The sequence below is a fragment of the Phaseolus vulgaris genome, chromosome 11 (genome assembly GCF_000499845.2).
Source record: "Phaseolus vulgaris cultivar G19833 chromosome 11, P. vulgaris v2.0, whole genome shotgun sequence".
In the NCBI taxonomy this organism is placed as follows: Eukaryota; Viridiplantae; Streptophyta; class Magnoliopsida; order Fabales; family Fabaceae; genus Phaseolus; species Phaseolus vulgaris.
Genome location: NC_023749.2, coordinates 49836065 through 49908153, shown reverse-complemented (window position 1 = coordinate 49908153; position 72089 = coordinate 49836065). Strand labels below are relative to the sequence as shown.

At 31.8% G+C, this 72089-nt stretch overlaps 5 protein-coding genes across 5 annotated transcripts in view; 1 reads left to right on the top strand and 4 right to left on the bottom strand.

Annotated features, from left to right (window-relative positions):
* Positions 1 to 4618, bottom strand: part of LOC137821097 (probable inactive leucine-rich repeat receptor-like protein kinase At3g03770) — a 5939-nt gene extending 1321 nt beyond the window's left edge. Inside the window, exons 1-5 of the mRNA XM_068625525.1 lie at positions 2699 to 4618; positions 2238 to 2368; positions 1195 to 1435; positions 714 to 916; positions 576 to 622 (exon numbers count right to left, since the gene is read on the bottom strand). Of these exons, the coding sequence (XP_068481626.1) occupies positions 576 to 622; positions 714 to 916; positions 1195 to 1435; positions 2238 to 2368; positions 2699 to 4217 (2141 nt within the window). The 5' untranslated portion in view covers positions 4218 to 4618. The remainder of the gene's footprint in view (positions 1 to 575; positions 623 to 713; positions 917 to 1194; positions 1436 to 2237; positions 2369 to 2698) is intronic.
* A 3882-nt stretch (positions 4619 to 8500) lies between these two features.
* Positions 8501 to 15901, bottom strand: LOC137822944 (chlorophyll(ide) b reductase NOL, chloroplastic). The gene is made up of 13 exons (XM_068627979.1): positions 15527 to 15901; positions 14406 to 14474; positions 14219 to 14280; positions 14032 to 14118; positions 13098 to 13165; positions 12976 to 13024; positions 12804 to 12889; positions 12193 to 12250; positions 11091 to 11141; positions 10109 to 10159; positions 9995 to 10036; positions 8934 to 9044; positions 8501 to 8766 (listed from the first exon to the last, which is right to left on the bottom strand). The coding sequence occupies exons 1-13, from the start codon at positions 15795 to 15797 to the stop codon at positions 8719 to 8721; spliced, it is 1053 nt and encodes a 350-aa protein (XP_068484080.1). The 5' UTR covers positions 15798 to 15901; the 3' UTR covers positions 8501 to 8718.
* Positions 15902 to 16598: 697 nt separating this feature from the next.
* LOC137819608 (DExH-box ATP-dependent RNA helicase DExH3) lies at positions 16599 to 38646 on the bottom strand. Its single transcript, XM_068623509.1, has 19 exons — positions 38245 to 38646; positions 37661 to 37815; positions 37442 to 37529; positions 37108 to 37344; positions 35983 to 36078; positions 34996 to 35184; positions 34645 to 34804; positions 34419 to 34549; positions 33240 to 33410; positions 27255 to 27527; positions 25963 to 26157; positions 23478 to 23681; positions 21897 to 21966; positions 21646 to 21794; positions 18691 to 18999; positions 18521 to 18580; positions 17938 to 18090; positions 17729 to 17839; positions 16599 to 17547 (listed from the first exon to the last, which is right to left on the bottom strand). Exons 1-19 carry the CDS (start codon positions 38488 to 38490, stop codon positions 17065 to 17067), a joined length of 3480 nt encoding a protein of 1159 aa, XP_068479610.1. The 5' UTR covers positions 38491 to 38646; the 3' UTR covers positions 16599 to 17064.
* A 17736-nt stretch (positions 38647 to 56382) lies between these two features.
* Positions 56383 to 64926, bottom strand: LOC137819143 (SART-1 family protein DOT2). The gene is made up of 12 exons (XM_068622908.1): positions 64730 to 64926; positions 63579 to 63702; positions 63425 to 63476; positions 61340 to 61453; positions 61162 to 61258; positions 60986 to 61052; positions 60841 to 60900; positions 60098 to 60707; positions 59368 to 59744; positions 57824 to 58044; positions 56831 to 56915; positions 56383 to 56756 (listed from the first exon to the last, which is right to left on the bottom strand). The coding sequence occupies exons 2-12, from the start codon at positions 63699 to 63701 to the stop codon at positions 56682 to 56684; spliced, it is 1881 nt and encodes a 626-aa protein (XP_068479009.1). The 5' UTR covers position 63702; positions 64730 to 64926; the 3' UTR covers positions 56383 to 56681.
* A 4450-nt stretch (positions 64927 to 69376) lies between these two features.
* The window catches only part of LOC137826190 (ribonucleases P/MRP protein subunit POP1), a 6290-nt gene continuing 3577 nt past the window's right edge, over positions 69377 to 72089 (top strand). The window contains exons 1-6 of the mRNA XM_068632078.1: positions 69377 to 69609; positions 70068 to 70155; positions 70577 to 71034; positions 71236 to 71332; positions 71528 to 71638; positions 71715 to 71999. Of these exons, the coding sequence (XP_068488179.1) occupies positions 70586 to 71034; positions 71236 to 71332; positions 71528 to 71638; positions 71715 to 71999 (942 nt within the window). The 5' untranslated portion in view covers positions 69377 to 69609; positions 70068 to 70155; positions 70577 to 70585. The remainder of the gene's footprint in view (positions 69610 to 70067; positions 70156 to 70576; positions 71035 to 71235; positions 71333 to 71527; positions 71639 to 71714; positions 72000 to 72089) is intronic.

Genomic DNA, 72089 nt, shown 5'->3' with positions numbered 1-72089 from the left:
GATACAATCAGCAAAGCACCCATGTAGTTGTATTGTACAAGACTGTGGAAAAGGCTTTATAACTAGTCCACATGATTGTAGACATTGAAAGCTTTAAGAACCAGGGTCAACACAAGTTGAGTGTTTAACTAACATTTGGATCAGGGTAGAGATTTGTACAAGGGTATATGCATCAGGAATTGAGAAAGAATTAATAAAATTCTTACCTATTTAACTATCTCTACAACTATTAGTATATTCATTTCAATTTTCAAGTGAAAGCATATATGATAAAATGCATTTCATGAGAAATTCCAATGTGTGTACCCTTTCTTATTCAAAACATTCAATTCCACTGTGTCCAATTTTCTAACCATGACCCTGAAAAGTTCTACCTGAACACACTCTTTAGATGTTGAATAGGGAATGGAACCAACCTATTAGGAAGTGGGAACCACAACATTGACCAAGTTTTACAAGCATTCATCTTTATAATAAAGAACATATGGAAAAGAATGTGTTGATTGTATATTCCTACTTTCTTAGATGCTAGATTAGATTCTATCACAATATCAGAAATTAATATTTTTTTTCACCTTGCTTGGATATTTCCTTTGAGTCCAGGGGAAGTTCCACTGCTGATCTGAAAGTTTAATAGAAAACAATTGTGCTGAGAAAAATCAGAAAGGGGAGAAGATATAGTAGTAATAAGGGCTTAAAAATTATCCATTTACCATTCTTTTATTTTCAGCAGAAAGTGGCAGATTGTAGCTGCTTATTTTAACATTGTTACTGTTGTCCAAAAAAATATCTGTAATCCTGAGATTATTTGAATATAGTCCAGGTACTATCCCTGTGTGCAAAAATTGAATGCCTTTCACCACTCCAATGGTAGCTGCTATTCTCTGAATCCAAGAAATCTTTTCCCCAGAAGATCCTATTGAAAGCAAATGTTACATGAAAAATTCATTTCCTTGTATATGAGTGAACATTAGAAAACATTAGGTCCTATTTGGTTTGAGAAGTGGTTCTCAAAGATTTGTTTTCAAACAAATATTTGAAGATATGAAATAAATTGGAAACAAACTGACATTTTTGTAATTATTTGTAAAATTAGAAAATGAAGATAGAATGACTATAGTGTACAAAATCATTGAAATTTATGGTATGTGGCAATACTATAGAAAGAAGATTTTGATGGAGAATTTTCCTTACCAGAAACGCAGGTTCTTAAACTTCTAGTTGAAACAAACTCAAATATGAGAAATACACGGTTCACACATGAATCGTCCTGGTTGCACTCAAAAGCATGCCCAAGGGCACTAACCAAGTGTGAATGCCTTAGCTTTGAAATCATCTCAACATGGTGCATGTAAGTTTGAGGGCCATGTCTCTTTCTCATTTTCAAACCTCTAATAGCAATGTGCATCCCATCAGAGAGAACCCCTTTATAAATCTGACATTACACTTAAAATAAATTAAAATTTGCTGAGTTTAAAGATAATAGAGCACAGTTATACAGAATTATATGCATGATCAGAATGGTGAATTACTAGTTGTCAGAACTTAAACAACACAGTTACAACAAAGGGAAACTGTAATGTAATAAGAAAATTTGAGTATGAAAACTCTTTAATATGTGTGGATTGATGTTTAATGCCTGTAGCAGAACTGAAGTTTTGCACTTTAACTTATCCTGTTCTAGGAACAGATGGTTAGTAGCTCAATAAATATAATTTAAAGGAATACCAGAGATTCAAATGTACCTTATCCAAAGACAATAACTACACATAGCCATGGACTTTGTACTTGTTTCAACCTCAAGTATGTTGAATGACAGGTCAATCACCGCATCTGAGGTATTATCCGCTTAGGAGTTCCATCACAGTTTTGTCCTTAAGAGACACCTTTTAAGGACAAAATGTTGACGGAACTCCAAGCTCCAAAGCAGACAATATCTCAAATGCGATGATTTAGGATTTAGGGTTTAATGTTAACCCTAATGATGCTATCTCAACGGATTTGAGATCGGAACAGTACTTAACAAGTTTTCTCAAATGTTCTTATTTATATGAAACTCAATTTTCGGTAAGGTAAACTTGTACCATATTCAGATTATTGACATATTTGTTCTACTATTGAGTTTCTAGAGTCTAAGTGGTAGTCATCGCAAATTACAGTCCTATAGGGTAGGGCATCATACATTTGGAAGGTAAATATGATTATACTCATCTAAATTGATAACTTAAGGCTCATACCTGACCATGTGGGCCTTCACTTATGAAACTTGATGCATCAAAATTATTTGTAGATTCCTTAAGTTCATCCAAAGCAAAGGTCCTATAAGCAGGAAGGCTGGCTCCCATCTTCATTGTTTGTGATATACACCCTGCAAACAAATAATATAAAATGACTATATGTGACAAGTGATAATTAATAGAAATAAAGGTTTTGAATGACATGCTCTAATTCCTAGATTTCAATGATACATTCTGCACTTCAGCACAATAGGTGTGCATTTTTTTGAACTGATCCAATCTAAAGAAGAAATAAAATTAGAAATTTCTCTCACTCTAATTCAATGTTTTGGGCGTACATGCCTAGCAAACATGTTCCCAGAATTTTGTTTTAGCCCTTAAACCATGTACTTGTTAAAAAATAATCTCATTTTTCAAAATAAAAATTATGTACCAATTAGGCAAAGGATTTGAGGATTTACTTGCATCTGTGAGTAGTTTTGCTGTGTTAACTGATGATACATGTTCAATTATGGACCTTGTCGATGCCCTTACAACACGCTTATTTTTCACTCGGCACATTACATGCTCCTTTATGGATCTTGTAAGTGCTTCCACAGCAAGTTTGTCAGGAACCCTTCTGATGATGTGCTCCATTATGGACCTTGTAGTAGTTTTCACTTCATCTTCATTATGTAACTGGCTGGTGACATTTTCCAAAGGGGACTGTGAAGGTATTTTCACTACTTGTTTCTTATGAACTCGGCTAACAACCAAGATAACTACTCCTAGAATCAGCACTACACCAACAACACCTCCCATACTTGATACAATTACTGTTTTACCAGTTGTTCTCTTGTGCTTTGGTTGACGGGGTATGATTTTCACTGCCAAAGCCTCATTGCTGCAGAAATCTGAAGGGTGCTGATCTTGGTTCTTAGTTGATAAGCAGTTTCTAGCATACAGAACAACCCTGGTCTTTGGTTCCAAACAAGCGGGAATTTCCCCTTTGAGAAGATTTGAAGACAAATTTACAAAGTGGAGATCATCATTGCATGACATGTTATTGAAAAGCATTCCAGTGAATTTATTTGAGGAAATATCAAGATAATTTATGGAAGGAAGTGACAATAAGGATGATGGAAATGGCCCCACAAAGCCATTCAATGAAAGGTCCAGCCTTTGAAGCAGATAAGAAGAACTTAAACCAGAGGGGACACTTAGCTTGAAGCTATTATTTCTGAGCACAAGAGAAACTAACTTGGTGGGGAGTGAAGGAAAATGAGGTCCAAATGTGTTGTTTTCCAAGTTAAGAACTTGAAGATTTGCCAAATTCTTGAGATGAGGAACTTCCCCAGATAACTGATTACTTGATAGATCCAATACCCTCAGGGTCTGAAGAGCATCCAATGAAGTTGGAAGGCTCCCACTAAGCCAGTTTTTCTTCATACTAAGGACAGCCAAACCTTGAAGTGAGCCAACCCAGCTAGGAATTTCAGCACTGAAGCTGTTATCATCAAGTACCACTGACTGCAGGTTCCTGAGAAGTGAAAGTTGAGATGGAATGGCTCCATTGAAGTGGTTTGAGCTAATGTTAAGTATTTCCAATGAAGACAACTGTGCAATGCTTTCAGGTAAGGGCCCCCAGAGTCCAAGAGAAACCAGAGAGAGGACTTTCAAGCTTGATAGAGTGCCTAGTGTAGCAAACAGAGTATCTGAGGAGAAGTTTGGAGGCAATGGAGCATACTCATTGTTGCCAACAACATGCAGCTGTGTCAAGCTATCCTCATAGCAGACTATTGTCAAATATTGGGTAGGTTCAATATTACAAAAGTCTGTGGTGCTGCTGAGGGTACTTAATGCTGATGGATAGCCAAGAAGTTGCTGAACCTTGAGAAGTGTTTGAGACTGAGAAAACTCTAACTGCTCTGAAAGTTGGATGGTGGCAAGAAACAAGACTAAAAGGAGTAAATGAGAAAGGTAAACTGGTTTTGGTGCCATCTCTCCTTCCAACAAATCAGAGAGATCGGTTGAATAAATAAAGACACAAAGGGGTTTTGGATTAGGCCTCTAGGAACAAGCTTATGCCTCTGCCATTCATTCAATACAAATGAACCCACTATCTTTTACTCTAGTTCTTTCTGATCTTCAAAGAAAAGCATTGAGAAGTATAGGCACACAACAAGAACTAGACACTACAAAACATGAAACATTTTACTGTGGACCATGTTCTCAGTTCAACCGTTAGCCATTTTTGCAAAAGGAGTGCTATGTGCTTGTGCTTTTGTGTTGGTTTGGCTGCACATGATAACATGACAACACGCTAGTTACCTCATGGCTAAGGCTAATTTTATATTCTATAAAAATGTGAACCTTTTTAGTTCTGTGGTTTTGTTTGGCATACTTATTGTCTCATCTAAGACACAGTATAATGGACCCTTTTTCAGAATTTCTGATAAATTTGTAACAAGGTAATAATAGTAATAGTTTTATTATTATAAAAATTTATAAGTATGCATAGATACACTTAAGAAGCTAAATGCAGTGACAAATGAGCTGCCAAATTCATATCCTAGAGAAAATAATTGGTGGGCAGACTTTAAATTAAAAATAACTCAAATCTAAAATATATTTATATATAAAATGTATTTTTTTTTATGAAATGATAAGTTGATATTATTGTGATTACAAAACAGTTTAAAGTGGTATACATGAACAATTGCTTATCTGTATAGAAACCAGAGTTTCATATATATGACAGTTTGTTACTTTCTTTCTAACTTTGATAAACTTTTTAACACATACTAAATCAGTCATGTGATGTTATAGTTCTCACTGCTTTCTTGATCTCTAGCCATGCATGTACCTATGATTTCAAAAACAATAATTGTTCTAGTATAAGACAATGTAAAACAATAATTGTTCTTGATTTCAGTCTATTATTTTTCTTACTGTTAAAAATAATTGTGACAAACTCCATCAACAATGATCCTAGTAATTTGTGTGGGGAAAAAATGAAGATAACCTTTGAAAACTGTCGAATCATAACATATATGTTCTGCATTCCCATGGCACAGAAATCAATAATTGTGTAGTGGTAATATACAATAGCATGGCACCAAAGGGCACCAAAATGTAAAAGAAGTTTGTCCTTTTACATAGGAAGTTGCACTCACAGAACTGTTTAAAGTTATTTCGAATATAAGATTAGTAAAGATTATGTTTGTGGAAACTAGCGGATACCTTAAATATTAATTTATAAACTTTAATGAATGACAAATATATAGATCTTTTCACTACACTTTGATCATTACATACTAAAATAAATAAAATTATTAAAATAGATAAATTGTGTCAAATTAATAAATATGATATGATTTTTAACTGAAATTATGTGAATGTAACCAAATTTCAATTAATTAAAAAAAAATCAAATAATATTAAATACATGGTTGTCACCTTAACACGATTTCAATTTCACATAATCAATATTGTGTCATCTTTAAAATTAATTTTACATTATTTATTTATTTAAATAGTTTCTTAAAATTTTAACTATTTGTGCAGATGGAGAATGACTCTTATCATCATCACTTGTGTTTTGAATGGAGATTAGTTTGGTTTGTGTAGAGTCAATTTATTGTTTGGCTTGGAGCGACATTCGTGTTTCATAATAATCATTTGTCAATTTTTTTATTGTTCATGATGTGTAATGCTTCAGATTCAGTTAATGATGTATGGGAAGCAATTTGGGTTAGAGTAGTAAATATAGGTTTGATCTTAGATTTCTTTCAAGTCACGCTTTGTTTCGTTTCTTACTCTGAGTGAATCTTTGGACCCTTTGGTGTGTTATGAGATTGGTTTCTTGATGTTGTACCTTGCAGGTTTGTACTTTTTTTTTTTTTTTGAGATTTTTGTTAGGAGAGTTGCTCTGTTAATTGTTGGAAGTGTTTTTGGCGGTTAGAGGAGATTAATGTGATTTTTTATAAGACTTGAACCACCCTTAAAGTGGTTTATATTTATTAATTATTTGTTGTTAATAAAAAAAATTAATAATTAATCTATCAAATTTGGTAGAAATATTACCATCCTTCATAATTTAACATTTTGAAAAATCCAAAAAAATCAGCAACCTTCACAATTTAACATTTTGAAGAGATTGGATAGGAAAGTACAAAATTTGATCGGGTCATGTGTCACGAGAAGAAGTGAAATATTATTTATTAAGTTAATGATTTAGTGATGGATTAGTATTCGAAAATAGGTGCATTGATGTGTCAGTGTAAGAAAAGGAAGTAACAGATATTGTTGAGCTCGTGACACATTTGATATGCAAAAGCTAACCTTTTAGGGCAGAGAAGTGAAAGAGACAAGTGGTGGTGGGACCCTTCTTCACGGGTCTGCTTTTCCTTTCCCTTCTCGTGACACAGACAAACCACACCCATGTCAGTCACAACCTCATGCAAACACTCTTCAAATACCTATCTTATTATGGCTAAGTCTAAAATTTGTACTACAAATTCTAAATTTACTTCAATTGTAAATTAAAATTTTTAAACATTGAATTATTGGAAGTAAAACCAATATATATAGAAAATGATTTTGCCAATAAATAAATGTTTATACTATTTTTTTTTCTTCACTTTCATACTACTTTGATCGCTGAATTTTATGAAGTTATATATGCTTTAGAGAAAACTTACAAGTTGGGAACTTACTAATGTCTGGCTGGAACATGACTCTCTCTTAGTTTTTATTGTGTTTACTACTAGGACAAATGTTCCTTGGAATACTTGTCTGAATTACTGTGAAAAAAATCAAGTTTAGGGTTACTCATATTTTTTGTAAAGGGAATGCATGTGCTGATAAGTTGGCTAATTTAGGATTTATTCATAGAGAATCTTTTCATTGGTATAATAGGCTTCCATCTAGTATGTTCTTAGAATTCTTTATTAATAGGTATAGTCTACCTATGTATCGTTTTGGTTAACATATGAGTTTTGGTCTAATCCCCAGTATTTTTGTATTTTATTTTTAATTTTACTTTTTTTATGTGATGACAAATGATTGTTGTTACTTGAGGTCTCAGCCTAACTGAGATGTCAAGTAGCATAGTGATATGCCTAACATGAAAACTTTTTATAAAAAAATATTTATATTCATTTATATATTATAAAATAATTAGAAAAAGATGAATTAACTCTCTTTATAATAGAATATAAATAACTTTGATATCATATCAAAAAGTTGATTGAACCAGATAAAAACGTTCATAAGATAAGATTTGTATTTATTTATATATTGTGAAATATTTTTATTTATAGTTAAGGTGATATTTGTATAAAATATAAATGATTAGGTTTAATGGATTTTAACATTTTTCTTATGTTGAGATAGTTAATATACTAATTTTGTGGAAAGATATATAGTTACATTGTGGAGAAGATTACGGTGGTTGAAGAAAGAGTTATGATGACATCTATGGATAATGTATTTGTAGTTGATTGTGCCTCCAAAACATGTAACTGAAAATTTACTGATATAAGCTTTTATAGTGATTTAGGCTGATACATTTCTATAAACTTTCTTTTCATTAAGTTGTTGGTACAATAGAAATAGAAGTGTTTAGAGTTTAAGTAAATTGAGTTTTTGTAGAAAAATTATAATAGAGAAAAGAGAGTCCCCTAAGAAGTAATCATGTTCATAAATAAACATTAGTCATAAATGAAGACATGGATACTTCACACTTATGAACATTTGCACATAAATTTTTCTTTATTTTCCACTTTCTCCTTTTAAAATAAATTTTGTATTGAAGTCAAATGAGTCATATTTAACCCACTCTCTTATTTTAGAATAAATATAATAGTTTTAAATTACTACTAAAAATATCTCGTTAATAATAATTACTCATATTTTTTACATCAATTTTAATAACATAGTTGCACACGAAATACCTTCTTACATCGATTATTTAAATAAATATCTTTTAAAATGTGTTCTTAAGTTAATAAAGGTTTAGAAATATTTGGAAGTTCAGTTAGAATTCAACAAAATTTCGACTTTTTTTTACTATGATTTTTTTCTCCACTACACTTTTTTATTGTTGAAAATATTTGTTTACGAACTCGTGTTCTCTCTCGTGATCAGTTCTAATAGTACAATACATAAGTCTTTTATATTTTGGACTTTCTTATAAGATTTATAGAAGAACTCGAAGGATAAAATAGTAATCCCCACAATAATTCTATATGGTAACAATAATATTACTAATGAGTTTCACATTAAGAAACAAATAAATAAAAAGTTATTATTGAAAATCATTTACATCAAATGACTTCTATGTTCACGATTTAATTTAACACCTCTTTCTCATTACCTAAAGGTAGTTTATCACCTATATCTGCCCTTAAACGTGTAAATTCTAGTTCACTGGGACCAATAATAGAAAAAAAAAATGGCAAAATAAAAGTAGAGCACATTGCACAAACTTTTATGAAGTTCAATCTTCAAGAATGTATCGGTTCCTCCTTGCCCCAAATGCGAATCTCTGTGAAGTTGCAGAAGAGAAAGCATTAAATTACAAACAAGATTGAAATGCTAGATCATGCTATGGAATAGAAATTGAGCACAAGCTCTAAGGAAATGTGCATAGGTGAAACTAACGATAATGCATGTAATGAAAGTAGGGTACTATAGATTAGGCTTTATCTTAACTGAAAATATCTGGGAATAGGCTTTCAAACCAGTGAGGAATCGAATGTATGTTGGTTTCGTTGATCCGTTTGCAGGGATGGATCTAATGTTTGGAACTAAGTATTCTGCAACCTGTCAACACCACAGCGTTTGATAAATGAGCTGCATATTTCATGTCATCCAACTCATAAAATAGAAATCGCATCATATACCGTTATGTTCCAGCAATCCAGAGACAACCAGTTGTAAACTAGGATTATTAAATGATTCTGTTTGATTAAGCAATTATCAAGTAAATCATATCCCATCAGTTTAGACAATTTATCCCTCGAGATTTTGCAGTCTAGAGTGCTAGCACTGTCATGGGGAGAATTGTTCTTCTTCTATTTTAGCTCTCTTAATTGTAATAAAAGCTGCCCATGAACACAAACACTAACAAGATTTCCAACAAGCCACAGAAAGCCCAAATGAAACCCATCAATAAATGAAGCCGAAATGAATACAATCATAAAGCATTTTCCTCAAACTATAACAGCGTCTATATGATCAGGTGGTCTAGAGTTTGTCCTTGCCGACCCATTAATTCAAATAAGGTTGATATTTAGATGGGGTTTGGGCTTTGTCCAGGCCCAAAGCCCTCGAGAATTGTGAGGGACATTTTAGAAATTTAATATAAGAACGTTCCCAGGTCTTAATCTAATAGTTTAATCTTTTGGGTCTACGAAAGTAATCATGAAGGATTTTACTTGCAATATTTAATGGATTGTTATCACTCTTACTTGAATTTGTTTGCATGAAGTTAGTCTTATAGACTTGGCTATTACGAGATGTTTGAGTCTCACATCAAGTAGAATAGAATGTTGGATAGAGTATTCGAGTGTTTAGTTCTCTTATATGAACGGCTGGCTTATAAGAGTAGGTTTTCCAAGTGTTTAGTGCTTACACCATAGTCACAAAAACCAGGAAAATTTTGCAGTTTGAATGAACAAATAGTTCTAATGATTATCAGGTAAGCATAACGATGGTACACCAGAGTAAAGTGCTAGCTTATGTATCACCATTCTCTGCTGTGAAAATCTTACCACTTCAGCCGGTTCTGCCAAGACATTAATGAAAAACTTTGCCTGCACATAACAAAGAAGTCAGTCCAAAACACATTGAAAAAATATAATAATATAACGTGGCTGCAAATCTACCTGCTTTGTATTAACACCAGACATGAGAAGATCCGTTGTAACCATTCCTGGCTGCAACATTGAAAAAGGAAAGAAAAACAAGTGCTATAAACATGGATGTGAAAACCAACCATTAAAACTTTACAGGGAGTCCAGCATAATGTGCTTCACTAATTATGCTTAGTTTTATAGAGGACTTAATTGACACAAAAAATCTTGGGAGATCAAATTTCACATAGTCCAAACTAGAGAGTCCAGAATGAAACTAAACAAAAATGCATGAGTACCATAATTTTGTCTGATAGGAAATAGAATAGGTACAATGATTTTTTGTGTGACTAAGGCTAACAACATTATTTAACCTAGTGGATGAGGAAGGGAGTTATTGCTGTTGTAACACTAACATAACTTTGCAACAAGTTCCTTCACCAACAAGTAACATCACAGTGTACAAGGTAATAAATATTTATATGTTCTTGAGCACACATTCAAGCCTCCTCAGTAAACGAGGCTCTAAAAGTAAAGGGATTCATTCAGTTCTAATAACACAATAGAGGGAACTGGAATGACTCTGCAAATGAAAAAGCATGTCAAATTATTAATTCTTTTCTGGAAGGTTGTTAAATTTATTATATGAAAAAAGTGAGTTTTTATACTCTGTTAAATGAGGACAAGGTCCTTGCATATCTTAATAAATTTTTAGTCCTTAAACTATAAAAAACATGTGGACTTAGTTTCTTTCTAACATCTTAAAACATGATGAATTCTCAGAGAGAGAAGACTAAATCCATATGTTTTTAAGGTTTGAAGATCAAATTAATCAATATGAAAATATTGTAAGCTTTCACTACCTTTGATCAAAAGTACACGAATAAAAAAAACTTGTTTTCATTTATTATTAATAACAATGACAACACTTAAATTGGAGAAACATGCAAGTTTTTGTATCCATGCATCCATGCCCATCATATATTATCATAGGATACGAAAAGAAAAAACCTACCGAAAGATTATGCACTAGGACATTTTTAACATCTTGCATCCGCAATTCTGCCTGTGAAATGTCAAGAAGACGTATTATACATGTACATGTGTATGTCCGTAGCCATAACTATAATTCTTATTCAAAGAACTCTATTAGGAAAATGAAGGAAGACAAAAGGAGAAAAATTTTATCCAATATGTCTCATGGAAGAATAGGGAAAACTCTACTAGCTTAAAACGGAAAAATATAACTACAAATGTCAAAATACCATCTTGTAAGCAGCTAAAGAATTTTGGTAGAATAATTTAACTTGCAACTCTACTAGATACAATCAAGTAATGAATGTCAATGCAGGAGCCCAACACATACTTTAATTCTAAATATTGTTTAGTTTTGCTGATTACTCAGCAATATTATGTGACATGTTCATTTATTTTTTAACACCGAGAATTACATTAAGAGAACGACGGTAAAATCTATGACTTCTCAATGAAGTCGGGTTCATCTAGATGAATCAAATTGTATTATAACATTATATTGTAAAATCAAGTATTATATAGACAAATCCTTGACTTTTAAATCCTTCTTGAAGGTTTCATCTATAGTTTTTCTTAGTTGCACTCTTGACTAGGGCTTCCACAAGCTCAAACCACCTAAGCCAAAATTCTACAAGAAGTGCTGCAAGCTTTCTCAATGCATTATTTTCTGATTCCATCTTGCTTAGCATATCCCGTAACATTCTTACCCTTGCTAGTAATACTATCTTGCCAAAACATTTAGAGAATGACAATACAAAGTATGTTTTGGTAGATTTTTATTGGTGTCATATTCATCTTTTCTTTTGTGTATAGTAGATCAGAGACATAGTTTTTTTAAACATGATAAAGCTGGTAATTTTGTAATACACACACCTTTTTATTTATTAGAACAGCTAGGAGTCAAAGAAAGGAAGAAGCAATGAAACACCTCAAATTAGTAACCTGACTTGATACCAATAAGACTAAAAATACATTATAAAAACTTATAACTAAAAGAGCACAAATGGACAGGAAATAACTAGAATCATAGATATTCAAGGTACATGAACAGAAATAACAATTTTAAAATGCAAAACATTAACCTGTAACGACTTTGTTAAGTGCACCACACTTCTCTTTGTTGCTCCATATGCAGCAAACCTAAGAAATAAAGCTAGAATTCGTGAATTTTCACCATCATATGTAGGACTGGTGATAATTTTGTAAGTTGACTAAGATTATGACTTCAAGTGGAATCTACAGTGCTCTTTTGGATTTCATTCAAAAACTAACTTCAATTGACACCACCGATAATATGTAACTCCTAGGCTTTGCTGCCTTTGCAAGTATTGAAGAGATTGTAAGACTTATTAAAGTGAAGAAACTACAATAAACTTAAAAAGTACTCATAATCTATCACTTTCATCAAAATGTGACCAAGTGAGACTGCTCTATGATTACCAAATGGTTAACAAGAACTGATTTAGTATGTTAAATAGAAACTGATTAATGATTATTCAGCATCATAAATTATTTTTATTATGTTGCTAACTAAATCATACAAGACTTTTGGCCCAAGAGATCAATATAGAAGCAAACCTTTCTAGATTTATAGAAATAGGAAGCAGTATGCATCAATAAGCAACCATGCCTAATAAGCAGAAAATTGCACCAAAACCATGAATGAAATACTCCAGTAAAGCCAAAAAAGTACCTAGGAGTTGGCCTCCCGTCCGAACCTGCTCCATCAATATTGAAAATATGACCTCCTCGAGGTTGGTCCAACATCATCTTGATTGCCTAAATGGAAACTAAATATCTATGCATAATAGTGCACCCACTTTGTTCATATTTCATAGTGCCTCTTAGATGAGAATATATTTTACCTCTCGACAACATATCATCAAGCCAAGTGTATTTGTTGTAACCACCTCACTGCAAGCAAAGAATAAAAGATGTTATAATTAAAAAAATTGACATTTAGGGTAGAAGGTGCATTGAAGCTCACATAAGATCTTCATCTGAAGCCTCAACAAGTGGCTTATAGCTATATGCATTTGATCCAGCATTGTTGATCTGCATAGTTCTCAAAATAAAGTGAGAAAGATTAGAATTAATGTACTTAGAAGCATATTGAATGAAAGGCTGGAACTAATAATAAAATTGATAGAAAAAAGTCAGTATTCCTCTAAGGAGGAGCGTGGAAGGGAAATCCTTGTTGCTAGTTGTGAAAGACAGCTGAGCTGATAGTAAACGACATGTATGAAACAAGATAATTAAAGAATTCTACAAAGCCTATTTGTCAAGTGCTATCTAAAGTGTTGACTCCAAAGAGCCTAACATGAGCAAATTGACACAAGAAAATAAGTAATTAAGAAAACAGAAGTTTCCAAGTACTGATGGCAAACATTTACTAGAGTCAGGTCTCTGATCCAGGTCCCACAATAAGGAAGTAACAAGTAAATAACGGTGTGGGTAGTAGTAATATAAGCTACCCAACTTCCAAATAGGTCTCATTTGCTAAAATTCAGTTTATATATAAACCGCACGCTTAAGCATACTTTTCATGAAGTTAGCACAGTAGCAGATTACTAGGCAAGCCGCTACTAATTCTTTAATTTGCAGATATAACTGCAGTCAGAATTGTTTATTTGCAGAAAAGAAAACACATGCCACTTCACAATAAAAAAAAAGGATCCGAGTAGAACATGTAATAATGCCATTGAACTTATCATATGATATCTGGCGCTACAGAAAGTAGTTTAAAAGATCATTTCTAAAGTCACAATTATAATTATGTTAAGAACAGCAGCTTACATAGTTGGTCAGACGACCATGACTTCAACAATAAGAACTAATTAAAATGAAATCTTAGCAATATTTTCCCACCAATATATGCAAAATAAACAATCACAGCAGGAAAAGAAATCAGACACTAATACCCATATATCAATGTATTTCAGTTTTTCTTGAGCAAATGAAACTAAATTCTTCACATCATCTGCATTTCTGACATCACATTTAGTTCCCTGCACGAAACAAAGCATGTACGTAAGAACACAAATGCAAACCGACTATATATTTATCATAGACGGATTACTATTAACAAAGAAGTTTAAGAGGAGGTACCCACACATACTGCTCCCCAAATTCTACTCTCAAGCTATGGACAGCAGCCTCTACCCTTTCATCTATTAAATGAAAATAGAGATATAGAGAAAGACAATATTTCCTTTGTATTATTCTCAAATAAAATCACAAAAGTAAACAAAGTGCATGTATGAAACAAATTGAAACACCAAGAATTTTTGCACACCTGATCTTGAGCAAATCAGGACGTTGTCACCAGCTTTTAAAAACTCTTTCGCCAATGCATACCCAATTCCTGAATCATACCATATCATATAGTATAAATAGAAAATAAGTTAAAACATATCCAAAAAAAAATTATGATATGGTGCCCTTGTGGATGCTTTTACTTTTGACAAACAAATTCTACTTATCCAAGTTCCAACTCATTTGAATCTCTTTAATTCATTCGATACTTAGAATAAAAGTCCAAGAAAATTATAATTTCAACTAAATTCTTAAATGGAAGTTAAAAATTGAATTAGTATTTTAGCATAGAATAAATATTTTTCAAATTCACGATAAATAAATACTTCATATACATAAATTATATTTAAAATTTATATCGAAAACATTATATACAAAAGTTAATTATGCACACGAGTCGGTTATTTTGGCTAATATTACATTTAGAGCCTTCAGAGTGTTTAATTATAGTTGACTCCAATGTTGTCTTTGAATAAAGAATATTTAGAGACAATTTATTTTTAAAATTTAAAATACTTTATGGTAAAATATGTAATAAGCAAAAATTAAAAATCCTAATTTTTTTTATGAAGATGTTTAGATTATTTGAATATATAAAATATCAAGTTTCTAAAAGAAAATGAGAATTTACTGATATTCGCTCCTCTCTCCTACTTCTTTCTTTTTTGTTTTCCAGCAAAAATTAAATTACGTCATTTATACCTATGTATATATACTATATCTAAAGTCATCTATACCAATATCTATACATATATCTAAATATATCTAAAGAGATTATTATAACCGTTTTTTTTTCGTTTACACAAAATTTTTCGATTCTAAATATAAATTTTATCATTTCATATCAATTACTTAAAAAAAAATTATTTTTAAATTAATATTAATGTACATTTTCACATATTTTCACATTAAATCTCACCACTTTTAATCCGTATCTTCTGCACTTTATTCTATGTTTCCGTAATTTATTATAAAAAAATTAAGTAATAAAATATTTGAATATGTGGAAAATGAAATGAAGTAATTTAAAAGTTCCTCTTTCAAACAGAAGCTATGTTTTATCATTGTAATTCACAGTGAAAGAGTGTGTGTTGTGTTAACCTTTGGTTGAGCCAGTAATCAGAACGTTGAAAGGAGGGAGCATGGGCTGAGTATTCCGAGAAGCCGTTGCGAGAAACGTGGGAGAGTTTGCGTTTGGAAAAGCAGAGAGAGTGAGGGCGGCGGCGGCGGTGGTGGAGATGCGGAGGTTGTGGCGGGAAGCAACAGTGTAGGGTTTGAAGAGCGAAGAAGGTGAAGAGAGGGAAAATTGAGAGTGAGAAGAGAGCGTTGGATATGGAGAGTGGAAAAAGGAGAGAGTGGTGGTTGCAGCCATTGATTTGATGCGAAATGGGAATGAAAAAAAATGGGAAAAGAGATTTTAAGCAGAAACACAGAGTTCACGTGGCACGTCACGCTTCTTCGTGTGGCATTCACTTCATCCCTACGTGTCTACTATGATCAATTTTAGTTTAATTTTTAAACTAATCAATTAAATTAAATTTAATATTTAATTAAATTAATTTATGGTAATTATTTTTTATAGAAAAATTAAAATTCTTCATAAAAAAATGTGCTGCTTAGTTTAAAATTTTGTTAAAGTAAATTTCATACTTAAAATTTAAAAGAATTATATTTGACTGAATTAAGAATTTGAAATTTTATATGCTAATTTTACTATTTTTATTAGTTCAATTTTGATTGTTCCGTTTGATTAAAATTAAAAAATTTCGGAATAATTAATCTCTTATTAGGTTGAGTGGCACTTTTTTTAAGTAGATGATTTATTTTATGATTTAAATCGTTAAAATTTATTTTTTTATAGTAGTTAGGATTTTTTTTATCAATACCGAAGAAGAGATTATTGTTTGGGACGTGAATTAAATTTTTTTTAAAGTGATTTTGTTATCATCGACGTAAATATTAACTAGGAAAACTTTCAATCAATGTTATCTAAGATTATTTTTTTACCACTATCAATCGAGATAATTTTTCAATTGAGTTTCATCAAAAGGTCGATAACCTACAACTATCCACATCATAAAAATAATCTTAAACAGTATTAATTTAAATAATTATAGTTAGAATCACCTAAAATAATATCAATTTTATAAATAATATACTAGAACATTCACCAAAACATAAATATTGATTTTATTGAGTGTTTCTAAAAGAAATTGCAGGGCATTTCATTACTAACTAATACCTAATAACTAAAAACTAATACAACTTTATGTATCTTGGTCTTGGACACAAGATATATATATATAAATATTGGTGTACAGAATGATACCAAAATTTGGTGGGCTAAATATACAGTGAACTTCTAACCGCCAGAAAACTGCCAGGACCGAGCATCTTATATTAACTATTTATCCTAAATCAATATCAACCCCTCCAAAAAGGGGAGAAATGAGAAAGCAAAGTGCCTAATATCACAAAAATTAAATTTCAGTCAAAAAAAGGCTTGGTAGGATCACATACCATGTTTCCTAAAATCCCTTCCATTCACAATCATGCAACAAGTTTTGCTTGGTGCTGGGCTACTGATCTAAGTTGAAAAGGATGGGATCAAATAACCCTAAACCATCTATGGATGAATGTTAATCATGGCGTCGCTTTGATTTTCTACGCTTCCCTAGGATTTTTAGCATGTTATCAGTGACATCGGGAGGAGATTTATCATCTTCATGCTGATTGTTGTCAGAAGTGTGAGTCAACCAAGCCAATGCCTCTATAGCAGCATCCCTTTCTGCAAGTTGCTTGTTTCTCTTTGGTTTGCCAACAAATTGCATTCCCTTAAACTCCACCAGTGCCCTAAACTCATTCGTCTTGAGATGTTTGGTTTTGTATTTTGGAGGGGAGTGTCCTGCTCGCATCAACAGTGTTTGCAGCAAGCTCTTGGGATTTGTCCCATCTTTTGTGAATTTATTTTCATCATTAGAGACCCTATTAGAGGCCCTAGGCTTCTGGCTTTCACGACCAAACACAAATCTTCCTTCGCATTGATCCCCGGAAACCAGCTCCTGAACAGCAAGCACCAAGTACTTCCCTTCCTTGTGAATGTCAATGCTAGGATCTTCAAGCTGCATTAGTACAAACCCATTATCGTTTTATTTATCTTGAACCATCATAACAGATTAACATTATATGAGTTCAACTAAAAATAACATTATTAGAAAAAGTTAAAGCAAACTTCATGCACCAACCTCTCATATTTGGTCAGTAAACAAAGAATAGTATTGCAAGGAAACAATATCTACTAACCTTCTTCTGGATAAGCTTATCGAGCTCTTCCTTAAGCTTCAAATAGCAGTCGGCTAAATTAGGATCCATGAAGAAGTCAACATATCCATCTAACATTTTCAGATGCCCAGCCTAAAGACATGAGAGGGGAGAAGAAAGAAAAGGGTGATGTACTGAAATCCATGGAGATGATCTACTGGAAGAAGCATGTGAATCAATTAACTAATCACCTGTATCCCATTACTTAGAGCACCACCAAACAGGATAAGTATTGAATCAGATACACCAGTGGAATCACGGATGAAAACTGCATTGACCTTAACTTTCTCGCCAAAAACCAACCATGGGTATGGAATGGTCTGGTAACGTGCATTCACTGAATTCTGGTCAAAATGATAAAACTAACCATCAGGAGAAGAAGAATACTATAGGGGCAGGGAAGGGTATCTCATAAACCACAGCGAAGGAGACATACTAAAAAACAGGCACTGAAAACAAAACAATGTTTCCTTAAGAGCAAAACTCAACAAAAATTTAACTGGGAAAGGACAGATATAACACCATAGGTAATTTTCGTATCATTTTCCAATTAAATTGGCTTTTCATCTCAGTAATTATTACTGCCGATTTAAATAACTGAGATGAAGGCAGCAGTTACCAAGATGAAATTTTAATTTTAAATGGAACAGTACTCAAAACATAATATATCTAAGTTTCATCAGTTGCTAAAAGGATTGAATATGAACGATTATATATGACATAATTTTATACATTGAAGGTGATACGATAAATTTAAATTCGTCTGTCACTTACAGCATATAATAAAACCTGGCCATCATCCATTGTTTTAAATGACATGGATGTCTCCCTGTGCTGCACAGAGGAAGAACTAATTAAATAAATAAACTGATAAAAACTCAACTTGTAAGCTAGATATGAAACTTACTACGGAGAAAAAAAATTATACGAAACAAATAACTCACCACCACTGATGCTATGCCAGGAAAGAGTCCAGAACAAATGATTGCACGCACAAGAGACTGATTGTGACTCAATTTGTTAATCATGCTTGTATCAGCATCTACCAAGCCAGCATCTTTCAAGATGAAGCTAAACTGCTTCCGAAGTGAATGAATAGCCTGAAGAGTTTGGGCAGAGAGAAAATTTCTCCAGCAGTATTCATAAGATGATCCTTCTCTTTCTGCATCTTTCCATCCTTCATATGCTCGAACAAGAGCCATATGATCACTGTAATCTTTGGCAGAAAACCTAGACTTTGCTGTCCCTGCTAACTGAAAACAAGCTATACTTAGTTAGTTTAAGTGTAAACTCAACCTTTCTGGTCAAAATAATGTGTGACAATGGGCATATAGCACAAAAAATGAAAAGGTTCAAAGACTAGTTAATATGGCCCACCTTATATCAAATTATTACTATTGTAGTACATGGGAATCACAACATCAGATACCAAGATGAAGGGGAAATTAAGTCTAGGGTGAGGTGATAACTAATGCATAACCAACCAAAAAAAATGTGCAAGTTCTAAGCTGAAAGTCCAAATTTAGTCCAACAACAGTAGTGAGCACACCTTCTAATGCATCCCATAGTTAATTGTCACTATGTTAAGCAGACAGTGATCACTAAGTTGTGGAGCAAAAAAAAGGAAAGGGTAGTGGGGACTGAAGGTTTCTGTGAGAATGAAGGGAATGTGATTGGTAATCAACCCAGAGAATGGCAATGTAACAACCTGCACAAGAGGCAGGTTGGGGGAAGGAAGCAGATTGAAAGAGAGAACGGAAGAAGGTTTGAGTACAAATTGGAAGGGAGGTAACTGTGTTTTTTAAGAGTCTGTAGTGTCTCTATCTCTAACACTAACTTTTATCTCAGTTAGTGTTAGTATTTGTTTTGCACAAATCATTATTTATAATGATATTTTACATGAATTAGGAACATAAAGAACATTATCAATAGATAAAGAAGGAAGATGAATAGTACCAACATCATTTGATGAAACCCTAGAGACATTGATGATCATGGTAACAGAAAGTAAATAACCTGAAGTAGACAGAGAAGAGAAAAAATATTTGTTACTAGTAATGCGATCAGCGACACCTGAGTCTATAACCCAAGGACCAAGAGAATAGGAGGGAGTGAGGCCAGAAAAATATGTACATGTGTGTGCAATAGAAGCAAAGCAGTGGAACTAGTGTTCTGACGATCTTCATACCATTTGACATATTTCATTGAAAATAGAAGGTTGTCCTGAGTTATCAGCTGAAGTAGGGCCCAAAGTAGATGGTTGCAAAGGAGCGCTTTTGAACAACTGCAACAGATCCAGGAGAACTATCATGTAAGGCATAACAACTATCAATTTTGTGGCCTAGATTGTACATGTTCACACTTGTGATGCCCTTTGCCCGACTTGCGAGGGTGATAGCGATCATCATGTTGAGATACCAGAGGGGAAGAGTCATTATCGAAAGCAAGTATATAATTGGTTGGCTTAGATGGCACTCGTAAAAGGGTGGAAAAAGTGGAATTAGAATTGGGTACAACTGGGGATCCCAAAATTTGATCACCAACAAGTGAATAATCATCAGGAAGTCCATGTAAAACCAATAACATGAAGAACTTTGACATTTACTCGAGTTCTTTAGAAAGAATGGGAGGCAAGAGGCAATAACTCATTGAAGTCGCGAAGAAGAGCATGAACTTTACCTAGATATTCAGCCATTGTACCATCAAGACATCTAGGGGAAATAATATTGAAGAGATTGTGACAAACACCATAAAGACATTGAGTATCATTGGTATACAATAATTTGGCCTATTCCCAAACTTTTGAACATGTCCCAAAGCACGAAATACTTTTTTAAAGATAAGTGAATAGTAGACTTGAAACAATGCATAATTAAGCATCAATTTTCAACCAATGGAAAATCTCATTTTCAACAATAATGGCCACACTCTAGGTAAGATGATCAACATAACCCTAACTCTTAAGCGATAGTACTCGCAATCGGAAAGGGTCAGACGTGTCACCACGCGCTACGGAAAACAGTGGTGGTGACGCTGCTTGGAGAGGCACACGAGGGCGCATCAGAGCTCTGATTGTAGCAATCTTTGTGACGTGTGGGTTGCCTAGCCAGGACAATCTAAACAGAGGTGTCACCGGTCCAAACCGTGGTGGCAGCGGAGCAATGGATGTGGCAAAAAAAAAAAAATCACCAATGAACAAAGTGGGTTCACCAAGAAGGAAATGATTTTAACCTAGCTTTGATACCATGTGAAAATAAAGTAAAAAAAAGTACAAGATTAATCTTTTGTGTATAATGAACACATACGGTTATGCATTTATAGATAAGAAAGATACAAAACGTATGAGCTAAGCCCGTTACATCTAACAAATTGCATGCACCATTAGACTCAGTTATGAGAAGCCATTTTTAATTTATTTTGTTAGAACAAAGAAAAGAGACATAGATAGATTGAAATTGTGTCTCTAAATACTGCACAGGTAAAGGTTTATACAGATCTATAGAATAAATACACATGAATGGAGGATATAAGATTTCCTCTAAACAACAAATAATATGCCTATAAACTATATTTATTACAATAATATATTTTATTTCCAGATTTTCAACATATTTATTTACAAATCTCAATATATCTAACACTATTGTAGTCACTATTCATCCTAAAAATGAGATTATCCATTTCCGTTAAACGTTTGCTTAATCACATTCAGGGATATTGTATAAGTTATTCATCATGTATTGACCTAACAACTTAACCTTTTGGAATTTGGTACATGAAATATTTACCAAAATTAGTCATAAAATATTGAAGCACAGGTTTGTATTCATTGTTTTGCTACATAGCCAAACTCATAGTTAGAATCAGTTGTGCACAAAAAGGTAAATGAGATGACTCACATCCTTCTTGTCTTGGGGCAAAAGAAACGGATCCCTGACACTAAGGCCAGCTACAACTGTAAGAACAGGATCAAAGCATCGAAATATAGCTCCCATTATTAACATTTTGCCCAGCTTGGGATCTACAGGAAGTATAGAGAGAAAACTCCCTGATTGAAAGAAAATGGAAACAAAGTAATTACTTATAACCATGAAAAATACTCATAGGCACATGAAAAACCAAGCAAATAGTACAGAAAAAATAGACTCACCAAGATTTGTAAGATTTTCTTTTTCATCTAGTGCACCAATCAACTTGAGGAAATCAATAGCATTTTGAACCTGTTCCATTACAGCCCAATCAATCACAAGGTCTCAAATAGCATGTATGTATGCAAACTGCAGGAAATTAAATAATGGATTGATGCGCTCTCTCCATTTGTCCAAGTTCAAAAACAATCAGAAAATGGAATTTGACTTAGTTAACAAATATAGTCGAATAGTTCAACATTTTAATATTCAATTTCTCAACACCATAACACCTTTTAGATATTAATAAGCACCTATCTCCAAGCCAATATCATTATTTTCATACTGAAAAACAAAGGTTTGAGGCTAAATTGCTTTCATTTAAATTCCTTATATTTTAAAAATGTTTTGTTCTGGCAAACAATTCAAATTTTCAATTTGGGTAAGGTAATTTAATTTCTACTATATCCAATATATATATGTGAGTTGTGTGTAAATAATATAGGACAAAGATCAAATAACACCAGCTTAAGTTACACCAACTATGACACCTTCAATAACATTCTATAAATGTACCTTTTTAGCTTTTATAATTTATCCGTTGAATCGAAATTACATATTACCTTGATTGTGTTATACTTTAGGAAAAAAAATAGCAACAATAAAATGATAATTAATAAGTTCATATTTTTGGATATATGCTAAGAATTTTATATTATAAATTATATCAATTTTGATGGATAAAAATAAAGTAACAAATAATTTTAGACTAATATAATTTCTTGTAGACATCATCTAAATAATAGGAACTTTCAATCCAACAGAGTGTTTTGAAAATAAACTATCTAACAAAGAGTTAATAAAAATGTTATAGTAGTGTAACTTAAACTGATGTCATTTTATCGCTCTTCTAGATTTTATGTGTCTGTACGTGTATGGGTCAAGATCCATTTACACAATGTGTAAGAGTTAGTTAAATTACACCTTTAAAAACTTTTTTATAGAAAGCAAATTTAATTAATCCAATGGTTGAATTTCATATTCTAGTTAATAATATCATGTCATGTCTACACAATTTCATGCAATCTAAAAATTATTTAGAAATTTATAACATCACTTAACTTTAATATATAATATGATATTTAAATATATATATATATATACATATTCATTATTAGATAACATATATATAAAAATTTAAATTATGTGAAAATTTTTATACAGGATCCTTAAGAATCATGGCTAGATTGGTTAAATTTGCATTGTACAAAAACTTAGTGAAGGTGTAATTTTAACTAACTTTTACACATGATTTCAACATCTCAACATCTCAACGATGGAGAGAGTATGAAGAGAGAGAAATTAAGAGATGAACAGTACAGAGAATTTCAAAATCATACCTTTTAGGTAGAATTTGAAATTTTACAATTTCAGTAATTAAATTACTTTTTTGAACTTCTAGAATTTTAATTCTTTTAAAATTTACTGTCCCAACCGTATATTAGTCATTAAGCATTTTAAATTCTCTATAAAAATGAATTACCCTCTAAAAATTATAAGATTTATACAAATATACATTACAACGAAAGAGCAATGTCACTTACGGTTCGTGGCTCTGGTGCCTGTAAAGCTGCTGATAAGAACTCTCCTATGCTCTCAACCTGCAAACTTTTTATTTGCAAGCAAAGAGAGTTCAAAGGTGTTCTCAGTAGTTCAGGAAGTTGATATTCAGAAAAGGCTTCATAAACACATTTGGGGTAAAGGTGGTAGCATTCTCCTGGCTGCACACGACCAGCCCTACCCCTTCTCTGCAACCAAAGAGGCCAACAAAAAATAAGACAATTTGTTGCATGTTTGACTGTATAGCAAAAACAATAATGATTATGAACATGCAGCATAAAAAAGCATCCGCCAACTTTCAGAATTTAAAAGACAAATGACGAGAAAAAGGATGAATTTTGCAAGCAGCAAAAATATAAAGATCTAAAAATAAGGGGTTAATTTCACTTTGTTTCCTCTTCAAGAAATCCCACTTGTTAATGATAGGACTTTCATTCAAAACCCTTGATTATCAACACCCAAATTAGCCAATTTATAAGCACAATTATTGTCTTCCCTAAAACCTCATTTGACATTTCTTCTTTTCCATGTTTTTAAACAAATAATTGTCAATACTATACATACAGCTTGTATTAGTTCATTATGTAAAATGTATTTGAACTCTTGGTAATTTGCCAGCTTAGCAGAGTTAGTTACTGCCAGTTGTTGTTTTCTTGTAAAAAGGGTAACAATTCTCTATGTACCATAAATCCTGATTTCATAGTCTAGAGATTCAAAACTTCAATAACAAACTTTTCAGTTTACTAATTTTTTCTCAAATTCTCTAAATCTCTGAATTTTAATGTAATCAGAACTTGACACCATTTCCATGGATTTAGATCCTTGTACTCTCACCTTCACAACCTCAAATGGAACATCTCAGGCCAGATCCATTGGCCTTGTGATCTCTTTCATGACTTTGTCCAAGCATATTGATTGCTAACACCCATGGCAATTTTGGGAAAAGATTCATCATTTTCAATCTAAAACACAATGTGAGCTCATCAGTTATTCTCTAAGCTTCACAACACCAAAAAAGGTGTACTTCAGAGACTAAATATATCTTGGGATCTTCTGCAGAGAGAAGATATGGCCTCTGCGAAGAACATTTATACTCCCCCCTCTGCCAACTGGAAGGTGTGCTATAGTTCAGATTATCTTGATGATGCTGCCACCTCCAGGTCCATTGCAGGTGCTCTTGATTGCACGCCTATCACTCAGCAAGAGATAGGCTATGCAGTAAATAAGATCTACCAATTGATAGGACAACTCTTAACTCTCAGTCAAATGGATTCTTTGTTATCATCCCGGTAGTACTTTGTACCTCAGTCTTACCATGCAGCCTGCTTTCACTAGTCTTCCTCTCACTCTGCAAATATTTTGCCATGCTGATTGGGCCTCTAATGTTGATGATAGAAGGTCCACATCTAGAGCTTGTAGTTGTGTGTTCCTTGGTCCAAACCATGTTTCATGTGGTCTAAAACCCTTGCTCACTCCAGTGTTGAAGCAGAGTATCAGAACCTTGCCTTGGCAACCTCTGAAGATTATTTGGGTCCAGTTGCTTCTGCATGAACCCCAAATTCAGCTTCCTACTCCAGCCTTCTAACTGTGACAATTGAAGCACTATTGCTTTAAGCCATAATCCAGTCCTTCATTTTCGGACTAAACTCATGGAATTAGACAAGTTTTTTGTCCGAGTAAAGGTCCTTAACAAGTCACTCATTCTTTCCTAAGTTCTAGCTCAAGAACAAGCTGTTGGCATTCACACCGAGCCTTTGGCAAGCTTCAGTGTACTCCACTGAGACAAACTCAGGGTACTTAGATCTTCTCAGCTACCACCCTGAGTTTGAGGAGGAATGATACATTTTACACAGAACTTCTATTAGCTCATTATGTAAAATGTCTTTGTCTCCTAGGTAATTAGTCAGCTCAGCCTGATTAGTTAGTGAAAACTGCTTTTTCCAGTTAATAACTGTTATAAGTTCTCTACGTACCATAAATCCCTATCTCTTTAGAGATTCAGAACTTCAACAATAACCTTTTCAGTTTACTAATTTTCTGCCAAATTCTCTAAATCAGAATTCTTTAAGTACTATGACAAGTGAGCAGAAGAGTGTATATGGTAGACCTAGAAAATTTCACACCTTTCTCCATTTTCAGCCACCACTGCCATGGCACCAAGACAGTTTAGGTAGATGACTGTGGAACATCTTTTTTTAAGTGTTCTTTAAATTTACAGTAAGGTTTTTGAACCTTTTCTTCACCCTCTTCTACCATCACTCTCACTTTCTTCTTTTCTCCTATTCACCGTCCTCCACCAAAGGCTATATTATTTTCAAATAAACAACATAAATATTTACCAGGAAAAAAAATAGGAAAATATCAGATAACAACAGTATATACAGTAGGGAATGGAGCATCAGTATCAGCATGAACACTACAAAAGTAAAAAGCATCAACAGTGAATGCTTAAGAGATGTAGATACTTGCCTGACGTGCAGATGCTTGTGATATCCAAGAAGGTAGAAGACAAGGTGTGTTATTTAAAGCATCATATGTTGTCTCTTTTGCTTTTCCACAATCGACCACAAAAACTATGTCATTGATTGTAATACTTGCCTCAGCCATATTTGTAGCAAGTATTACTTTCCTTATATTTGGAGGTGGTTTCTCAAATATGAGTTTCTACAAACAATATAAAGCAAGATTTTAAATTATTTATCAGCAAAATAACAGGGGGGCAAAGATAATCAATTATCAGCAAAATATAAAAAAAAATAAAAAAATTCTATTATCATCATAGAACTCAATACTGTCTACACCATCAATTAATTTATGATCAATTAGATTGATTCTATATTTATGTTAATAGCCTAAAATAGAGTAACTGAATATTCCGTTATTATGTTATCTCCCCTGTAAATGAATACTTCAGTAGTAATTTAAACACATAGAATTCATCATATACCTAGTTTCTCTCTTCTCAACAATAACAAAAAAGTACATGACAACAGATAACTTTTCAAATAAGAGAGCAAGAAAAATGAACTGCAAATTAATGACAAGGTCTAAGAAGGCATTCCCAGAAATATATATAGCAAGACTTGCTTTTGAACCTAGAAATTCTAATAATGTGATATGCCTATCCTATAACAAGATACAAAATGATAAGTGGATCCTTATTTATTTATTTATGCTATTTTCTTCGTATCCAGCCTCCTCCTAATCTATTTTCCCTTTTTTCCATAATACGATTTATTATCCTATCCAAAAACTGTTAAGGATAATGAGAGCTAAATAAGGGCAGTTGATAGTCAATTAGTCCACTATAGTTTTAAAATGGTTATAAAAAAGACATTAGATTAGAGTGGGTTTGGTATTTTATTCATGAAGGGAGAAATCATTTGTGAAGAGCAAATGTGAAATGCCTGGAGATAATATTCTTTGCTGTATACATTTTCACTCAATCAATGATATCATTCTTCTTTTATCTCTATTTTCCACTTTGGTTCCTAACAACAAATTGGTTGTAAATGTAAATCCTATAAGGAGATACTTGTTTTCCTTGTAAATCCTATAATTTATTATTACTTTATATAATTAAATTTCAAAGAAAAACATAAAATAATCCAATCAATGACTAAATTCAATGTGTTCCCAACCAAAAGACATGATAGGTTAATCACACACAAATACAGATCACATAAAGAGAAAAAATAAATGTTCACGAATAAATGGAGATACAATAGCACCAAAAGGATCCAACAAAGGAAATAATCAACCTGCTCTGAAGTTGCCATTGAACCATGACACGTTAGAAGTAGAATCCTATTGGGATCTCCTAAAAGAGGATGTGCTTTAAGTTGATCTCTTAAGGAACTTATATCCTCCCATCCCGTCATAAACACTAAGACAGCACCTGGTCGTTCCTTCCGACATATATGGCATAGAACAGCCTCAATGAGATTAAACCCTATGCAGTCAGGTGCCCAAGATGCCATTGAATCACGTGCCCTGGAGCTGTAGTTCTCAAAGTTTGATTTTGAAAGAGCATCCTGTTCAACAGTATGAAAATAAAAGATCATTTTTCCAACATAATTCAGCTTAAGTTTCTAAGACAAACAAGGAATATCCAGTCACATCATCTCATTTTAGAGATAACAGAGAACTGCAGAATATTACTAAAAAATAGGAGGCAATTGCACAAAAGGCACCACTTATTCCTGGAAATAGGAGCAATTAATCTTTCTTACTTTTCCTAGTAGTTAACCAGGTTCAATGTATCTTAGGAAGTTGTGATAATTGAATTGTTGTCTTGAAAATAGCTGAAGTTATTTATCACTATTAAAGGAAAAGAAAGAATAGGGTAAATCCCTTGTGTATATTGAACACATAGGGTTATGTTTATATAGGAAAAAGAAACATATGGGCTAAGCCCATTACATAAATATGAGATATCTAACAATATCTATAATATCTCATAATATCAAATAATATCTAATTATATCTAATAATATCTAACACTCCCCCTCAAGCTGGTGCATATAGATCATATGTACCCAGCTTGTTACAAATGTAATCAATCCTAGGTCCTCGTAAGGGTTTAGTAAAAATATCTGCTAATTGATTATTTGAATTAACAAACTCAGTCTTGATATCTCCTGATATAATCTTTTCTCGAATGAAATGACAATCAATCTCAATATGTTTTGTCCTTTCATGAAAAACTGGATTTGAGCTAATATGAAGAGCAGCCTGATTATCGCATATCAGTGTCATTTGAGTAACCTCTCCAAATTGCAATTCTTTAAGTAACTGTTTAAGCCAAATAAGCTCACAAGTAGCCGAGGCCATAGCTCTATATTCTACTTCTGCACTAGATCTTGCCACAACACTTTGTTTCTTGCTCTTCCAAGAGATCAAGTTATCACCAATGGAGACACAATAACCAGAAGTTGACCTTCTATCAGATGGAGATCCTGCCCAATCAGCATCTGAATAACAAACGACTTTAGTATGGTTATTATGACCATATGACAAACCTTTTCCAGGAGAGCCTTTAATGTACTTCACTATACGAATGACTGCATTCCAATGATCTTCACATGGAGAATTAAGAAATTGACTCACCACACTGAATGCAAAGGAAATATCAGGACGAGTAACAGTGAGATAGTTCAATCTTCCAACTAATCTCCTGTACTTCTCAGAATCTGAAAGAGGCTCCCCCTGATTGGGTAGAAGCTTGACGTTGGGATCCATGGGAGTATCAACAGATTTCGAATTCATCAACCCAATTTCCTCCAAAATATCTAATGCGTATTTTCTTTGAGAGATAACAATACCAGTATTGGATTGTGCTACCTCAATCCCCAAGAAATATCTGAGTTTGCCAAGATCTTTGGTCTGAAAGTGTTGACAAAGGTGTTGTTTTACTTGTGAGATGCCATGGTGATCACTGCCTGTAAGAACAATGTCATCAACATATACTACAAGATAGATACACCCAGCACTCGAGTGACAATAAAAAACTGAATGATCGCCTTCACTGCGAGTCATACCAAATTGTTGAACATTGCTAAATTTTCCAAACCAAGCCCTAGGAGACTGCTTGAGGCCATATAAGGATTTGCGAAGACGACATACCAATCCAGAAGACTCCCCCTGAGCAACAAAACCGGGAGGTTGCTCCATATAAATTTCTTCCTGCAAATCCCCATTAAGAAAAGCATTTTTAACATCCAGTTGATAAAGAGGCCATTGTTGAAGAGCAGCCATAGCTATGAATAAGCGAACAGAGGCCATCTTTGCTACTGGAGAAAAAGTATCACCATAGTCTAAACCAAAAATTTGGGTATAACCCTTAGCCACAAGACGAGCTTTGAGACGATCAATAGTACCATCAGGACCAACTTTGATAGCAAAAATCCACCTGCAACCAACAACAGATTTCCTAGATGGTAAAGGAACAAGTTCCCAAGTTCCATTATTCTGAAGCGCATTCATTTCATCAAGCATGGCCTGACGCCAACCAGGATGGGCTAAGGCATCACCTACAGATTTTGGAATGGATACAGAAGAAATAGACGAAAGGCAGGTATAAAAGGGTTGAGATAGTCTATGGTAACTCAAAGCAGTATAATGTGGAGAGGGATTACGAGTAGAACGTATACCTTTACGGATAGCAATAGGAAGATCAGGTTCAACAGTCGGAGGTTCAACTATAGGAGCCGGAGGGGGATGAGGTGTTGGCACCAGAATAGAGTCTGCTGATGGACGATGAGACGGTTGACGACGACTATACACCTGAAGAGTTGGCGGCGGTGGTGAATTGTTAGGTGCACTAGGCACAACAAGAGGAATATTAACTTGATTAGATGAAGAAATTGAAGGAGAAGGACAAGACTTAAAGTAAAGGGAAGATTCACTGAAGGTGACATCTGCTGAAATAAAATAACGGTTTAAAGACGGTGAGAAACATTTATATCCTTTTTGTGATCTAGTGAACCCTAAAAAGACACATTTGTGTGACTTAGGAGATAATTTATCAAGACCAGGACTAAAATTATGAACAAAACATGTGGACCCAAAAACTTTGGGAGGTAAAGAGTGGAGAGGGTCATGTGGAAATAAAATAGAATGAGGAATTTTGTTATCTAAAACTGAAGATGGCATGCGATTAATGAGATAACATGCACTAAGAACAGCATCACCCCAAAAACGCTGAGGAACATCACCATGGATTAAAATAGTACGAGTTGTTTCAACAAGATGTCTATTCTTGCGCTCAGCTACCCCATTTTGTTGAGGTGTATAAGCACATGAAGTTTGATGAAGAATACCATGAGAAGCCATAAAATTTTTAAAAGAATGAGAAAGATACTCACGTCCATTATCACTGCGCAAAATTCGGATGGAAATTCCAAATTGATTTTTAATTTCATTGTAAAATATTTGAAATATAGAAAACAACTCATAACGGTTTTTCATTAAAAATACCCAAGTACATCTTGAATAATCATCAATAAAAGTAACAAAATACTGAAATCCTAAATTAGACTTAATACGACTTGGTCCCCAAATGTCAGAGTGAACTAAGGCAAAAGGAGATGAAGCACGTTGTGAGACACTACGAGGAAAAGAACTACGAATGTGTTTCCCTAACTGACACGACTCACACGATAAAGTAGACACATTAGACAAACTTGGAACAAGTTGTTGCATCTTGGCAAGACTAGGATGACCCAACCGAGCATGAATGAGAGATGGAGAATCCATAATTGCGCCAACATGTGCAGAGATCTGTAGTTGATAAAGTCCATGAGACTCACATCCGGTGCCAATCATCCGTCCCGAACTCCGGTCCTGTAAAGTAACAGAATCTTTGGTAAAAGAAATAACACAGTCAAGGGAACGAGTGAGACGACTAATGGATAATAAGTTAAATGGAGACCCAGGGACATAAAGAACATTATCAATAGATAAAGATGAAAAAAGATTAATAGTACCAACACCATGTGATGGTACCCTATATCCATTGGCCATGGTAACGGAAGGTAAATAACCCGTAGTAGATAGGGAAGAGAAAAAAGATTTATTACCAGTAATGTGATCAGTGGCACCTGAATCTAGAACCCAAGGGCCATGGGAAGTGGAGTGAGTGAGGCCAACAAAAGATGTACCTGAATGTGCAACAGAAGCCGTGGAACTAGGGTTCTGACGATCCTCATACCATTTAAGAAATTCATTGAAAATAGCAGGCTGGCTTGGGGTATCAATTGAAGTATGGTCCATGGTAGAAGGTTGCACAGGGGCAATTTGAGCAACCGCAACAGATCTAGGAGGACGACCATGTAAGGCATAACATCTGTCAATTTTGTGGCCAAGTTTGCCACAATGGTCACACTTGTGACGCCCTTTGCCCGGCTTGTGAGGGCGAGTACGATCATTATGCTGAGATACTAAAGCAGAAGAGTCATCAACATGAGACGTTATATCAGCGGTGTGTTTACCTGGCACGCGCAAAAGGGTAGAACAAGTGGAAGTAAAATTGGGCACAATAGGAGATCCCAAAATTTGATCACGAACGTGAGAATAATCATCAGGAAGACCATGTAAACCCAATAACATGAAGAACTTGGATCTTTGTTCTAGTTCTTGAGAAAGAGTAGAGGCAGGAGGTAATAACTCATTAAAATCATGAAGAAGAGCATGAAGTTTACCTAGATATTCTGCCATTGTACCATCAAGACGTTTGGGAGCAACAATTGTGAGAAGATTTTGACACACCATAAAGACGTTGAGTATCATTGGTGTATAATAATTTTGCTTGTTCCCAAACTTCTGAACATGTTTCATAGGTACGAAAAATTTGTTTTAAAGATGAGTGAATGGTCGATTTGATAACAATGCATAATTCAGCATCAATTTTCAACCAACGAACAACCTCATTTTCAGCAAGAGTAGGATGAGTAAGATGATCAACATAACCTTGACTCTTAAGCCATAATTTAATATCTGATGCCCAAGTGTCATAATTGGTTCCATCCAATTTGTCAATGGAAAGATGAACATTGACGTAATTAGTATAAATAGATGAATCCGGCATAATGACTGAAGAAGAAGCCATAGTGGCAGCGGAAGCGGAAGAAGCCATAAAAGATAAGGACAAATCCAGTCACCGGTTAATTGGCGGGAGCAACAAAGATGAAGGCTCCGACAGCGATTCCGGCGAGATTCCGGCGGCGTCTCCGGCGAAGGTCCGGCGAAGTTCCGGTGAAGGTCCGGCGAAGGTCCGGCGAGACAGTGGGGGTGGTGGCTGGAAAATTCACCAATAAAAATTGAACCCTAAACCCTAAACTCTAACCTTATGCTCTGATACCATATTAAAGGAAAAGAAAGAATAGGGTAAATCCCTTGTGTATATTGAACACATAGGGTTATGTTTATATAGGAAAAAGAAACATATGGGCTAAGCCCATTACATAAATATGAGATATCTAACAATATCTATAATATCTCATAATATCAAATAATATCTAATTATATCTAATAATATCTAACAATCACCTATCTAACTCTTTTGATTATAAATAGATCAATATACTGGGTGGAAAGTCAATCTCAAGCCAAAAAAGAGTATCTACATTGTTTTGGGCAACACAGAAGTTAAACATAGATGCAATTAAAAATATAAACACTCTATGCCATCACTGTTGTGATAAAAAAAAATGTTGATGGCCAAGATTGAGAATAAACAATTCTGTTTTAGCACCAAAATAAGCCATAATTGAGAGGATGGACGATCTCTTTCTGTCTTCCTTCCTTATCATTATTCAATTTTTTCATCTCCTTCCCTATGGCTCAATGCACTGAAATATTGATAAGGAAACCGAACCAGAATGAAGAGGGTGGTAACTTTGCTATCACGTCAATAAGATAAATGTATAAGAGAATGTCAACATCCCAACAACCCAGACTACTCATTTAGTGTTGGCGGACATGGTGATAGGATCTAATATCAATTGAAAAGAACCGTAGCATGTAAGTGATATATTGTAAACCGCTTCTGGCTTTCCTTACAGTGGATAGTTGTGAGTGTGTTGTGCCAGCTGTCTACTAAACATTTTACAGTACATTTTCAGACTAAACATTTCTCACTTCCACAATTGCAGAAACGCACAGAAAAATCATGAAGAGAGATTCTTAAGCATCAATTGAACTTGTACATAAATATTAATAGCCAAATTTTTAAGGTTGCAGCACACCTCAACAAGAGAATTGATCTGATTTTTCCTCTTCCGTGGTGCTAATTGTTTTTGTGTTTTCCACAGTTTCTCTTGACCATAATCATCAATTTGGTTGAAGGAAGTCAACTTGTATCCAGTCATTTCCAACACATCTTCTAAAAAGTGAGATCTAACAGGATAGGTGAAACCCTGGGCAATGAAAACAAAACAATTGAAACCACATTGTTTTATGAATAAACATTGCAAAATACAGAAAAAAAAAAAGCTTACAACAAACAAGCATCTATCGCATGAAATGGTTGACACATTGCATGTATATGATATAGCATCTAATAAACATTGCGAACAAAAACTATCAACAATTTGTTGCTTATTTCCTTTTCTTTCACCAATTATCATCAGAGAAACTGAAGCTAAAAAACATTGTTAAAAAAGGAAAGGAAACTGCAGAAGCCTTACTGAATGCAACCTATTTTATTATTCTAGTGATTTGCTTTCATTCATCTTAAGCAGGTCTTCATACAATCACTCACTGTATATACCATATCTGACAATTCTATTGCTCTATTTTCCTTCTTCTGGAACCAAGGCTTCAAACCCACTCACTCAAAATATATGACATATAAGTAACTTATCGTTACTCTTTCTAGTCCTTCAGAGATATAGGTTTCATGTAGTCACTTTATGAGACCATTAAGGCTAAGAAGGGGAAGAATGACATCACCAGATAACATTTTAGTGTCCTTGGCAATTAGAAAGTCAAAAGTAAGGTCCAATATCCACAATGTGGGGCACTGCACTCAGGCTGAATCATACCATGCGTTACTGTTCATTCACATTTCAGAAATTGATCAAACAATCCTAGATGTGATTCGTTATGAGTTTGACAACTATGTTAATAACTGTTTTGTGGCCATAGGAAGATAAGCTAACCACATTCTAAACTTTGCCTCACAATGGAATATATAGCAGTTTAAAAAATGTCTTAAATGCATTAAAGATCGAGAACAAATTTGGACACACAAACTGCATGTACAGTCATCCAACCAATCACTAACATACCTTCCCGCCTAGCATACAACAATTTGAATGTCAAACATTTAATTGCATATACATGGGCTTCTAACATTTGGAATGATTTAAGTTCAACTGTCAACACAAAAAAAAACTCAACTAAAAACTATAGGATCATCTTACCGGAATTCGAAATGTGGGAGCACCTCCATAATAATTTGAAAAAAGCTCAGCATTCAAGGTGGCACTCATTAAAACCAACCTTAAATCCCGACGCCGTGGAAGCAGATCCTTTAGCACAATCAATAAGAAGTCTGAGACAAACACAAACCAACGGCGGAAAGCATAAGTCTTCTTAGATACTTCTTTAGCGCAATAACTGATATTAGATTGTCAGTTAGGAAACTACCTTCATTCATGCCTCTTTCATGAATTTCATCCACAAAAATATGGGTTACACCATTCAGATTTCGATCACTCAGCAACCTTCTAAGTAATATACCACTGGTACAAAATAGCAGATGGGTATTTTTCCCTTTCATTCCTTCCAATCGAACTTTGAAGCCAACCTATCAAAAAACCTCTGTTGTGGTATAGCAGCAAGAACAAAGATATTCCCAATTTTAAAATCCCATTCAAAAGCAAAAGAGTAGTTTATGAATCTTATATTTTCTTCATGACTAAGAATATGTGCATCTAAGTTTTCTTTACAATTACATGTATCTTAGTTTTGGTCCATTTCCAGAAATGCGGGGCTTACTGTTTCACCAAGAGGTTCTCCCCGCTCGGCTGACACTCTCTCAGATACTGCCATGGCAGATATCCTTCGAGGCTGCGTGCAAATAATGTTACAAAATGCTCCACGGCCAGACTCTATCTGTGATTCCAATACATATTGAGGAATTTGAGTGGTTTTACCACAGCCAGTCTCTCCAGATATAACTATCACCTACATCATTATTCATTAAAATAAGGTTTCAATTATGAAGACATAACCTCAACTGAGTTCATTCATTCAGTTCATTCATAGTGAAAACAATACAGTGATAACATATTTGATCTGAAAATTACTAGCACGATTTGAATAAGGGGGTTGAATTTAACTTAGTAAAATTCAATAAAATGGCATAATTATAAGGAGGTTGTAGAGCTGTTAAAAGTAACCTGATTATCACCACAAGCCTTCTCATCATTGTGAAATATTATATTAAGTACATAGCATTTATTAATTTTAAGTCAAATGAAAATACCAAACTATCATTCAAGGAAGGGGACAAAGGAATGATTATAAATCAATTTTAAAACATGTTTGACACAGGGCATGAAAAGGCCAATAAAACACCCAAATACCAAAAAAAGAAAAGGTGGTCTAATTTTGATGTGCCTTTCATTGCAATTTTTTCCACAGGGTGTAGTGCTGATTTCAAGGACCTATTACTGTATTTTAAGTGTTGGTTCAGTCCAATTCAGCTTAATTTTACCCACTTTACAGCTGCAGGTGATACTGGTTTGGTAGACAAAGACCTAATTGGTCTAGATTTTAGATCATTCAAATCTAACTATACTAAGTGTCAAAGTCCAGTTTCATTCTTCAGTTCTTATCTGTTTAGTTTTTATAATGATGTCCTAAAACCTTGTGGGATTATGGATACTCCATACAGTGTTTGGTTTTCAAGGTTCAAAGTACTAAAGATGTGCTGATAGATAACCTGGCAGACATATAATGAAACACAATTAGCAAGCATACCTGATTGTGTGCTATAGCTTGAAGTAAACCTTGCTTTTCCATAAACGATGGTAGAGATTTCCGGAATTCCAGCATCTTCCTGCCTTCAGGTGATTCCTATACACAAAGAAGTACAATATACATAATTTAAAGCCAAAAATATGCAAATTATTTCAAGAACCTTCAACTTTATTAAAAAGAATTACAAAGACATCCATAAGTAAAATAAATGGTATTTTTGACAATCTCAATTCACTAAAAAATATTTGTTGGCTAAAAATATAGGCATAATGTAAGAAGCCCATTATGCAGACTCAATAAAACATATAGAAACCACATGTACCATACTCATATACCAAGAATCAGCGGAGCTATATGCAACAATACAAACTTGCATCTTGACTCTCTGTGTGTGCATCATGTACACAACCATTTTTTAACTATTTGGCTCTAGAGTTCTTAATGGCATGAAAATATCCTACGTTCATAGAAGTAGGGCATTTTTAAAAACAACGAAAATATGATTATTTGTTTGTAAGATTGCTAAAAGAAAACATGCATACCATCAACCAACTCCAAACTTCATTTGCAAGCTTTTAATACGAACATGCAAATATCTGATTGGTAAGCCTTCAGATAAATCATGGATTTTCAAATTTGAATAGCAATTAATACTAAGCTCTTCCATTTCTCAACACACAAGTGATCTCAGCCAGGAAGACAGCAATAGTATCATTTATGAGCAAGTAACTGATTTTAAAGGAAAGTTGTTACTTCTTCCAATACACAACAAAACAAAGGCAAACAAATAACATGCTACAAAAAGTACTGTACAACAAACAGCATAACAGTGGCAGTTGGACAACCTAAAAAATTGGAACCTAGTCTCCTTGTAGCATTTAATCTTCAGTGAGTGTGTAATTGTGTATAAGATATCATCTATGCAAGGACAAACTATAGTTTCATTTTAAGTTAGAATAACCACCCAGACAAACTAATAATTTTGATATGAAATTAGAACAAAAAAGAAAATTAACAAATTACAAAAATAAACCCAACAGTCACAGACTCTTAATTGTGACTAATTCAAGTATGTGTGATACCAAACAAAAATCTAACAGGAAAATTCAAGAAATCAAACAAAACCTGCCAAGCTCTTTGCATATTGCGCATCCTCAAACTCCTCTTCTGGAGAACCTTTTCCATAACAGATTCATCCACAAAAGAATCAGTATTTTCATCCATGTCTATTTCTTTGACTTCATTGGCAGAGTTCACATCATCCAGGCTGCCAGTTGCCTTTGCAGAATTCAACTGAAGTCTATCAAGGTATTCCTGCAGCAAACCCTCAACCCTCCTTTGCAAGCTTAGTGGAATAACCACCTGTGACAATGGAATGTAGGAGAATTATTTTTCTAGGATACAACCAATCCTAGTACAAGTTGAAGTTTTCTACCCACAGTCGTAACCAAGTTATTACCTCTCTTTGTGGACGTTTGTCATCCAAATCTGGACGGTAGTTGGGAAGAGGCACCTTGCTTGCAACAACCACCTTTCCAAACAACTCACTGTGCATTATGACAACCAAAAACACCAATCATTGATTGAAAACAATAAGACAAAGATTCTTTTAAAAGTTTGAATATCTCTTTTTTTTTCTCATTTCACAAGGCATGAGTAAAAGTATATTATTTTTTACCTGTATAGCCCCATTCTTTTGGCAAGGTTAGCTATCTGTTCATAGTCCCTCCTATCTTTTCTATCTCTTGATACAATCTCCTGGTCCTTTTCGCTGCGTAACAGCATGCTGAGTTTCCATTTCCACTCGTCCACATTGGCCACCGTAGACGATACCTACAATAACCATTACATTTTCTCAGAAATAGTAGCCCTGTTACCAGAGCTGATCATGGTTTTCAGAACCTACAGAATACAGCAAACTAGCTTCAATTTTATCCAAGTTGAACCTTGATCAAATTCCATTTTCCATTGAAAAGCCTCAGCATTCTTAACAAACATATTTATTTTTATTGTACAAAACATATCCATAACCAGTTAATAGGTACTTAAATATCTTTAACTTCAGCAATCCATTAAATTCTAGCCATTATATTTCAATTTAATCCATGCAAACAAAACATATTGAAATAACCACACGCAAAGCGAGTTAAAATAGCTAAACAAAACCAAAATCACTTCCACCAAAACCACAAGTGAAACATCTAAACATATTCCGTAAACAATAAAATTTTATATAAAAAAAACAGAGAGAGAAAGAAGAACCTGCTGGTTCTCAAAGTCACATTCGTATTCATCATCGGAGAACTGTTCGACGGAATAGTAGCTGGAGAAGAGGCGCGTGGCGGCGACGGACTTCGCGTTTCGTATGGAAGAAGGGAGAAACCTGAAGAGTGAGGTTGAGGTAGGAGAAGAAGAAGAAGAAGCGACGCAGTGACACGTGTGATGGTGAAGTTGGAGGGACTTGGCACGTGCTATGAGCAGTGACACTGCAAACTTTGAATTGCGCATCGTTGTAGAGGCATTGCGGTGTTGCTCTGCAACCTCTTCACACCAAAGAGTGTCGCAATGGTGTTTGAAATGTGAAGAAGAGAGATTCGTCGGGTCGAACTCTTTCAACCCGAATCGTTTTAAGTTTTGGGTTGTTTTAGGGTTGGGTCGGACTACCCGTTTATGAAAATCGAATGAAAAAAGCAAAATATAGGATTTTTTTAATGCAATTACGTAAACTTGAGAAAAATTATATTTAGATAAATATAGATTAATTTAGTAATGTAGATTACATCCTTTAATTAAATTTATCAATTTCAATTATTTTTATAAATAAAACTTAGCTTTCTTTATTTTTTTCATTTTTTAATAAAATGTTAACTCATAGCAACAAACCAGAAGAGATGGAAATAATAAGTGGTGAGTTTTTTTTTATTGAATTTATCGAAATGGATAAATTTTTAAAATTTTATAGAAATTAATAAATTGTAACCTATAAGACTCATACATTTTTTTAAAATACGTATCCGTGTATCGGTATCGAAATTCGTACTACACTAATAAAATATTTATCGGTAAATGTTCAATTCAAAAAATATTTATTAGATTCTTGAAAATTTTAACACGGTTTTAATATTTCGTAAATACAACTAACAGCGATGAATATTGATATCTAATAATGAAGAGAAAAAAAATTAATAAATATTTATGTATATCAAGTGGTATTAATTTACAAAAGAAAACCTATTCTGTTGTTATTGGATCTGTTTTTTAAATATTAAAATTCTTAATATCCAATGTTGAGATAATTGTTAAAAGTTACTTTTTAATATACCTTTTTTATATTAAATATTAATTTTTAATTCACAATTTTAATTTCTTCTAAAAATATTTTTTTTAAATTATTTATAAATCATAAAAAAAATTATTATTATAACAACATCTTTATTTTTTAATATTTCAATATTGCGATTTAGCAAAAAAATCAAATTTTAAATACCATGTAGTAAGTAGTCTTGATTTTAATAATTTCGTTTACGTGATTTTTCCTTGATTTAAGATTCTAGATTTTAAATTATTACTATTATTTAATATATTATAATTAATTAATTAATAAGAAGAAGAAATATTTACTATCTTATTTAATTTATTTTCATTATAAACTTATTTAAATATAAAATTACTTGTACTTTCTAATTGTCACATGCAAAAAGTATTCTATTTCTTCTCATGTTTGGTTGTGTGATAATTTCTTTATTATTGTAACCCTTTTTTCTATTTTAAGTTTTATAGCCAATATTGCTTTTATTTCTTTTAAATAAACTATTTCTAGGTACATGTTTAAGCACTTGCAAGCCTTTTAAATTAGCAACAATATTAAAAATAAAAAGGTATAATTCCATCTTTATCATTCCATAATATAGGTAATTTTTACATTGGTCTAATTTGGTATCAAATCAAACTATTTCTCTACACACAAAAATGTATAAAAATCCAGATAGTAACAAAGGAAAAGAAATAAGTATACTCTTGGACATTGAATTAGACCCTTGTCTTTCCTCTTCTACAATGGTCTCTAATTTGGTAAAACTTGATCTTTTCTTATAATGAGATTTCATAACATTTGGTGCAACTTCTTCCAAATAGTACATGGATTTTGTCTTTCTCATCATCATTGGATAATGAAATTTTTGTAAGTGAAAACAAAGTGATGAAGTTGAAAATGATTCTAACAAAATGTTAGATGCAAGAAGAAGGTATTCAAAAGAGAGAATTTATTGAGTTGGACATGGAAGAGAATTTAAGAAACTTTAAATATATAGCTGAGATGTTAGTTATAAAAAATCTAAATATAGTTTTAGACTCAAAAAATGAGGAATTTGTTGAAAGTCCAATCACGAAGAAAACAACTTCCAAACGACTTCTAAAGAAGTTGTTTGAATATTTCTTCCATGACAATTGTATATTTGGTGGCATGTGTGAAAATAAGGTATCTATAGAATTCTCAAACAATTAATTAACATTATATTTTAAAGAAAAAGGAAATAAAAAATAAGAAAAAAACTAAATTAAAATTCCAACTAAGTTTAGTGGTTAAGATTATAAAAAAGTCAACTTCAAATACTTGTTTTTTATTGTTGGAGATCTCATATCGACTAGATATTAGAAAACTTCATAGTATATAAGTGGGTGTAAATCTCACCTCATAAGCCGGTTTTATGAGGTTGAGTTAAACTTAAAGTCCTCTTATTAAATTTACTTACACAAGAGGATTGAAATATTCTAAAAAATGTTAGTATAGTGAAAATGTAAAGGAGCATTAGTATAATGTGTATTGAACATGAATTTTATTTACATCTTTGCGTAGTATTGAATCCAAGCAATTGACTAATTTTAAATTAAGTTCTGAATTACAAAAAGTTTATTTGGAAGACTACAATTTAAGAGATTCTCAAAATTCTTCCAAATCAAGTTATAAGTGCATCAAAATGAGTGATCACTATAACTTATACTTAACATAATGGGTTTTTACTTTTTTTTTAGAACAATTTATATGTAGATCATTATTTATGGGAGTTTTGAATGTGTGTTTTAATGCATCACTTGAGTTGGTTTAGTTTCATCTATATTTTAAATTGAATTCTTTTTATCTAGCGTGTCTTATGTGTCAAGTTTAAAGATGTTTTTTAAAGTAAACAATTAAAATTAAATTACATGTTTTTTTTTTAATTTAAGTGATATTAATAAAATTAATATAATTTTAAATATAATATATTGATAAATAAATTAATATATTATTAAGATTGCTTAGTGGTTAGAAGTCCTCCCAAGTAGATACATTGGGGGTTGGATCGAGCCTACAATCAATTTATGGAGTATCAACCAATTAAAATAACGATTAAACAAAAGTAAAGTGAGTTGGGGTGTTTCAATCAAGAAGTTGTTTGAATATTTCTTTCATGACAATTGTATATTTGGTGGCATGTGTAAAAATAAGACTCAAAGATTTCTCAACCCATTAATCAACATGATATTTTAGAGAAAAATACAATAAATAAAAATGTTAAAAAAAACTAAATTTAAATTCAAATTAACTTTAGCACTTGAAATTATAAAGTTTTTTAATAGTTAATTAAATTATTTATTTCAAATACTTGTTTTTATACATACACAAAAGATTGAAATATTCTAAAAAATGTAAAGGTTGATTAGTATAAGGTGTATTGAACTTGAATTTCATTTACATATTTGCATAATATTAAATCCAAACAATTTGCTACTCTTAAATTAACTTCTGAATTATTAAAAGTTTATTTGGAAGAAAATAATTTTAGAGCTTTTTAAAAGTCTTCCAAATCAATAAGTATATCAAAACGAGTGATAACTATAAATTATCCTTAACATAATGGGTTTGTACTCTTTTTGAATAATTAATATGTGGATATTTTTATGGAAGTGTTGAATGTGTGTTTTAATGCATCATTGAGCTAGTTTAGTTTAACTTATATTTTTAATTGAATTTTTTTTATCTAGCTTGTTTTATTTTTCAAATTAAAAATTATGTGTTTTTTTAAAAAAAAATTAAGTCATATTAATAAAACTTAAATATAATAAATTGATATAAATTAATATTTATTATTAAGATTGTCTTGATGTAGTGGTTAAAGGTTCTCCTTTGTAGACATTTGATCTTTAGTAATAACTTTATTATTAACTTTAATAACTTTAGTAATACATACACCCATAAAAAGTTTCTCAATATAAATTTTTTCTTACAAATCCTCATTACAAAAATATTTTTGATACCTAGTTGGATTATGGGTATAATGTTTACCTTTACGGAGGACAATCGGAGTATCAAGTTCAATCAATGAAGCCAGAAGGGGCGGAGAAGTTGATACTAGAAGATGAAGGTTAATTGACTATAAAAGTTGGAGATGAGTGGAGCCTACACTCAATTCATGAAATATCAAACAATTAAAATTACAGTGAGAGAAGTAGATAGATATTTAAAATGTTTCACTGAACAACAAGGGTTACTTCTAATCCCCTCAAGCAACCCGTTCAAGAGTCTTTCACTAAGTATTTTTCATCTCTTCAAGATCACAAGTATTCTTACACCTTTTTAGGTCGACAAGTATTCTTGCACTTCTTCAAGTCACCTAGTATTCTTGGACCTTTGTAAGTCACCCAAGTTTCAATATCTATTATAAGGGTGTTATTTGAGGGAGTGGTTTGATTATATGTTGTGTGAACATGTAGAAATATTTAACTTTTATAGTTTGGTAGTTAAGTTATTTTTTTTATGTTCGAACGATTCTTGAATGTTATGTGATTGAATAATATGAATTTTATGTTAATGATGAAAATTGTATGAAATTAATGTTAAACATTTGTCAGGATTATAATTATATAAGTTTTAACCATGTATTAGTAATATTTTTTAAACAAAACTTAGTTTTATAAAGAAATTTATAGAATTTGCATGGTAATTGTTAAAAATTATTGGAATGTTACATTTAAAATTCTCGATTTTAAAAACTCATTACTATTATTTAATATATTATAATTAATTAATAAGATTAAATAATATTAATTATCCTCTTTAATTTATTTTTATTTATCAACTTATTTAAATTTAAATTACTTGTACTTTACTTGTAAGAGATGTTCTATTTCTTCTCATGTTTAGTTGTGTGATAATTTTTTCAATAGGTTGTAACTATTTCTTTCTAATTTAAGTTTTATATAGCAGATATTGTTTTCTATTATTTCTTTTATCTAAACTATTACTAAGGAACATATTCAAGAACTTTCAAGCCTTTTTAATTAGCAACAATTAGATAACATTATTAAGAAAAAAAATGAAAACATATAGTTCCACCTTTATCATTCCATAATATAGGTAAAATTATTTTTACATTGGTCTAATTTAACATCAAATCAAACCATTTCTTTACACACATAAATGTATAAAAATCCAGATAGTAATAAAGGAAAAGAAATAAGAACACTCTTATACTTTGAATTAGACCATTGTCTTTCCTCTTCTACAATAGTCTCCAATTTGGAAAAAGTCGATCTTCTCTTATAATGAGATTTCATAATATGTGGTGCAACTTCACCCAAATAGTGCATGGTTTTTGTCTGTCTCATCATCATTGGATAATAAAATTCTTCAAGTGAGAACAAAATGTTGAAGTTTAAAATGATTCTAACAAAACGTTAGATGCAAGAAGAAGTTATTCAAAAGAGAGAAGTTCTTGAAATTGACATGGAAGGAAAATTAAGAAACTTGGAATATATAGTGCAGGTGTTAGTTATAAAGAATCTAAATATAGTTTTAGACTAAAAAAATGAGGAATTTGTTGAAAGTCCAATCATGAAGAAAACAACTTCCAAAGAAGTTGTTTGAATATTTCTTCCATGACAATTGTGTAAATAAGAATCCTATAGAATTCTCAAATCATTAATTAACATGATATTTTAAAGGAAAATGAAATAAAAAAAAATGGTGCAAAAACTAAATTGAAATTCAAATTAAGTTTAGCAGTTAAAATTATAAATTTGTTCAATAGTTAATTAAATTATGTACTTCAAATACTTACAAAAGGAATGAAATATTCCAAAAAAAAAAAGTTATTATTGTGAAAATGTAAAGCAGCATTAGTATAATGTGTATTGAAGGTTAATTTTATTTACATATTTTCCTAGTATTGAATCCAAGAAATTTGCTACTCTTAAATCAACTTCTGAAGTACAAAAATTTTATTTGGAAGACAACAATTTTAGAGATTTTCAAAATTCTTCGAAATCAAGTTATATGTACATCAAAACGAGTGATGAATATTACTTATACTTAACATAATGGCTTTGTAATCTTTTAGAACAATTAATATGTAGATTATTATTTATGGAAGTGTTAAATGTTTGTTTTTATGCACCACTTCACTTGGTTTAGTTTAATCTATATTTTAAATTGAATTTATTTTATCTAGCTTGTCTTATGTGTCAAGTTAAAAGTTGTTTTTTTAAAGTAAAAATTAAAAATACGTCTTTTTTAAAATTTATTTATATTAATAAAAAATAAATTAAATTTAAAGCTAATAAATTAAATAAAACAAAGTAAATGATTTGTATGACTCAATTGGGAAATTTGGGATTGAGGTTCATCCTTCTCTCTCATTTGTATTTTTCAAAAACCTATAATATTCAATCTTGATTGATATTGATGCACATACAATAATCATTCATATCAAATCCTAAATCCTAAACCCTAAACCGTATACAAGATTATTAAGAGAGTCTTCTAAATATTAATTTATCGCATATTTATAAAAGGTCCTTATCATTATAAACATATGTTATAAATCAATTAACATTTCATGTTTATTCATAGAATTCAAATATGTTAAGTATTATCATTTAGGTCAGATGCTTAGAAGTACTTTCCAGTCAAATCTAAGAATCAAAATCATGAAAAAATCAAGTTTTGAAAATAAAATGATAATACAAATCATCAATCAAGAACTGAATGTTATAGATAAATATCACCTCAATACATAAGAGTTTAAACATATTATTCTCAATCCTAAAGGGGAGAATTAGCCACTCATGTTGGCCATTACAAGCATGGAAATCAAGAAAATAAGATCTAGGATGTTTCTCCTTGACGGTTGCCTCCTCTAGGGTTTTACTATCTCTCTCTATTCTTCCAATGATGTCTAGGGTTATGTCTCACGCCTTCTATTTAACCTAATTGAGTTTGGGTTAAGTGACATCTCGCTTAAGCGAGTTATTACTTGCTTAAGCGAGTTTGATGAGAAAAAGCCTAACTTCATTAGAGTGAACTCGCTTGGGCGAGTTCCTTTAGAGTGATCATACTTGGGCGAGTTTGAACGAGTTTTAGGTGAGTTTCTAATGTTCCAACTTTCTCTTTTCATCTTTCCATCCTCCTTAATCCATTTTATCTCCATTTTTCCATAAAATCCTAGAACTAACACAAATTTGGGAATAAATCGTTTACATTCATCTTATAATTAAAAATATGTAAAAAGATTTATAACTATTTTATCAATTAAAATCCATATGTGTCTATCTTTTTATATGTAATATTACTTAATTATGACACTTATCAATGTGGAAGGGACGTGGTCCCAAGTCTCAATTTCTATTGTAGGGATGTTATTTGATGAATTTTTTTGATTATATGTTGTGTGAACATGTAAAAATATTAAATTTTGAGAGTTTGGTAGTTAAGTGTTGTTTTTTATGTTTGAAATGTTCTTAAATGTTATGTGATTGAATTATATGAATTGTTTGTGAATAATGAAAATTGTATAAAATTAATGTATGACTGTTGTTTGATTATACATTAAGTATAAAAAGTATATGTTTTAACAAAGATTATCTAACTTCACTGATGATCTAAATAATGCAAACTAAGATATTAGGCGGAAAGAAGTTTAAGAGGGACTTCATACACATTGTGGGTGCTTGTAGTCACACAGTACTGGATGTTTGAACTTACCATGATCCTTAATGTATGGATTATATGTTAATCTCTAGTAGAGACATACTTAATGAGTCTTTCGGAAGAAGATGGATCCACGTGTATTTAATATGACTGTTGTGATTGTAAATGGATCCATGTATGGTCAATATAATTGAAATTAAATCAAAGTATAATGGATTGAAATGAAATCCAATTATTGTGATTGAAAATAGATCCATGTGTGGTCTATATGAATTATGTAATTGATATTGAAATTTTATATGACAGTGTTTGAAAGAATTCATATGAATGACTAATTTGATATGTTTTTTTGTACAATATTAAGTATGTTATGAAATTTCTTTTCATTAACTTACCTTTGTTTTTTTTTTTGTGAATTGTGATGGTTGTACTACAAACACGAGTAGATGTTGATACAGGTGCACCAGTATCAAGAAGGAAGGTCATAGGTGTTATGTTGGTTTTTTTTTTGTTCAGTATAAGCTTATAATTATATAAGTTTTAACCATGTATTAGTAATATTTTTAAAATTAAAACTCTTAGTTTTATAAAGAACTTTATAGTATTTGCATGCTAATAGTTAAAAAATATTGGGATGTTACATTTAAGATTCTCGATTTGAAAACATTATTACTATTATTTAATAAATTATAATTAATTAATTCATTAATAAGAAGAAAAAATATTTAATATCCTCTTTAAATTTATTTTTATTTGTAAACTTAGTTAAACTAAAAATTACTTGTACTTTCTAATTGTTATATTGCAAGAGGTTATAATTCTTCTCAAATTTGGTTGTGTGATAATCTTTTCATTAGGTTCTAACTCTTTCTTTCAAATTTAACTTTTATATAGTCAATATTGTTTTCTACTATTTTTTTTTATACAAACTATTTCTAGGGTACATGTTCAAGAAATTGCCAGACTTTTTAATTTGCAATAATATTAGATAACATGATAGGAAAAAAATGAAAAAGATATAATTCCAGCTTTATCATTCCATAATATAAGTAAAACTATTTTACATTGGTTTAATTTAACATCAAATCAAAACATTTCTCTACACACAAAAATGTATAAAATTCCAGATAGTAAGAAAGGGAAAGAAATAAGAACACTCTTGTACATTGAGTTAGACCCTTGTCTTTCCTCTTCTACAATAGTTTCTAATTTGACAAAACTTGATCTTCTTTTATAATGGGAGTTCAGAATATTTGGTGCAACTTCACCCAAATAGTGCATGGATTTTGTCTTTCTCATCATCTTTAGATAATGAAATTCTTCAAGTGAGAACAAAGTGATGAAGTTGAAATGATTCTAACAAAATGTTTGATGCAAGAAGGTATTCAAAAGAGAGAAGTTCTTGAATTGAATATGGAAGAAAATTTAAGAAACTTGAAATATATAGTTGAAGTGTTAGTTATAAAGAATCTAAATATAGTTTTAGTCTAAAAAATAGAAATTTGTTGAAAGTCCAATCACGAAGAAAACAACTTCCAAAGAAGTTGTTTGAATATTTCTTCCATGACAATTGTATATTTAGTGGCATGTGTAAAAATAAGACTCATATAAATTTCTCAAACCATTATATTTTTTTTAATAGTTAATTAAATTATTTATTTCAAATACTTGTTTTTCTACATATACAAAAGGATTGAAATATTTTAAAATTCGTGGATTGAAATATTGTAAAAAAGGTAGTATTGAATCCAAGCAATTTGCTACTCTTAAATCAACTTTTAAAAAACAAAAATTTATTTGGAAGACAACAATTTTAGAGATTTCCAAAATTCTTTCAAATCAAGTTATTTGTACATCAAATATATGTACTCTTTTAGAACGATTGTATATCATTATTTATGGAAGTGTTGAATGTATAGTTTTATGCATCACTTGAGTTGATTTAGTTTAATTCATATTTTAAATTGATTTTTTTTAATCTAGCTTGTCTTATGTCGAGAATAAAAAAATATTTATATTTGAAAATTAATTAGTAAAACACTATAGTTTTATGTGATAGAGTATACAAAAATGATATGTTTGTTTTCATCTTTAGGTATATTTTTGACATTATTTTAATTGTATTGCATTTAGTATTGTTAGGTAATGTTTTAAATCTGAAATGATTTTACACTTTCAAAATTGAATCAATTTCTATGTTGAGACTCTAACCAAAATACATCCAAACATGTGAGTGTTTTCTGGTCGAGAAGATCATATTTCACATTGTTTTCTATTATTTCTTTATATATATATATATATATATATATATATATAAAGGTTTTGTATTATTGTAAAAGTAATTGTATGATATTTTAATTTAATTTCCTATTATTATTGTTAAGACTTTACAATGTTTATTTCAATCTAAGATGTTTATAAGACCCACATTTAAATAATTTTTTATTTCATTATTGAGAAAAAATGTTTTTAAGATATAAAAATATATTTTTTATTCTCATAATTTAAATTCTTAAATTTTATATCATATCATTATATTTCAATAGAAATTTTTTGTAAGATCTAAATATTAAATTTATTTCCCTAAATATGATCTAAAAAAATTTAGAATGCAAGTAGTTATTAACTTGTTTTTAATTAGCAACAAAACTATATCTAACACATTTAACAAAAGATTTTTTAAATATATAATTTTAGTCTTTATTGTTCCATAATAATATAGGAACTTTTTTTTTTACATTTGTTTGATTGAACACCAATTCAAACCACTCCTCTGCACAACAAAATGTATAATAATCCAGATAGTACTAAAGAGAAAGAAACAAAAACACTCTTGGACAATGAATTAAACTCTTGTCTTTCATCTTCTACAATTGTCTCTAATTTAACAAAATTTGATCTTCTTTGATGACGAGACTTTAAAACGAATGGTGCAACTTCATCCACATAGCACATGGATTTTGGCTTTCTTGTCATCATTTTAGATGATGAAATTGAAGTAAGAACAATTGGAGAATGTTATATAGGAGAAGGTATTCAAATGATATTGAAGAGAGTAGTTAATGAATTGAATATGGTAGAGAATTAAGAAATTTGAGATATATAGTCGAGAGTGCTAGCTGTAAAGAATCTAAATATAATTTTGAACTAAAATTGGAGAACATATTGAAGATCCAACCATGATAAAATTTATTTATCTTTGGTGGCATATGTTAAAATAAGACTTTTATGATAAAGAGTCTTAAAAAAAATTCCTTGAAGTTATATTCCTTTATTCAAGTGTTAAATTCTATTATTGGTAGCATTGTAACTTATTATTTTAAGGTATATCACTGACCTTCTAAAGTATTTAAAGACTTGGATTCGTAACTTTATATGTTATGAAGACATCCAGAAAAGATGCTTGGTCTCAATTAGGCAAAGTTGGACTTGTCGTCCTAAAGAGGAAGGTGATCTTAGAGTATTCAGTTAGAAAGAAGAAAATCAAGTGTATTTACTTAAAATTACTTGAGTTTTATCTAACAACTTTCAGTAGGTTGAAAACGTGGGTAAGGTTCATCACCCCCAAAAACCAAATTCTTGGTAGGAATACTTCTTCTTTTATGTGACATGGTAGCATATTAAAAGATACGGATACCACAGTTATAGAAGGATCCTAATATTAATTGGGTGTCTTTTCTAATTATCAGTTGTTTCTCTTTATAGAGGAGAATAATTTGGTGTCTTTTCTAATTATCAGTTGTTTCTCTTTATAGAGGGGAATAACCTTTATTTTGTCTTGTGTGTTATGATTCTAGTATTTAATTATTGATTCTTTTCCTCTTTAGTTAAACCTAGAATGAGTGTACTACTTGTATATATTCAGGCCATTTGTTTTGATTTGAATAACAAGAAAGAAGAGATATTCATTCTCATATAATTTGTCTTCAGTTTACTCTTTTGTTCATCTCTGTTCTCTTTTGTTCATCTCTATTCTATTCTGTAATATGGTATCAGAGCTCTGATTAGAGCTCTGGTTGCTACATTTATCTATGGGTGAAATTTTGCAGTTATTGTGGAAAGACAGGGCATACCATTGATACATGCTATAAAAAGCATGGTTTTCCACCTTATTTCAAATTTAAAAATCAGAACCATCATCAAAGTCATGCAGCCTTCACAATACAAATTTTAACAATAATGAGCAGAATCATGAAGGTTCAAAGTCAGAAGTGGAGTCTCAACAAATTGGTTTTACTCCTGAGCAGTATCAAACATTGTTAGCTCTTTTACAACAGGTCAAATCCAGTGACAATGTTTCTAGTCAAGTCTCTATTATTCCTTCCAACATGACAACACAAACTGGTAATAATTCTATTTCTTCTTCTAGTTCTTGGATTATTGATAGTGGTGCTACTGATCACATTTGTTCATCCTTAACTTACTTCACTTCGTATCGTCAAATTAATCATATTTATGTCAAATTACCAAATGGAAATCAAGTCATTGCCAATTATTCTGGAAGTGTTTTTCTCAATCAAAATCATGTCATAGACAATGTTTTGTATATTCCTTGCTTCACTTTTAATCTTCTTTCAGTAACAAAATTGGTTGATAGACTATCTTGTGTTCTTACCTTTGATTCTAATGGTTGTCACATTCAAGACAAAAACTCCTTGAAAATAATTGGTTCTCCTAAGATGCAAGATAGACTTTATATACTCAGGATCCCATCTTACCAGAAATTTCAAATTAAACCCCTTGAATCTACACACATCATCAATACTGTTAATGTCAGTGCTAGTGATCTAGAAACCCTTTGGCATTTTCGATTAGGTCATATTTCAAATAAATGTATTGATGTTATCAAGAATAAATTTCCTTTTGTTAAATATAACAAATCTTTTATTTGTGATGTTTGTCATTTTGCAAAGCAAAAAAGACTTTCTTTTCCTATTAGTACATCTAAATCGGAAAAATGTTTTGATTTGATTCATGTAGATATTTAGGGACCATACTCAATACCATCAATTCATGGTTATAAATATTTCTTGACCATAGTTGATGACTATTCGAGGTACACATGGATTTTTCTTTTGAAACAAAAATCTGAAGTTGTTAAGGTTTTGGAACATTTTCTTATTTTTGTTCAAACACAGTTTGAGACAACAATAAAAATAATAAGAAGTGATAATGGAACTAAGTTTGTCATGACTAATTTTTTTGTCAGTAAAGGAATAATACATCAAACATCATGTGTCAATACTCCACAACAAAATAGTATAGTTGAAAGGAAACATGGTCATTTATTAGATGTAGCAAGAGCTCTTATGATACAATCTCATTTACCCAAAATTTATTGGTCATATTCTGTGATACATGTTGCGCGTATTATAAACATGCTTCCCACACCTGTTTTAAACTATTCTTCCCCTCATGAAATGCTTTTCAAAACTGATGCAGATTTTAATGGATTAAAGGTGTTTGGTTCTTTATGTTATGCTAGCACTTTGTCAACAAATAGAAGAAAATTTGATCCAAAAGCATCAAAATGTGTTTTTATTGGTTGTCCAAGGTGGACAAAAGGATATATTTTGTTGAATATTCAATCAAGAGAAATTTTTGTGTCTAGCGATGTTGTCTTTTATGAACATGTTTTTCCATACCAAAGGGTTCAAGATACTAGTAATGAAACTAACAGTCCTGATATTGATGATCAAATTTTGTTTGCTGAAGATCAATCTGTCTTAAGTCAGCCATCACAAGTCATTCTTGCACCTTGTGAAAATACACCTTGTGATAATGTTGAAAATGGCAGTGATAATAATTGTGAGTCACAAATTGAGGTTTCAGACGTAGATTGTTTCCATATAGACCAAAACCTCAATGAAAATCATGCTATAGAACAAAGTTCTGAATCAGATCCATCTGTTCGAATGAGCACAAGAATAAAAAGATCACCTGAGTATTTAAAGGATTATCATTGTAATCTTAATGTTTCCAATACATCTTCAAGAGTTAAATATCCTTTGAATTCTGTTTTGTCTTATAGCAATTTATCATCTTCTTACAAATGTTTTGTTATGTCTCTTTCTTCACATGTTGAGCCAAACACTTATTCTGAAGTTGTGAAACATGACTGTTGGAGAAAAGCTATACAATGTGAGATATCTGCTTTAGAGTCAAATCAAACTTGGGAGACTGCTCTTCTGCCTAAGAACAAAGCTGCCATAGGTTGCAAATGGGTATTCAAAATAAAATATAAGGCTGATGGGACAATTGAAAGGTATAAAGCAGGGTTAGTGGCAAAGGGATATACACAAACAGAAGGCATTGACTACCTTGATACTTTCTCTCCAGTAGCAAAGATGACCACCATAAGGTTGTTTCTTTCTTTAGCTTCTATTTATAATTGGGAATTGAAACAATTAGACATAAACAATGCCTTTTTACATGGAGATTTGAAAGAAGATATGTATACATGGTTGTTCCTCCTGGATTGACTTCTATTCCACCAGGAAAAGTTTGTAAACTAAAAAAGGCTTTATATGGCCTTAAACAAGCCAGCAGAGAATGGTTTGCCAAACTGTCATCATTTTTGCTTTTTATGGGATATACTCAATCTATGAATGATCATTCCTTGTTCATTAATTCTTCTGAATGATCTTTTACAGCATTATTGGTATATGTGGATGATATAATATTGACAGGAAATGATAAAGAAGAGATTGCTCGAATCAAACAAGCCTTGAATCAGACATTCAAGATTAAAGATCTTAGGAATTTAAGATATTTTCTTGGTCTAGAAGTAGCAAGAAGTAAGACAGGAATAATGGTAAATCAAAGGAAATATGCATTGGAATTATTAACAGATGTAGGTCTTTTAGCCTGCAAACCTGCACCCACTCCTATTGATAATCATGAGAAATTCTCTTCTACTAGAAGTGTTCCTTTCACAAACATTCTAGCCTACAGAAGATTGATTGGAAGACTTATGTATCTCACTAATACCCGACCTGACATAACATTTTATGTGCAACAACTTTCTCAATTTCTTGCTAAGCCTACAATTGCTCACTATAATGCAGCAATTAGAATTCTCAGATATATCAAAGGGGCTCCAAGTCTTGGTCTATTTTTCTCCTCCACTACCTCTGTTCATCTGAAAGCCTTTTGTGATAGTGATTGGGGCACATGTAGTGATTCAAGACAATCAGTGACTGGTTTTAGTGTGTATCTTGGAAATTCTCTCATATCTTGAAAATCAAAGAAGCAAGGAACAGTATCAAAGAGTTCTTGTGAAGCTGAATACAGGGCAATGGCCACTGTTACATGTGAAATTCAATGGCTAACTTATCTTCTTCAAGATTTCAAAGTTCCTTTCGAGCAACCATCTCTTTTATACTGTGACAATGACTCAACAAGATACATTGCAGCAAATCCAGTGTTTCACGAGCGTACAAAACATATAGAAATAGATTGTCACGTGGTCCGAGAAAAATTAAAGAAGGGTCTCATCCATTTGCTTCCCATTTCCACCACAGAGCAACTGGCTGATATTTATACCAAAGCTTTAAGTCCTCAATCTTTTAAGAATATTTGTTCCAAGCTGGGTCTCATCAATATTTGCTCCCCAGCTTGTGGCGGGGTATTAAAGGATACGGATACCAAAGTTATAGAAGGATCCTAATATTAATTGGGTGTCTTTTCTAATTATCAGTTGTTTCTCTTTATAGAGGAGAATAATTTGGTGTCTTTTCTAATTATCAGTTGTTTCTCTTTATAGAGGGGAATTACCTTTATTTTGTCTTGTGTGTTATGATTCTAGTATTTAATTATTGATTCTTTTCCTCTTTAGTTAAACCTAGAATGAGTGTACTACTTGTATATATTCAGACCATTTGTTTTGATTTGAATAACAAGAAAGAAGAGATATTCATTCTCATATCCTTTGTCTTCAGTTTACTCTTTTGTTCATCTTTGTTCTCTTTTGTTCATCTCTATTCTATTTTGTAATATAGCAAAACTTGGATTAGAGATTTTGAAGATCATTCTAGATGGGTGTTGGATTAAAGAGAGGATATTTCGTAATTGCATATGGTTAAAATTCTAGAGGAAAATGCTTATCTTTTAAAGACAAAGGTAAAGGATGTTTGGAATGGCCAATTTACAAGTAAATGTACAATATATAAGTGGGGACAATCGTTATCTTATAAGTCAATTTTGTGAGGATGAGTTAAACTTAAACTCACTTCCTAATATGGTATTAGAGTTTATCCTGACGAGGGGCCTTTTGTGTCACTCACTATCATATCATTATCGGACCACCTGCAAATATGTAATCTCGTGTACAATATGTTTATGCCTCAACATAAAAGGAGTGTGTTGAAGATCCTACATCTACTAGAAATAAGACCAATTTACTATATATAAGTGGGGACAATCCTTACCTTATAAGTCAATTTTGTAAGGATGAGTTATGCTTAAACTCACCTCCTAAAATAGATATTCTTACCAATGTTTTGGATGATATGAAGTTGGCGTTATTATCAACCTATGTGGACTAGGGTTGTAGATGGATTTATGTCTCATAAAGTTATGAATTGAAACAATGTGGGATTCATCTTAGTTCAGTTTGTCAACTTTGACATGATAATTAGGAAAATATAAAACATTAATTTTACATTGCAAAAAAGTATAACTTATTTTTTGTATTGGTTGTAGGATGTCTTAAATTGTGTTATTTAACATCACTCTTTCTTAATGAGTGTTCTAGATTATAGTTCCAATTTTCAGGTTCTAGTAAAGAAAAAGACTATCATTAATATGGATTATTTGGAAGATGAGAAATGCTTCTTAACTTGCATATATCAACTTTATCCATTATTATTAGCAGTTGTGATCGAATGGGAAACATGTCTAAGGATATAATGGCTAATAGTGGATTGGTCTTTGAACTTTGATTTATTGTGGTATTCAAGTTCATGCTAGAAAAGCTTCAAAAGTATTTCTTATGTTTTGGAAAGTGTCTTGTATTGGTTTTGTAAAGTGATGTTGATGGTGCAACTATAGGAGCTCTTGGTTTGATAGTGAAATTCTTAGATATAATGTTAGTGAGTACATTGAAACTCTTCTTTTTTGGGTGTTGAGTTAGCTTTGAAATAAAAATTTGTGTGTATCATCTTGATTAGTTAAATCACGATTGCTAATGGATATTTTTTTTTATAACTAGAATGTGATTATTCTTTGGTTGTGATTGTCTTTAAAAGTACTTTCATTATGTCATGAATAATAGAATGATTAACTTGTTATATGTGAATGTATAAAGCTATTAGTTATTTTGTTATCCACATTTATAAAGAAAATAACAAATATGTTGAAAAATTGACTAATATTGGATTGGACTAGTATTTCTCAATAAATCCATTTGGACTTCTAGAATATAAGTTTACTTAATTTTAAATGAGTTTGATCTGATCATCTATGGTTTGTTGGATTTATTTGCATCTTTTCTTTTTATCTTTCTAATAAACTTTTCTCTAAAAAGCACATAATTAATGAAGTCAAGGTGTTAATCTAAACAAAAGAATCTAAATTCCAATTCAGATTAAAAACTAAGAAAACTAAATTACAAATTGTATTAATAGACTTATTTAGTTAAATTATTTACTTTAAATACCTGCCTTTGTGCCTACTTTAAAAGGATGAAAATATCTTTAAAAAAATGTATTATAGAAATGTAAAAGAGCATTATTGGTCCAAAATAAAATGAATTTAGATATTGTAGATAAAATGCAAGACTAATTATATATTATTCTACACATATATCATCTTAAGTTTACATCACAAACTCAATATTATGCTCTTATTTAAAATAAAAGAAACAATAAACGTAATATATACTCAACTTTTACCTATAATGAAAAGGTTTGTAATTATAAATTAAATAGTATAACAAATTGAATAATTTTATAGGAAGATTTCATAATGAGGCATTCTATGAATTAAATTGGTTTAAAATTGTTCAAACTCCGTATGAAGTCAACAAGGTTACAACTTGCCCATGTTTGACTAAGGGAAGACCTAAAAACATGATGGATTTTACTAAGAATAACATCACTCTTTCTTTTCTTTACTCTTGTACATTTTCTTCTTTTACACACGTTATTTTAACTCTTCCTCTCTTACATTCACGCAAGTACTCTTCTTCATCTCACCTTTCTGGTTCTTCTTCTTTCCCTCACTTAATTTATTTTCCATCCTTTTTTATTCAATTAAATGTCACATTCTCTCTCCTAAGGTGCAACATTAGATTTTTCTCAGATGATCTACAAGCAAAGAGAGAATATCTTAGATGATCTACAACTCCCTTAGGGAGAAACGATAGATTTTTCTCAAGGAATTGTCTGTCATTGTGAACCTGGATGTGAACAGAAGTTCTAGACCATCCAAAGAGAAATCCACAATCCAAAATTGTAATTAATATATTGAAAATAAACTCTTATTTGTACAAAAGGAATCGCTAATTCTGGACCGCATGGAATGGAGAACAATACAGCCACTGGCGTTGTGAGGTTGCTAGTTCCTTAAATTTTCTACCAACATACAACTTCCAAGAAAATCAAGTTTTACCAACGAAATTAACACTAAATTCTGCTGCAAATCATCAGCAGTCAGCAACAGAATAGATGAAGACGAAGGGTCCAACTTCTAAGCTTACAGGAATATTATCTTAAAATACAAGTACACCAAGGAATTATGATTTGGGCTTCTTTGGGTTATCCGAGTTTGATGTCTCAGCTTTCCTCTTAATTCCCAGAAAATGCTCTACCTGAAACAATTAAAAAATATTAACATAAACATCTGAAAAATATACCATAAAAGCTTAAACACGCCCTGAATTACCTTTCGATCACCAAGCATAGGTGTCAAGCCACCAGGAAGATCCTTCTCAACAGTTGCAAAACCACTTTTTGGGTCACTAGTTTGTCTGCCAATAAAAAATCAAACAGTCCCATACATTGGTATACCAACTAAGCAAAACAAGGAAATAAGAGAAGATAGAAGAAACTACACAAAACCATGCTTGCAATATTTACATAATTCCTTTGATATTTTCGAAGACTTTCGAAATTCAGTACAAGACCTTTAATTTTTACTGCCATCATATCATAGGGAAAATAATAAAAATAGGTTTCGTAATGCAACTCCTAAAACAATACACTGTTCCAACTTCCAGAGCAGTTAATCTGGAAACACTACAAAATGGCCAACCCCAAGAATGCTACGAAGGATCACAAAGCAGCAGACATACTAGATAGTGAATACAATACAAAAGGTGACCAGCATCCCGTGACAGTCCTATTGGGCCCAATCAAAGCAGTTTGACATTAACTCTAGTTACTTCTTAGCATGCCAAAATCACTTTTTGCCACCAACAATTTCTGTAAATTTTAAAATGGGTTCTGAAAGCTGGTAAGGGGAATAACTGGACTTTTTTTTGCCAAAAAACTGAGATGAAAATTAAATGACAAGAAATGGACTGGCAATCTCATCATGAAAAAAGGAAAATACAAGGAATTAATAGAACTAAGTTATATACAATACAAAGCCTGCCCTCTATTCTAGATAAACAATCAAAGATACAGATCACTATATGCACCAGCACAAACTGGCCTTTACACCAAAATGAGACATGAATTAAAAGAGAGTACGGTGTTTTCAGACTATGGAAAGGAAATTATCTTAGTTTCAGATGCATGTCCCGTCATCCCAACAATAACTTTATCAGTAAATCACAAAACGAGACATGCTCCAAGTTTCTCATTTCATTTCATGCACACAGATTTTAAATTAAAACTTCAGGAATTATTGGTTTGCATAAAATTAAAAACATACCCTGGTTTAACATGACCACTAAGAACAAGATAGGGGGTCTGCAAACGGGCTTGAGCTTCCCTCATTCTCTCCACAGACAGTGATGGTGTATCTGAACTCTTCATTTGCTTCATCTTCAATTCTTCTTGATATTGCTTCATACGCTTCTCTTGCTTCATTTTTCCTGGTCCTTTACCGTGGAACTTATGAGAAATCATTCGAAAGGCTTCCTTAGGGGTCAACTGGAATCAACAAAAGAATAAGTCAAAGAAGGACGAGTGATGTTCCACAACAATTTGAAAACTGAAACTTGGAAAGAATTTACAGCTGATTAATAAATGCATTTATGATAGTAGCAATTTCAAGGTTCAGTTTCATTTTTATTATAATCACTAAGCACCCAAACCATGAAGAACTAGTTAAGGTAGATGTAGGGGATAGGAGGGGTAGATTGTGACGGCGGTGGTGTAGAAGTAGTGTCCACAGCTGTTGACAGTGGTGGTGGAGATGAATTAACAAGAGCAAGATCACTAATCATCGTTGTGGCTTCATCAAGCTCTGGATGGATACCATGAAGAAACTAAAACTAAGCTGAAAGAGAAAGGTTTATGTACACTACAAACAGTGTTGGCAATAGTTGACGGTGGAAAATTGCAAAAAGCTTAAAATCCACTATATCATATAGAGGATAATGCCCTCATCATATTTCTGAGAAGCTTGAAGATAAGAATTTTCTTCTCTAGTGACAGCAAATTAAATCAGTAATCAAGGTTCATTGTCTCCAATATCTCATTGTACGAATCATACCAATCCAGAGTATATCTCTTGGAAACAGGATCAACTCCTTCTTGCATGGTTACAAACTTCTTTCTTTAGTTCAATCCTTTCTAGGTACACTAATGAACTAAAGTTCACTCATTAAAGGTACACTAATGTACTAATGTACGACAATTACAATCTGAACTGTGCAATTACATACTTAATAATTGTCTTGTCAATGAATTTTTACTTCCCATTAAAGCGTTAGTTGATTCTCTTCATTCAATTGGTGAACCTGTTTCACTAAAAAACACCTCAATGCAATTCTAGAAGGCTTACCTCAAGAATGCGATTATGTTACTGCTCTAATAAAAAGTCGACCTGATGATATATTACTATTGAAGAGGTTGAACGTCATATTCTCAAATAAAAGAAAAGGATAAATCCAACAAACTTGTTCCACTTAATAAATAATTCTAGAATACAGATTTGATAAACCCAACTGCTGAATTATGTGACATTATCTTGATGATCACGAATGTCAACTTTTAGATGAATTAAACTTGCATGTATTCCTGTAACTAAATTATATGAAGTTTTGTATATTCAACTTAATCATTGAGAACTCTCAACAAAAAGTTGAATTAATGAAATTCAATGTGTATAAAGCATTATCAAGTGACTGATCTTAAAGTTTGTCTAATTATTTTATTCCAAGGAAAACATATCAATGCAGTGATCCTGCACAATACTATATTGGTGCCTTTAAAAATTAAAATAAAAGGTAAAGAATGTGGAAAACTTACGATTCTCCCAAATTCATCAGTCCTTTCAATGCGAATCTCCCTTTTTTTCTGAGTTTCCTTCTCATCATCATCTACAATTCCAACCAATTTACTTTTCTTCTTGTCCATGTTTCTGCCACCCCATTCAATGCTTTCCTTAAGTGTCCCTCGCTCTTTAAGCAATTTCAAAGCACCTGACAATCCTTTCCCTACAGCAACTTCATGGATAGTTTCATCAGGAACTATTTCCTCTTTGTCTTCTGTATTGGGTTGTTCATCTTCATTAGTTTCTTGAACTTCGGTCCATCCACCAGCCACGTTAGTCTTTTCTTCATCAGGAACTATAACCTCTTCATCATCATGCATGAAAACGTCTTCACTTTCTGGTTTACGTGCCTCTGAAAAGTATAAAGTAACATACCTAAGTTATATCTACTATCAGCTTCCCCATAATACACTGTATGGGCAACCACTTCCAAAATGCTTACAAAGAATTTACAAGTCGGAGCACATTCTGTACTCAACATAAAAATGAAAGATCACATCACGAACATTCAAATTATTATTGTCATTGACATAGATGTAATGGAATAAATATTATATAGAAGATAGCCAACAATCACCAGAATTCTAGCAATCCAAATGGAAATAAAAAGAAAACTGATCCACTTTTACACTTAAACAGGACAGTCATACTCATGAAGTAGTATGAAATTCATTATATTAGAAACCACAAATAAATCAGAATTACCTTCATCAATGTGGAGACCCCAGACAAATTCTTCCATCTCTGTGAAGACCACCTTGTTTTCTCGTGACTCTCCAGCCGTAGGGTTTTGACTATCAGTCTCATTATCATGATTAGAAGTAGCAAGCAACGCGATAGCTTGAGGACCAGATGCCCCTCCTTCCTCATGCTTTTTAAGAGCTAATCTTCTTGCTTTCTCTAAGGATTTACGAAGATCCTCATCATCATCTACAAAAGCTGGAGTTTCATCATCTTCTGTTTTAACATTGAGAGTTTGTTCCCGCAGCAATTTGGAGGCTTCATCTGCTTTAGCATAAGCAGACTGGTAAGCATTACTTCTCATCTTAGCATCTAATCTTTCTTGCTCTTCTTTGATAGCTTGCCTCCTCACACTGCTCCGAGAACCCAGGTCACCAACACCCAATCCTGAAGAAACAGCTTCAGCTTCAAGGGCCTTAATGTCCAGCTTATCTTTCTTCCGCAAGGATTTTTTCTTCTTAGGCTTCTTAAATTTTAGCATTTCTTCATGAGTATAGTAATCTGATGATACCTTTCCATATGAAGTAAGATCTTCAAAGGTATTCGTGGAAACACCTGATAACCTTCTTCGCAGCTGGAAGGTAGAAAAAGATACCCCTCAGGAAAAAATGAAAAAAGCAAAACAGATAAAAAGAATGTCCATCACAATAGGAAGAGAAGAACAGAATGGCCATGACAATATTTCATAAAACAAAAGCATAATTAACCTCTTCAAGTTTCTTCTCAGCTTCACCTGAGAATCGTCCCTTTTCATCCAAAGTTACACCCTGAATAGAAGAATCTAATGAGTACATGAATTCACAAAAACTACCCTACTCATCCTTTTTTTGGAATGTAACAAGAGTAGCAAACCTCTTCTGCAACTGGATCATCATATTGTGGCAACATTTTCTTCTCCGAGAAGGGATCATCATTGAACCTGAAATTGAGAGAACAGTCTTAATACAAATTCTTTCTTTTTCATTAGTTCATTTTAGTTTATATCCCATTATTTCACTAACAGATTCAAAGCAATGAGAACGTCTTACTTATCATCATAAACACCAGTTTTCTTTTTTGCCGCTTTATAAGCCTCGTCTCGTTGTTTCTGCTCTCCAATTTCAATGTTCTCGAGCATATCAACATCTGCCATGTGAGAACAAAAACTCTAACTAAGATGTGTCACACACTTCAAACTTACACAAACTGTGCAGCAAGCAATTGTACCTTCATTAACATCACCATCAGCAAGTATGGGCTGATCTTTAATAGTTAGAACTACTGTACCGCCTTCCATAACTTTATCAAGGCCATGGAGAACTTTCAGCCCCGCCAAGTTCTCTGTCAGATATTCAATATACAAGTATATTTTGTCAACCAGATTATCAACAATCAAACAAAGATTCATAACCCTCCAAGAACTTAAATGCCCTAAGCTGTTGGATGTAGTGTTTTAACTTTTAACAACAGTTTCTCAGGTGGCATTGGACATCATCAATACCAATCAGGTTGTTCGTCAACCATAGTTGTCCATATCAAATGGTGGCAAAGTGTTCGACTAATCAACTGCTATTGTAGTATAGTGGATAGGTGAATGCCCGCACTATAAAAAATGCAATGGATAAATTGCATATAATTTATACAAATGGTAAAATACATATATAATCTAGATATTCTTGATTATATAGTATATACTCCTTATTTCTATCATTATAACAAGTTTCTTAGCCATTTATAATAAATAAATCTGATTCAAATGGATTTGTTGACTTTGGTGGTCCAGGTGGTTTTACATTTTGACCATAGTCACCAACCTAATTTGTAGGACATGCACAATGTAGAGTACAAGTACACATTGGCCAATGCAGACATTGACAGAATACAACTGGAATTTTAGACTTAGGTCCCACATAGAATAGAAAATTACAGCAGAAGCCAGAGTTTTAACAGAGAATCCAAAGAACTTTCAAATTCACTCTCTAACTAGCCCTATTTTCATACAGAACGCATCATATGCAAAAAATTAAATAAACAATTCTATAAAACATAATAACTAATAACCATCAGATCATACATAAAAATAAATGCTCCTAAAAATACATTACTGAACCTAATAACCGTATGTTATCACACCAGACATAGAATAATTGCTCATATAATCTGCCACAAGGCAGATTCCTACACCTCTTTCTGGAATAAACCTACCAAAAAGGTTAGTTAGGCATGAATCTGCCAACAGATCATCCAGTCAACTGAATTTCTCAGTTCCATCAGCCACGCTGACAAGTCTCCCATTATACACACAAATAGCTTTATTTATTCTTATTGCCAAAAGTTTAACCAAAAGAAAAGAAAGACTCACGAGAGAGAGAGAGAGAGGAAAGAACAATCAAAAGATAAGAAAGAGGATTTATAATCTGTTGAACAATCAGTCCAACAATAATTTCTACAAAAAAATAGTTTGTGTTTCTCCTGTTTTTATCCTTGTAGTTATTCCCTCACTAGAAATAAGTCATATAAAATCTAGATGTTGATTTTGAAAAGACAAATTAAGATGAAATGAAGGGAAGAATTTGCATTTCTGAAAGAATTTCCTCTTTGCCACTACCAGCAATGTTGGATACTTCATTAGTCCCAGTTAGAAGAATTTCCTCCACCAAGGTAATTAGGTATTTGGAAACAAAATGCTTTTTGGAAAATAAGTTAATGCGAAAAAATAAGATGGGCAAGGGAAAGATGGGGATGGCGCAAAAAATGCAAGTTTCACCTATAAAATAATATGTCAACAGCAGCTAATGCAACTTGAAAAGTTTTAGCTTTTATGAAGTTAATTATAAAACTTTACGACTACAAGGACTTTAAAGTTTTAAGCTGCAGGGAGCTTATAAAGAATTATAATGAAATAACAAGGAGCTACCCATTGATTAAATGCCTAACTTTAATTGTGAATATAATTAGTATAATGGTGTTAAAAGTAATTGTGCTTAAAGAGTAGTAAAACTTTTATTATTTATTCTTGACACTTCATTTTAATAAGAAATAAAGAAAAAATCACCATTAATGAAAATATGCCAGCTCATTGCATAAAAATATGAATCTTTCATGTTTTATTTAATTTGAATATACATCTATTGTATAATCTTTCATATTATTATGCAACACAGGAGTAAAGTCATAACATTTATCAACCCCAAAAGTTTCTAGCTGTTCTTAAAAGTTATCCCAAAACCTCTAACAATAAATCGGGAATTCAAAAATAATTTCTTTGGACAATAGGTGGGGAAGGGAGGAAAAAGAAACGGAGAAATTTACCAGTGTGTTGGGCTGTATCCTCATCGTCACTTCCCTCTACTGCAATGTTGTCCTGTGAAGTTTTTAGCATGTTGTAATGATTACATCTTTAAACTGGGAGAAACAGTATCTTACAGATCATAAAATATAGGTACAACATGAAGTTGGGGAAAACCTGCTCCTCAAAAATCTTTGAGAGCTGCAATGCTTTTTTCTTTTCTATCTTGCGGCTTTTTGTAACCCATGCTGAAATCTCAGAATCGGCTTCAGACTGTTTCTTTGTCCTTGATTCTTTCATACTGTCCAAAATAAGAATATTATCAAAACATAAAAGTCTCATGCTTTCAAGTTTTAAGCCTAGAAATGTAGTACTAAGAACACAATCATCAAAATATGCCAGTAAGTTGACAGCAGAAATGCTAGCATAAAAAAAGCCAAAATTTAAATAACATTATGTTATGTTCGGATGGAGGTAAGGGGAAGGAGGGGGATATGTAACTAAAATCCTTGTTTAGAAGATTTTTAAGGAGGCAAATTGAGAGATATGTGATCCTCTTCCTTTCACCCCAAGGTGAAGGATTACTTTTATTTAAGAGACATTTGCTTAAAAAATTAACGAAAATAATGTCTAATTTTTTTCAATTAATCATATGTTCTGAAACAAAAACTGAAAAGGGAAACATTGCTTTCTAAGAAACTAGAGAGAACCTTACGGTAGGGGTAATAAAAAGCTCCTAAAGAAATCATAACATAATGGCATTTCATTTTTAAAACATATCCAAACAAACTAACAAGAGGGATGGGGACTTCCTTCCTTTAATCTTAACTACAACTCCTAAACAATAGAAGCAAGCAAAAGCTTTCCTTACTTAAACATCCAAACAGTGGGAAGTAATTCTACATCCACCTCCTCCAATTCCCTTCCCGTCAGCAAGAAAACTTAAAAAAAAAATACACGAGTTTCTAATATCCTACCCTAATGAAATTGACACAAACTAGCAAACCAAAACCATCGTACCCAAGATCAAATAACTAACTAGCTCCTAACAATTAAACCAGAAACCTTAACAAATAAATAAACAAGTTTAACAATGTATCAGCTCCTGTATTACAAACCTAACTTCGAAAGTTCTGAAACTGAAATTCGAATACAAAATAACGCAATGAAAACATTTATCAAACACCTTAAAGGCAGACACCAAACCCTAGATGGGAACGCAAACTCAGGCGGTGAAGAACCGAATTCGCGAATTTGAATAAACAAAAAGAAAAAACATGATGAATTGAAATTGAGAATGTTGAAAAAATATGTTGAAACCAAAGTACCTTGAGAGAGCTTTCGAATTGAAACGAAACCTTCGGATGCGAACGAAAACAGGCTTTGGTTCAGTTCAGAATTTGGGTGTCACTACTGACGCTCGAAACGCAGCGTTTCGTCTACCAAAGGATGTTGTTTTTGTTCAGTGGGAGGAGGAACGAAGACAAAGTTGCTTTGTAAAATCTCCTTGAAAATTTTACCCTTTAATAAAAAATAATTTTAATAAAATAATATATATTTTAAAGTGCATTAATTTTTTTATTATATTAATTAATTATTCATAAAAATAATAAGATACATTTATTAACGTTACAAAAATATAAATATACATACTTGAAAGGTATGTATCTTTAAAAAGAAGTTGCAATTGCCTATAGCGTTATAACATTCATAATGTCTCAAATTGTAAAATAGATAAAAAAATTCTTTTATCTTTATTATAAATAATACTTACATACATATGTTCTAATTTTTAATTAAAATTTATTTGTTCATAAACTTTAATTTTTGTCTCATTCTTACATAATAATTATATACTATAGAATAATTATATAGTGTAGAAAATATGTGAAAATATTACGTAATAGACTAGTAAAAAATCTTAAAATTAATATGCAAGTCTCTCATTCTGTAGTTAATGCATTATAATATATATGCAATGAACAAGGATGAGGGGAAAAAAATTTACTCTTTAATTTTTATATTGGTTTGTGTAAAAGTGTATATTATGTCGGTTTCTTAATTGACTTATTGAGTTTCACTCTCTAAAGTACTATACTAAGTTACAATATTATTTAAAAAACAATTACTTTTAGCTAAAAATTCGAGTATTATTTGAACACTCGTTAATTTTTTTGTTAAAATCTCATGTATTGTTTGGAACACAATTATTCCTAACTAAAAACTGAATATTGTTCAGACATCGACCACTCTTGACTAACCCAATGAATATTATGTGGACCACTTATAGCTAAAGTAGAGTATTTGAACGACAGACACTCTTAACTAAGACGTTGAGTATTTTTTTGAAACATAGACGCTCATGGTTAAACAAATTGGTTTGTATAAGAATGTGATCACAAAGATCAAAATGGTTTGTTTACTATAAAGTGTTAGTGTCTTACCGCGTATACAAATATATGAATTTTTTCTACTTTGTTATATGAACATTGCAATGTTCACTGTAAAGTTTTTAGGGTCACAAAAAGATTTTGAAAGTGTTTTGGCACTTAACAATTTATCACTTCTCTATCTTCTTCAAAGGATAGCCTTGTACGAAGCTTGAAATAAAGAGTCATAAATCTCTTTATGATTGTTGAGAGTTTCTAAACTTGGATAACTTCATATTCTTCCTCTAGTGTACTCCATGAAGCAATGTCAATATCCACTTCAAGCAACATCCTAAGTAACTGACAATACTTATTAGCACTAGGTCTTCTCTCGAGTTTTGGTTGCTTAAGTGACAAGTGAATGCTCGAGCTAAAGATACATGGTAAAAATTCCCTCTTCTTAGAGTTTCGTCGATCAAGTGACAATATACTAATGTTGAAGTGATATTTGAATATTTGGTTGAGAAAGAAGTTAAGACAATTTTCTTTCCTTTAGAAAGATGGGGCTCAAGTAAGAATATCTCACTCAAGTGACCATTCTTGTTTATAAGATTCAAATTTTACTTAATTTCTTTAATTTACAGGAAAGTATACGAAAACTATTATGTTTGGATATTGAAAATGATATGAATGAATGGAATTGGTTAAGAAATTACTTGATTGGATGACAAAAAGATATTTTCAGCAAGATGTAGTTTGTAATATTAAGTAGAAAAACTCATTAATGCAAATGAGATATTGGCTTCATCGATAGTCTAAATCATATATATTAAGATATCAATTAGTGAGAAACGGAAAAAAGGTTTTGCACTACATTTATAAGATTTTGAAACTGAAGGAAGTTCTTGCACTATATTTATAAGATTTTGTGCAAAGAACTACCCAACTTATGAAACTAAGACTTAAGATTAAAATAGGATTTTGAAATTTTTGTATTGAGTCTTGTATTTGTTTCTATAACTTTTATAATTACTTTTATGGGCATTATTTTCTATTAGTTAATTTATGATCTATTGGAATGACTTATTAATGGATAAACATAGTAATCTTATGTCAATCTTATAAATAAGTTTATGTTGACTTTTGTAATAAGTAAGACTCATTTTCAACAAAATCTTATGCTCGTGAGAGAAACTTCTTTAGGTCATATAGTATAATATTTTGATTTTTTTATCTTTACTTTGTTAATTTAAGGAGACAAATATTCCTCGACTTATCAAACATTTGTGATTGTGGTTTCTTCTTATTTTGTAATTTAATTTCATATTTTTAATTTTTTAATCTTTCGGTGGAAATTGTCATAAATGATTCATTCTCTCTTATACTTTATTATGCTAGAGAAAATGTATGGATGAATTAGGAGTTAGTCTTTGATAAGACACGCTTAATTATGCACATTTGTGAGTATTTCATGAAGTCTCAAATTATTTTGAAGTCATAGAAGATGAAATTGAGAATTTATGGTAGTTGTGAGTCATAAGTCAAACATAATTTGTAGTGTTATTAGTTTGTTTGGATTGAGAATGATTAATGATGTAGAATGTGATTATTAATGTATTGTTTTTTTTAGATGATTCATTATAAATCATTGTGTGTTTTGCTTTAAGATTGATTAAAAATTCTTTAGTGACTTTTTTTTAGTTTATATTCTTGGATGATCGTATTTGATATGTAGTAAATGATATTGTAAGTTCATGTGATAATTTATAGACAATTTTTACATGTTAATGTTTATATTTATTTTTAAAAAATATGTATGATTTTTGCAAAGTCCTATGTTGGGTGAATTGTATAATTATATCTATGGAAATATTTAAGTTATATAAGTAGATAAATGCATATAATGTAGTATAGTTTTAGATATTATTTAGGATGTTACACTTCTTCACCCCACCACTCCCTATTCCACCCATTATTCACAAGTAATAGAATCTTTATTTAAATTCTAAGGTTGGTTATACTATGAATAGGTTTTTATGAATCAATTCTTTTGAACTCTTGACTCAATGAACACAATATTTAATTTGCTTAAATTTAGTTATCTTTTGCTCTTGTTTGTTGCCTCTAATGGTTTGTTAATTTTGTAGTTAATTATTCTGCTTGCTTGTATTGATTTAGACAATGTTAATTTGCATTGTTTATTAATCGATGGAAAGTGATATATTTACTAATTTAAAAGATAATGTAATATTGTTTACTAGAATATTATATTTTTCTCTATTATAATGTCTCAATTTTTGAATTATGTTAATTTTCTTTATCCACATACTAAATAAATCAATCTTTTATTTATATTTTAAAAATAGATGATAAAAATTTCAAAATTATAGTGTTTATCATGAAATTTCACATCTCATTAAGTTTACACTTTAAATAAAAACAATCATATGTCTCTATAGAAAAAAAATATTATTAAAAAAATACAAACAAATATAGAAGGATTTGAACTACTTTACATGTTTTAAATTTTACAACTAAGTATAACAAGTTTTTAATTTTTTAATTTTCACAATATACTTGTTCTTGTAAGATAATTAATTGCTTCTTAGATTTCTTCTATTATTAAACCATATTTATTTTATATCTAATCATTCAAAAAAATTAGTTTCTTAACTAAAATTGATGCACAATTATATGTAATATTTTACCCATACTTCCTTCTTATCATTTTAGTAAATTTTTAACAAAATAATTTTTTTATTAAATATATTAGATTATTAATGATATTTATATGAAACAGTAGGAAAAAAAATTAAAATAAAGGTTTCATTTAATAAGAAAATTTCCCTTGATATATATTTATCAAGATTATAAATATATAAATAATTCCTCTTACTAATTATATATAATATAGAGTTTGTTAATAACGAAAAGTTGAAAACTTTAAATAAATAGAAAGTAATATTTTTTTTATTAAATGTATACATTTTTAATAGAATATTGTTTTATTATCAATTCTTTCATTTTTTTTATTCTTATGCATGAGAATATGTTTAATATATTTTCATCGACACACTTTTTAAATATAAAATCGTAACGAAAGACTGAATTTCAAAATAAATAATATGTGATGATTGAATATTTTTTCTATTTGAGGTCGGAAGATTAAAGTGCAATATAATTTCACATTATTATAAAATATTAGTTATTTTTGTAAAGTTTTTAACCATACATAATCTAAATTAAATCTTTTTAAAAGATTACTTTGATTTGGATTTGATTTTTTTTAAAATTTAAACCAATCAAAATCAACGACCGTTAATTGGTTTTTATTTTCTCTCATATTCAAATTAAATTTCCCAGTGGATACTCTAATAAGTTATCATTTAATTATACATTATCATATATAATAAATAATTATGATTTAAATATTTTACTTCAAATATGATTCCATATACTTTTAGGTCATGTAAACATATTTGTTAATTTTAGATTTAAAATATTCCTGATTATCATATTATAGATTTAAATCATTGTAAAAAATCTTAATTTTTATAGATTACCGTTTATTTTATAATTTATCTTTATTCAAATTAAACTAAAAAAGCACACAAAAATAACATCTTCACTGAGTCTGATTTTCACTCTCCCGCGTAGCCAGTGCTGTCGCCAAACCCCGCCGCTGCCGCCGCAGCTTTGCTCCGACACTTACGCTTCCGCCGCTTTGCTCCGCTGCCTCTTTCTTGTCTTAACTGTGAAACCTTAACGACGCGCTCAGAAGAACTCTTCGAATCGGAAGCTTTTCTCTGCGGCAAAGTGTTCACAACTCACGTTTCAGGGTAAAATTTCTTTCACCTATCCCTACTCACTTTTACACAACCATGATAATGGTGCTTGTCATATTTGGATAAACTTGTAAATACTTTTAGGAAAAAAAAATTCGAAGAAAAAGATTAAATAAATCTCTCCAAAAACTAATATGAGCTTATAGACGAGTTAACTATTATCTTTTGAAAAGATAATGCGAAAAAAATTCCATGAATTGATTAATTTATGCAGTTTTGAATTTCCAGAAAGTTACATATTGACACTCCCTTCCCTTGTCATGATCGCCTTAATTGATAAAAGTTGTATCAATTTAAAAAAAGTAGTGAAGGTTTATGATTTGTAGTTTCAGAAGTTTTAGAACTTCCTTTTTTATAGAAATTATAAGAAAACTGTCAGGATATTTTTTAATTCTAGTAGTTTGGTTGAATAAAATGGTTAAATTATTGTGTTTCATGATTTATCTTTGCAGGTCCTTCTTTTGCGTACTGGTGACTAAGAATTTGTTCACCTGAGTTGCATAGCTCTACAAGCATCATCAGGTTCTACTTAGCTGGAAGGTATGCATTTGTCCCTTTTATTGTTATTATTGGTTGTGACAGGTGACTTGGTTATCTCTATTTATGGTTAGTTAGACAATGTGGGGAATCTGTGAATTGGGGATTGAGAAAATCCCTATGATATATACACATAAAAGAAAGGATACTATAAAATTTGCTAGTTTTGGTTTGCCTGTACTGTTTCCTATGGACAAATGACAATATTAGTTATTAAACCAAGCTGATAGGAGTGTTTAAGTATATTATGTTTACACTATTTCTACATGCCCTGTTTCTAGTTCCTTTTGGACTATGGCAGTGTTAGTTCAATTCTGATAGGAACCTTTAATTATGCTAAAGGTTTCTTTATTTATGCTTCACAGCATAATTTTGTGTCTATACAATGTAAAATTGTAAACTAATGTTTTTTTAATTTGCTTAGTTTGTCACCATGGTTGCTGAAGGAACCAAAAGGCCTCAAATACTACCACCACCTCGTACAATCAACGTGCATAAATATGCTGAATCCCGTGCTGTTGAGCTCGAGAGTCTTCAATCTATCATAAAAAATAGAGTAAACAATGATTATACGGCTCGAAGGAACAAGAGGAGAAGAACAACTGCATTTGACAACCAAATTGCAAGGAAAGGGTGCAGAAGAAAGAGACAGAAACTGGGTATAGTTGGCAGCGCTCTTGCTAAATCAGGTGTGGATGAGGATCAATTAAAGAAGCTTCCTCGGCGTGTTCGTCGGAGATATGAACTTAAGAACAACCCAGAGAATGGCTTTTGCACTTCTGGGGATGGAACCAAGAGGCTGAGAACTCATGTTTGGCATGCAAAGCGGTTTGCTATGACCAAGATTTGGGGTTACCATCTTCCTTTGTGTCTCCAAGGAAGGTAGGTTTTTGGGTTAAAAGGAAACGTATGAAAGAGTCAACAGGGAACTTGAAGCTAATTAATTTCATGGTGTAGGGTTGTTTGAGACTTTGATTTTGTTGGGATTTGCTTGAATTTATTATGGAAACCTGATGCAACAAGCACGAATGTTTTATCATTTCCTTGGAAACGTTAACAAGAATTTTGTTTGTGGTTATGCAGAGGGAAAGGTTCAAGGGCACTCTTGAAAAGGCTCAAACAAGGGGTGCTTGTACATGATGCAAGCTATTGCACTGCTATCCAATTGGAGGGTCCGGAGGTAGTTTGTTTTAGTATTTTTGTTGGAAATTTCTTCCTTTTCTTTGTTATGCATCCGAGTCTAAGACTTTCTAATGCGTTGTTCTCTGATTGAAACATATTGAAATGCTTGCTCGAAACAATTATTGTTGGCTCTCAGCCCCAAAAAGTGATGGCTTAATTTTCTGTTTTATTTAAGGTTGACTATTGTATACAGGATTCATTAATGTCGGTATTAAGATTGGTACTAGAACCTTCTCCAGCAACAACACATCCTGAAAATCATGATGACTCTGTTCTCTCCGGTGCAACCTATGGAATTGCAATGGTTGGTAATCTATTTCTGACTCCAGTAACTGCCAGTTTGGTTTAGTTAAACTAAAAAAAATTTCGTTTCTTTACAGTTGCATCAAGTTGGAGGTCCCATTTCTCCTCCAATTGCTCCTGTGACCTATATATGGCAACCAACTTCCCAACAAAATATAAGTACACAGCTAGATGAACGAAATCATTATACTTCTTTTGGACAAAATGGTATCAGTAATGATTCAAACAAACATGATGTTGAATTATGTGAAAAATCAGACAAAATGGAGCATGGTTCTTCATATAGACACCTTTGGGTGTGGATACATGCTTCTGCCTTTGAAGAAGGATTTGATAATCTAAAAATTGCCTGTCGGAAAGAGGTTTACTTTCTTTCTCAGCTTACATGGTCCTTCCTGTTGTACTTTTTTCTTCGTAGTGTGTGTTATAAAGCCAAAATCAGAGTCTGATAT

What these genes read in the sequence shown, in the direction of transcription:
- LOC137822944 (XM_068627979.1), bottom strand. Translation starts at nt 15,797, where the DNA reads ATGGCTGCAACCACCACTCTCTCCTTTTTCCACTCTCCATATCCAACG. An exon ending in TTGGGGAGCAGTATGTGTGG is followed by an intron (nt 14,119 to 14,218) that starts GTACCTCCTCTT and finishes TGTTTCGTGCAG; the next exon opens with GGAACTAAATGTGATGTCAG. An exon ending in GACGGGAGGCCAACTCCTAG is followed by an intron (nt 12,251 to 12,803) that starts GTACTTTTTTGG and finishes TTTATTTCTTAG; the next exon opens with GTTTGCTGCATATGGAGCAA.
- LOC137819608 (XM_068623509.1), bottom strand. Translation starts at nt 38,490, where the DNA reads ATGCGCAATTCAAAGTTTGCAGTGTCACTGCTCATAGCACGTGCCAAG. An exon ending in GAGAACCTCTTGGTGAAACA is followed by an intron (nt 34,805 to 34,995) that starts GTAAGCCCCGCA and finishes GTTTTTTGATAG; the next exon opens with GTTGGCTTCAAAGTTCGATT. An exon ending in CAATGGCAACTTCAGAGCAG is followed by an intron (nt 26,158 to 27,254) that starts GTTGATTATTTC and finishes TATTGTTTGTAG; the next exon opens with AAACTCATATTTGAGAAACC.
- LOC137819143 (XM_068622908.1), bottom strand. Translation starts at nt 63,701, where the DNA reads ATGAAAGAATCAAGGACAAAGAAACAGTCTGAAGCCGATTCTGAGATT. An exon ending in GGGTCTCCACATTGATGAAG is followed by an intron (nt 59,745 to 60,097) that starts GTAATTCTGATT and finishes TATACTTTTCAG; the next exon opens with AGGCACGTAAACCAGAAAGT. An exon ending in AGTGGTCATGTTAAACCAGG is followed by an intron (nt 56,916 to 57,823) that starts GTATGTTTTTAA and finishes TTTTATTGGCAG; the next exon opens with ACAAACTAGTGACCCAAAAA.